Source organism: Lactuca virosa, chromosome 4 (assembly GCF_052849685.1).
Source record: "Lactuca virosa cultivar CGN04683 chromosome 4, Lactuca_virosa_CGN04683_v6, whole genome shotgun sequence".
In the NCBI taxonomy this organism is placed as follows: domain Eukaryota; kingdom Viridiplantae; phylum Streptophyta; class Magnoliopsida; order Asterales; family Asteraceae; genus Lactuca; species Lactuca virosa.
Genome location: NC_136429.1, coordinates 167,952,042 through 168,024,130, shown reverse-complemented (window position 1 = coordinate 168,024,130; position 72,089 = coordinate 167,952,042). Strand labels below are relative to the sequence as shown.

The 72,089-nt window shown below is 37.4% G+C and overlaps 6 protein-coding genes across 11 annotated transcripts; 5 read left to right on the top strand and 1 right to left on the bottom strand.

The window, feature by feature from the left end:
• The first annotated feature begins 26,697 nt into the window (after positions 1-26,697).
• Positions 26,698-29,918, top strand: LOC145107708 (nucleotide pyrophosphatase/phosphodiesterase-like). Its single transcript, XM_079044654.1, has 12 exons — positions 26,698-27,002; positions 27,084-27,181; positions 27,262-27,331; positions 27,406-27,528; positions 27,629-27,721; positions 27,814-27,943; positions 28,036-28,117; positions 28,268-28,400; positions 28,467-28,672; positions 28,769-28,894; positions 28,963-29,272; positions 29,360-29,918. Exons 1-12 carry the CDS (start codon positions 26,733-26,735, stop codon positions 29,663-29,665), a joined length of 1,947 nt encoding a protein of 648 aa, XP_078900780.1. The 5' UTR covers positions 26,698-26,732; the 3' UTR covers positions 29,666-29,918.
• A 1,010-nt stretch (positions 29,919-30,928) lies between these two features.
• Positions 30,929-34,093, top strand: LOC145107707 (putative inactive purple acid phosphatase 27). Its single transcript, XM_079044653.1, has 12 exons — positions 30,929-31,391; positions 31,469-31,560; positions 31,643-31,712; positions 31,799-31,921; positions 32,025-32,117; positions 32,203-32,332; positions 32,419-32,500; positions 32,578-32,713; positions 32,787-32,992; positions 33,099-33,224; positions 33,300-33,609; positions 33,687-34,093. Exons 1-12 carry the CDS (start codon positions 31,176-31,178, stop codon positions 33,987-33,989), a joined length of 1,887 nt encoding a protein of 628 aa, XP_078900779.1. The 5' UTR covers positions 30,929-31,175; the 3' UTR covers positions 33,990-34,093.
• Positions 34,094-34,678: 585 nt separating this feature from the next.
• Positions 34,679-36,907, bottom strand: LOC145107706 (snurportin-1 protein). Its single transcript, XM_079044652.1, has 7 exons — positions 36,456-36,907; positions 35,997-36,183; positions 35,650-35,900; positions 35,460-35,574; positions 35,259-35,351; positions 35,032-35,175; positions 34,679-34,946 (listed from the first exon to the last, which is right to left on the bottom strand). The coding sequence occupies exons 1-7, from the start codon at positions 36,818-36,820 to the stop codon at positions 34,836-34,838; spliced, it is 1,266 nt and encodes a 421-aa protein (XP_078900778.1). The 5' UTR covers positions 36,821-36,907; the 3' UTR covers positions 34,679-34,835.
• An 881-nt stretch (positions 36,908-37,788) lies between these two features.
• EMB3141 (Pentatricopeptide repeat (PPR-like) superfamily protein) lies at positions 37,789-40,245 on the top strand. Its single transcript, XM_079044650.1, has one exon. It carries the CDS (start codon positions 37,977-37,979, stop codon positions 40,086-40,088), a length of 2,112 nt encoding a protein of 703 aa, XP_078900776.1. The 5' UTR covers positions 37,789-37,976; the 3' UTR covers positions 40,089-40,245.
• Positions 40,246-40,478: 233 nt separating this feature from the next.
• On the top strand, positions 40,479-44,071 carry LOC145107705 (putative inactive purple acid phosphatase 27). The gene is made up of 12 exons (XM_079044651.1): positions 40,479-40,832; positions 40,916-41,007; positions 41,545-41,620; positions 41,721-41,843; positions 41,933-42,025; positions 42,124-42,259; positions 42,339-42,420; positions 42,499-42,631; positions 42,702-42,907; positions 42,997-43,122; positions 43,206-43,515; positions 43,584-44,071. The coding sequence occupies exons 1-12, from the start codon at positions 40,599-40,601 to the stop codon at positions 43,887-43,889; spliced, it is 1,917 nt and encodes a 638-aa protein (XP_078900777.1). The 5' UTR covers positions 40,479-40,598; the 3' UTR covers positions 43,890-44,071.
• Positions 44,072-45,917: 1,846 nt separating this feature from the next.
• LOC145107703 (uncharacterized) lies at positions 45,918-50,436 on the top strand. 6 transcript variants are annotated; one of them, XM_079044646.1, is made up of 4 exons: positions 45,920-46,225; positions 46,332-46,502; positions 46,581-46,696; positions 50,314-50,436. In XM_079044646.1, the coding sequence occupies exons 1-3, from the start codon at positions 46,052-46,054 to the stop codon at positions 46,692-46,694; spliced, it is 459 nt and encodes a 152-aa protein (XP_078900772.1). In that variant the 5' UTR covers positions 45,920-46,051; the 3' UTR covers positions 46,695-46,696; positions 50,314-50,436. The 6 variants fall into 6 exon arrangements, with proteins under 6 accessions (XP_078900775.1, XP_078900772.1, XP_078900774.1 ...); XM_079044648.1 differs by lacking the exon at positions 50,314-50,436 and adding an exon at positions 47,665-47,736; XM_079044645.1 differs by lacking the exon at positions 50,314-50,436 and adding an exon at positions 47,061-47,353.
• Positions 50,437-72,089: the final 21,653 nt, after the last annotated feature.

The following is a 72,089-nucleotide window of genomic DNA, read 5'->3' as shown; positions in this document are numbered from 1 at the left end:
AACTTAATAAATAGGGCTAAAACAAATATTAAAATAAAATATTAATTAAGATAAATAGCCTTTATGAAAGTTGAAATATTCGTGATGAGGATTTCGGGGATATAAGGAAAGCTTAAATATGACTTCGTATGAAGAAGTTATGATCGTTTCCCGATACGGCAAAATGTGTCGTAAATAGTGAATCGGAGATAAGTTGCTTATTAGCCAAAGCAATCTAAACGAAATTTGTAGTAATCGTAAAACCGAGAGCGTGCATCTAGAAAACGTCCAAATTTAACTTCATATGAGGAGGTTATGATTTTCGAAGTTTCAGCACAGCAATGCGGACACAGAAAACGAATTTTAGATCGGTTTATTTTTATCCAAAACAACCTAAACGAGAGTTGAAGATCTCATAAATAGGAGTCCATCAAAATAAATACAGTCGAAAACGGTCGTCGTATGAAAAAAATATGAATTTTAAATGGAGTTTAGCAATCTAAGCCTTCAAAAATAATAAATAAAAAATAAAGTCAAAATTAGCCGATGGAGTCTAAATGAAAGTTGTAGATCTCGTTGATAGCTATGCGTGGATATAAAGAACGCCAAAACAGAGTTCGTATGAAGAAGTTATGAATTTTTAAAGTTTCTCGAGTACGCCACACGCAAAAAGGCGCGATGCGCATGCTTCTAGAAGGTTCATGCTACTCCAGCTGAATCATAACACGTGTCATGCACTAGGAGGGCCGACCAGGCCAGGGCATGGCGCACCTCTGGTGTGTACATGGAACGCCTCCCAGGAAATCAACCTATAAATACTGAATGTTGCTCACTTCTTTCTCCATACCTTCACAAACTTCTCTCTCGAGTTTCTCTCAATTATAGTACAACTTTCCCTTAGATTTAGGATATTTTGGTGTAGCCCTGAGGTCCCTAAAAGTCGGTAATTAGGAGTTATCGAGTCGGAGTTCTACCAGTGCAATTCCTGGACTTTTGTCAGGGAAATCTTTGTAAGTTAAATTAAACTCAACATTATTTTAGTGTAATTTATACTTATATTCATAGTCCATTTTTTGAATTTATAAATAAGATTTATCAATGATTCATAGACATTATACTAATTGATCTACTTACGGTAGTGATGTCTAGGCTAGATTTAGTGAGGTGTTTAAAGTGGAATTTCCAAACAGTATACTCTGTATACCAAACGGACCATACCTCCAATATGATCTTTCATGGTTGCTCCTTACTTGATAGATCTTAATGTAGACATTGGGATTGTTGAGGAATCTAGACTATTAATAGTCATGAGAAATATTTACCTAAGACTTGGTGATAATTGAATATGGGTCACATCAAAGTAAAAGCTAAGTGTTGAAGCGAAGTGCTGCCCAACTTTCTAGTCATCCACTTTGGCGAGTTGTAACATCCGCGGACTCAGTCTAAACAATTAAAATATAATAAGCAATAAAAAATAATGTTTTTACAGAAGGTTGTTTAGGATAAATGACCTTAAACAAAGTTATAGTGTATATGAAAAGGATTTCGTACATATAAATAACTCTAAAATCCGACTTCGTATGAAGAAGTTATGCTTCTTCGAAGTTTCGAGATTAAACCGATACGGATCTGGGTATCATAAAAAGTGAATTTTTGATAAATTGCTTACTAGCCTAAGGAATATAAGCAAAATTTGTAGTGCTCATAAAAACTAAGAGTATGCATATAGAGAACGTCCAAATCTGACTTCATATGAGGAAGTTATGATTTTTTGAAGTTTCATACATAGGAGTCCATCAATATAAAGACAGTCAAGAACGGATGTCGTATGAAAAATATATGAATTTTAAATGAAGTATAGCAGTCTAAGCATTCTAAAATTATAAATAAAAAATAAAGTGAGAATTAGCCATCGGAGTCTAAATGAAAGTTGTAGATCTCATCGATAGCTATGCGTGTATATAAGGAACATCAAAAAATGAGTTCCGATGAAGATGTTCCGGATTTTTGAAGTTTCCCAAGTGCGCCACGCGCAAAAAGGTGCGGTGCACACCTTTTAGAAACTGCCACACAACACCACCCAAAACTGGACACGTGTCAGCAACAAGGAGGGCAGACCAGGCCAGGGTGCGGCACACACCTCCGCAAAATGCCCTATAAAAGCTTATGTGACAATCCGAAATTTTTATCTTATACACTTATTCAAATCAATGAAGGTTAGACTCATTTTTGCTATTTTCTAGCACTATTTAGAGTCAATTAGAGTGTTTAAAACCTAGTATAATCAAGGTAAGAGTCGTGGGATGAGTTTTGAGAGTGTAACAACTTGAAAATAAGCCAAACACTCCAACATATGGAGTGTGCGGCCACACACTTGTGTGTACGGCCACACACAAGAGTGTGCGGCCACACACCCATCCCAACCGCACACTCTCCCATATATATACTACACTTGTCATTTTTGAACACTTTTCCACTTCTTCAAAGCTAGAACTCGAAATCCTCTCAAGTACCATCCAAATCTTCATCTTGATCTTCATAAAAGGTAGTAATCCTTCCTTTTATTTGTTGATATACGACCCTAACTAGCCTTTTCCCTTGGTTTGATCCGTGAAAACATCCATTTTAGTCAAGAACACCAAGAACACCAAGAACACGCACTAGTTTTGGACCTTAAACACCCTTTCAAGCCTCTATAACGTGTATACACTTATCATAACTTGTTGTATGGTAAGAACACTTGATGATATGCTAGAAAAACATGATTTTATCATGTTCATAAAGGGTGTGCGGCCGCACACATCATGGTGGCCGCACACACCCTTTTTAGGTCCAAAAATGGCAATAAACTTCTTATAAGGCTAAAGCATGAAGTAAGAAACTTTCCTAGATGAGTCCTAAAGCCTTAAAATACGTTTTGGCACATTCCATAGGGAGTGTGCGGCCGCACACACACCCTGGCCGCACACACACAAATAGTGTGTATTTTGACCATACACTCCCTTGTATAGCCATATACCCCTTATATACAATCATATACGGTTGTAACACTTCAAAATAAGTGTTTACTAGTCCCTAAGGTGGTTAAAAGTCACTAATTAGTTGTTATAAGCACTAATTATATTCATATATGTATCATTATATGTATAATAGGATCCGCGTGTGTGCTCAAGTCTTCACTTGCCACTTAGCATCCTATACAATCCGTTCATCCAAACCACTCACTACAGGTGAGTTCATACCCCTTAATTAAACTTTTAAATGTTTTTAAATGCTTTTATGGAGGGGAATACAAGTTGAACTATTATAGTTATTATATCATTCACATGTGATTAATAACTACCAAACAAGCGGATTCTTACTTTTCAAACTGTGTTACCAAACTGTTTTACTTCAAACTGTTTTACAAACTCTTTTCATACCAAATGCTTTTATCAAACTCCTTTACAGGTCAATTACTGTTACTTAAACTCTTTTAAATTTATATTCTGTGTATCTATGTAGATATAGTTATATAAGTAGGATTGAAAGGACCTAGGACTGATAGCCTACCTTACTTCATGTTCCTTGTTTGGTTGTGGACTTAGGGTATCAAGGTTATTTGTCCGAAGGTCGTTTGAATCCTAGTTATAATCATGTATATGTGTATAGATATAAAAGGTTACTTCTTTCATTCAGTTCAATGCCTTTGGGTAGCAAAGGTATACAAACATGTTCATATACACAAGCAACATTACTAGTAAACTATAATAGGTATAGTTTAGGAGGATACTATTACTAGAACAATGAAACATACAATGAGTCAGTTCATTCATGAGCAATACATAGTAATGAGAAACAAACATAATACATAGTGATGAGAAACAAACATAATACATAGTGATGAGAAACAAACATAATACATAGTGATGAGAAACAAACATAATACATAGTGATGAGAAACAAACATAATACACAGTGATGAGAAACAAAACATACAGGCTAGACAGAGAAAGAACACACAATACAGCTAGCACATACATATACATATACATATACATATACATTACTTACAGTTATGTGAGCCACTTAACGGGGGCATGGAACTGCCTGTCATGACCCGTTTTGTATCCAGAATCTCCTTAAGGGGAGAGCGTATGAGTTTGTGTATAGATCTATATTGGATTGACTATCCTACACCTTGCTGCTCGCTACAGTGGGACTTGCAAGTGTACGGGTGCCAAACGTCATTTCTTACGACGTCCTACATCGTCGTTTTTCTATAGAGTCGGTAGCAGGATACAGGCCGATCACATGGTACTTTAATTAACAATTGGTTTAAAGTAATTAGTACAGCAGTAGTTACTTAATACAACCCTACAGTACTATTTCATTTTCCCTTTACATTTACTTTGTGATATTCACACAATAAACAATAATGTAAGAACTATATTTTTGGTTAATGATAGTCAGATTTGGGAAAATACACACTCTTACAAGAGACACACACCCACAGATACTAGATGCCTTGGTAGAAGGCTACTTTTAGTAGGAAACATAGGGTTTTCTAGGAGAGTTCAAACAATTACAAACTTTTACAAACTTATAAACATCTTACAAATGCTTTCATACAAATACAGACACTAATATACTTATGAACTCACCAGCTTTAAAGCTGATAAACTCTTTCAAAATAACTTGTATTCTCAGGTCACCAGTAGACAGGTACCGGTGCCAGGTTTTGAGAAGATGGAGCTCGTTCAAGACTCATCTTTTATTTTGATGTATATTTTTGGTGTCTATATAACTTGACAGAACACACTTGTATGAAATTATATTATTAATGCAATGGATGATGTTGTTGCTTGTTTACTACTTTGCATTGTTGTGATACTGAACATGACGTCCTCCACCCCCGAACGTTTCCGCCGTTCCGGTTTTGGGGTGTGACAGATTGGTATCAGAGCATTGTTTATAGTGAATCGAGTGTATCAACCCATAAAAGATATACAAACTATAAACACAGCGGGATTAAATACTCTGATAAAGAGTTTATACTTTTAAATAATAAAATATTTAACTAAGTATACATACCTGCATTCATACAAAAATCAGTGTCACTAGGACAGAACAAAAGTATTACGATTATTGGACAGCACAAGTAGACTTAGAGACATATGGTCAACCCTGGGAAGATGTAGCCTGATCAACTACATTATCCGAGGAGTGATTTGCATGTGCCTAAGTATGGTTGTGAGGTTGCAACAAGTCTAAAAACTTACCAACACTACAACAACGAGAACAGTAGAACATAACATAAACTTAAAATACTATAGGAGTATTTTGTGTGACTATTAATTACTTATCTGAGAACTAAAGGTCTTTATTAGTATGTCAATAGTTGCTGAGTGGATACACTAAGGTTATATGTGTCTAGGATATCATAGACTTAGAATCTGTGATCTTTGCTTTACTTCATGTTCCTTGTTTGGTTGTGGGCTTAGAGTTAGGGTCACTTATTCGAAGGTCTATCCTGTCTTGGTTACATATGGCTGGTATGCACTACGCAAATGTTGAAGTAACTGATAAAGATCATCTTATAATTATCTAATTAGATCGTCTACTTAGTTATTTCCTTATCCCTTTTCTCGCGTAGATATTATGGCTGGATTCCATCTTCCCGGAGACCCGTACTACCCCAACAACGGCAATGCAGGATGGCTGGGAGTAGAGCCAGAAGATGATCACCCAATCCCATTGGATGATCACGAAGCTGAAGGCTTTTCTGATGGTTCTGACTCAGAGCCTGAAGTCAACAACCTACCCCCAGCTGCTCAAGACCCAAACCTGAATCCTCGTCCAGCGTTTCAAGGACCCACACCTCTGTGGGCCACAAACTTGAATAGATGGAGTCAGGAACAGGGTCAACCCATTCCCTACAATGGAGACAGAAGCTTCTACAACCTCACCGAGGGAGGTTCAGCTGACAGGGTCCTACCCATCATGGTTCGTAAGATTGCTCGAAATACAGAGCAGGGTCGCGCAGCTATCGACCGAGTCGTGGAGATTGACGCCAACTCTGGCGTTAACACCGTCCGCATTCGCCAGCTTGAGTCTGCTCATGAAAGGACTCAGGTCCATAATGCAGTTCTGCAGAGAGAACTTGCTGAAACCCAAGCTGAAGTCAGGGAACTTCGAGCTCAGGAAGCAAGATCTGATAGGCGCGTAAGGGACATAGAACGTCTTTTGTCGGAATCAAGAACTCACTCTAGTAGTTCTCGTCGTCGTTAGAGTCTCATCGACTTCTCTTTTGGATATAACCTAGTTCGTGTAAAAACTCTAGTCTAATTTCCTATCTTCGTAAATCTTAGACCTGTTAGGTCTTGATTAGGTTGTAGTCTGTCAAAATTTTCCCATCTTGGTTGATGTAAGACCTACCTCTAGGTCATTTTTCCTGAACTCATTACATCTGTAATTCCAGTATTATTGACAGATATCTAATCTCATGGAAGTTATTATCCAAATGCTATCATCTGTTAGTTCTAGATTTACATTCAATTGTGCTGTTGGACTATGGAGAGTTAGTCCAGGAGTCATTCTCATCAATTTTACTATTAAATTCTTATCAATGTCTACATCTTTCTAAACTTATAGTTGAAAGATGCCTCCTCGTAAATCAACAAGACGCGATCCTCCCGCACCGACACCACTTGCTCCTCAATTCGATACGGCAGCTCTAAATGCTGCTGTAGCTGCGGCTGTGGCTACAGCCATGGCACAATATCATTCTTCTGGTTCCACTAGAGGAGGAACCCCTGTCCTATCTACTCATGGTGAAATCCATGTGCGCTTGAAAGAGTGCTCCTACAAGGACTTCACTAACTGCAAGCCATTATCCTTCAAAGGGACAGGCGGAGTCATTGCCCTTTCGCAATGGTTCGAGAAGACCGAATCGGTTTTCGAAATCTGCTCCTGTCCAGAAGGGAGCAAGGTCAAGTTTGCTGCTTGCACCTTCGAGGCAAAAGCCCTAACATGGTGGAATAGCCATGTCAAGTCACTATCCCTTATAGTGGCAAATGCTATAGGCTGGGAAGCTCTGAGAGAGCTAATGGTTGAGGAGTACTGCCCGAGGGGCGAAATCCAAAAGCTAGAGGAAGAACTGTGGAGCCTAACCATGAAGGGCTCCAACATAGTCTCCTACACCGCCAGGTTCTGTGAACTGGTGGTCCTCTGTCCCAACATTGTTCATACAGAGGGGAAGAAGATTGAAAGATACATATGGGGGCTGGTACCTCCATTCCAGGGAAATGTTTTGGCTTCAAACCCCACTACATTTGATAGTGCCAAGCGATTGGCACAGCGGCTTATAGACCATGGGGTTCGTACCCCGGCCGCAACAACAACCCTGGCCATCTCAGAACCCACCAGAACCGCTGATTCCAAGCGAAAGTTTTGGGATGACAAGAGAAAGACAAAGGCTGCCAAAAAGCAGCAGGTCGTGGCAGTTCATGCTGCGATAGCACCTGCCGATGCTGCTCCGGTAAAGCAGTACGCTGGAAGTTTGCCTAAGTGCAACAAATGCAACTTCCACCACGTAGGAGCCTGCCGGGAAATGCAGTGTTTGAACTGCAACAGGAAGGGGCACACTGCCCGTTTCTGCAAAGCTCCGGCGAGGCCAATCACCCAAGTCCCCAGCGCTGGTGTGAGCCAAACTTGCTACGGTTTTGGCGAGGTAGGCCACTACAAAAGGAACTGCCCGAAGGCAGGGAATGTCGGTGGAGTGGCAAGAGTTCTGGCCATAGGCCACGAGGAAGCGGTTGCCGACGCCACAATGGTCACTGGTACGTTTCTCCTCGATAACTCTTATGCATGCATTCTGTTTGATAGTGGAACGGAGAGGAGCTTCGTGAACCAAAACTTTGCTCATTTACTTAAGCAAAAATCACGAGCACTTAAAGAACTGTTCACTGTAGAAATGGCTAATGGAAAGACAGAGAGCACTAGCAATATATACATAGGGTGTACCCTAACTTTAGATAGCCATTCTTTTACAATCGATCTCATGCCGGTCTCAATTAAGATTTTCGACGTCATTATCGGCATGGATTGGTTGAGTCTTCATCGTGCCGACATCATGTGTTACGAAAAGGTTGTACGCCTTAATCTGCCGTCTGGCGATACCCTAGTAGTTTATGGCGACAAACCCGGCACGAACCTTCGTATCATCTCGAGCATTCAAGCTCAGAAATTCTTACGAAAGGAATGTCACGCATTCCTTGCTCATGTGGTCGATGTGAGCCAAGAAACGAAAGACATGCAGAACATTCCAGTAGTACGCGACTTTCCCGATATCTTTCCGGAAGAACTCTTAGGATTACCTCCGCAACGTCAAATCGAGTTCCGAATCGACTTAGTTCCAGGGGCTACCCCCGTAGCCAAATCGCCCTATCGTCTAGCACCTGCAGAGATGCAAGAACTGTCCTGTCAACTTAACGAACTGCTCAGCAAGGGCTTTATAAGACCAAGATTCTCACCCTGGGGAGCTCCAGTCTTGTTCGTCAAGAAGAAAGACGGATCGTTTCGTATGTGCATCGACTACAGGGAGCTCAACAAACTGACCATCAAAAATCGTTATCCTTTGCCTCGGATTGACGATTTATTCGATCAACTTCAAGGGGCGAACTTCTTTTCAAAAATCGACTTATTATCCGGATATCACCAACTACGAGTGCTAGGGGAGGATGTTCCGAAGATAGCCTTTCGAACTCGTTATAGGCACTACGAATTCGTAGTAATGTCGTTCGGATTAACAAACGCGCCCGCAGTATTCATGGACTTAATGAATACGGTGTGTCGTCCTTACTTGGATCAGTTCGTCATCGTCTTCATCGATGACATACTTATCTACTCTCGTAGTGAGGAGGAGTATAGTCAACATCTGCGACTAGTCTTAGAAACCCTGCGTGCGGAGAAGCTTTATGCGAAGTTCTCGAAATGCAAATTTTGGATCCAAAGAGTCGAATTCTTAGGGCACGTGGTTAGCGAATAGGGAATACACGTGGACCCTTCCAAAATTAAAGCCATTGAGAGCTGGTCAGCACCGAAGACGCCTACAGAAATTCGTCAATTTCTAGGCCTCGCTGGCTACTATCGCAGGTTCATTCAGAACTTCTCCCGCATTGCGAAACCTCTTACAACACTGACCCAGAAGGGCATGGCCTTTGACTGGGAAGAGAAGAAAGAGAGAGCGTTCCAAACGCTCAAAAGAGCCTTGTGCACCGCACCAATACTATCCCTCCCCGAAGGGATAGAAGACTTCGTTGTCTATTGCGATGCGTCGAATCAAGGACTCGGATGTGTTCTGATGCAGCGAGGTAAGGTCATTGCCTACGCCTCGAGACAGCTGAAGACACATGAGGTCAACAACACTACCCACGATCTTGAGCTAGGAGCAGTTGTGATTGCTCTGAAGATCTGGAGACACTACCTGTATGGTACAAAAAGCACTATCTTTACAGACCACAAAAGCCTGCAACACATATTCGACCAGAAAGAGCTCAACATGAGACAACGACGGTGGGTCGAGCTACTCAGTGATTACGAATGCGAAATTCGTTATCATCCGGGTAAAGCCAACGTAGTAGCTGACGCCCTAAGTCGGAAAGAATATTTTGGTCATAGAGTCAAATCGTTGACTCTGACTATCCATTCACACTTGTCCACACAAATTAAGGAGGCTCAGCTCGACGCTTTGAAACCTGAAAATGTGGCGAGTGAATCCTTGAGATGGATGGATAAGAACTTGGAGGTTAAGGGTGGCGGAGCTTATTATTTCATGGATCGGATCTGGACCCCGAAACTTGGTGGTTTCAGAGACTTGGTCATGAACAAGGCGCACAACACTCGTTATTCCGTCCACCCAGGTTCAGATAAGATGTATCTGGATCTTAAAAAGCTATACTGGTGGCCTAACATGAAAGTAGAGATTGCTACCTTCGTGAGTAAATGCCTTACTTGTGCCAAGGTCAAGGTCGAATACCAGAAACCCTCCGGTCTACTACAACATCCAGAGATACCGGAATGGAAGTGGGAGCGGATCACTATGGATTTCATAACCAAGTTGCCAAAGACAACGAGTGGACTTGATACCATATGGGTCATCGTCGACAGATTGACCAAGTCCGCACACTTCCTGCCTATCAAGGAAACAGACAAGATGGAGAAGCTTACAAGAACCTACATACGGGAGATTGTACGACTGCACAGTGTTCCCATATCCATTATCTCGGACAGAGATAGTAGATTCACTTCGAGGTTCTGGCAGTCGCTGCAAAGTTCCCTAGGAACTAGGCTGGACATTAGTACAACCTACCATCCACAGACAGACGGGCAAAGTGAGAGAACGATCCAAACCTTGGAAGATATGTTGCGAGCCTGTGTGATCGACTTTGGGAAAGCATGGGATACTCATTTACCCCTTGTAGAATTTTCCTACAACAACAGTTATCACACGAGCATAAGGGCTGCTCCATTCAAGGGCCTCTATGGCCGAAAGTGCAGATCCCCTCTATGCTGGGCTGAGGTGGGTGATACCCAGTTAACTAAAGGACGAGTTCCTGACAGCACTCTCACGGGCCCAGAGATCATACGGGAAACGACAGAGAAGATCGTTCAGATTCGTGAACTATTGAAAGCCTCTAGAGACCGACAGAAAAGCTATGCTGATAAACGAAGGAAACCGTTGGAATTCCAGGTGGGCGACCGTGTTCTATTAAAGGTCTCACCCTGGAAGGGCTTGATACGCTTCGGGAAGCGTGGAAAGCTAAATCCAAGGTACATAGGGCCTTTCGAGATTCTCGCAAGAATCGGCCCTGTAGCTTACAAACTTAACTTACCACGCGAACTCAGTAACGTACATTCTACTTTCCACGTCTCGAACTTGAAAAAGTGTCTGTCCGACGAGACTCTTGTAATCCCACTCGACGAGATCGAGATCAACGAGAGCCTCAACTTCGTGGAAGAACCAGTAGAGATCATGGACCGGGAGGTCAAGCAAACGAAACAAAGCCGTATCCCGATAGTGAAGGTTCGCTGGAACGCCAAGCGAGGACCTGAATTCACTTGGGAGCGAGAAGATCAGATGAAACTGAAATACCCTTGTCTTTTTATTTAGTTATTTGTAACTACTTATTTGCTTAAACTCTAATTTCGGGACGAAATTCTCTCTAACGGGGGGATGATGTGACAATCCGAAATTTTTATCTTATACACTTATTCAAATCAATGAAGGTTAGACTCGTTTTTGCTATTTTCTAGCACTATTTAGAGTCAATTAGAGTGTTTAATACCTAGTATAATCAAGGTAAGAGTCGTGGGATGAGTTTTGAGAGTGTAACAACTTGAAAATGAGCCAAACACTCCAACATATGGAGTGTGCGGCCATACACTTGTGTGTACGGCCACACACAAGAGTGTGCGGCCACATACCCACCCCAACCGCACACTCTCCCATATATATACTACACTTGTCATTTTTGAACACTTTTCCACTTCTTCAAAGCTAGAACTCGAAATCCTCTCAAGTACCATCCAAATCTTCATCTTGATCTTCATAAAAGGTAGTAATCCTTCCTTTTATTTGTTGATATACGACCCTAACTAGCCTTTTCCCTTGGTTTGATCCGTGAAAACATCCATTTTAGTCAAGAACACCAAGAACACGCACTAGTTTTGGACCTTAAACACCCTTTCAAGCCTCTATAACGTGTATACACTTATCATAACTTGTTGTATGGTAAGAACACTTGATGATATGCTAGAAAAACATGATTTTATCATGTTCATAAAGGGTGTGTGGCCGCACACATCATGGTGGCCGCACACACCCTTTTTAGGTCCAAAAATGGCAATAAACTTCTTATAAGGCTAAAGCATGAAGTAAGAAACCTTCCTAGATGAGTCCTAAAGCCTTAAAATACGTTTTGGCACATTCCATAGGGAGTGTGCGGCCGCACACACACCTTGGCCGCACACCCTGGCCGCACACACACAAATAGTGTGTATTTTGACCATACACTCCCTTGTATAGCCATATACCCCTTATATACAATCATATATGGTTGTAACACTTCAAAATAAGTGTTTGATAGTCCCTAAGGTGGTTAAAAGTCACTAATTAGTTGTTATAAGCACTAATTATATTCATATATGTATCATTATATGTAAAATAGGATCCGCGTGTGTGCTCAAGTCTTCACTTGCCACTTAGCATCCTATACAATCCGTTCATCCAAACCACTCACTACAGGTGAGTTCATACCCCTTAATTAAACTTTTAAATGTTTTTAAATGCTTTTATGGAGGGGAATACAAGTTGAACTATTATAGTTATTATATCATTCACATGTGATTAATAACTACCAAACAAGCGGATTCTTACTTTTCAAACTGTGTTACCAAACTGTTTTACTTCAAACTGTTTTACAAACTCTTTTCATACCAAATGCTTTTATCAAACTCCTTTACAGGTCAATTACTGTTACTTAAACTCTTTTAAATTTATATTCTGTGTATCTATGTAGATATAGTTATATAAGTAGGATTGAAAGGACCTAGGACTGATAGCCTACCTTACTTCATGTTCCTTGTTTGGTTGTGGACTTAGGGTATCAAGGTTATTTGTCCGAAGGTCGTTTGAATCCTAGTTATAATCATGTATATGTGTATAGATATAAAAGGTTACTTCTTTCATTCAGTTCAATGCCTTTGGGTAGCAAAGGTATACAAACATGTTCATATACACAAGCAACATTACTAGTAAACTATAATAGGTATAGTTTATGAGGATACTATTACTAGAACAATGAAACATACAATGAGTCAGTTCATTCATGAGTAATACATAGTAATGAGAAACAAACATAATACATAGTGATGAGAAACAAACATAATACATAGTGATGAGAAACAAACATAATACATAGTGATGAGAAACAAACATAATACACAGTGATGAGAAACAAAACATACATGCTAGACAGAGAAAGAACACACAATACAGCTAGCACATACATATACATATACATTACTTACAGTTATGTGAGCCACTTAACGGGGGCATGGCATTACCTGTCATGACCCGTTTTGTATACAGAATCTCCTTAAGTGGAGAGCGTATGAGTTTGTGTATAGATCTATACTGGATTGACTATCCTACACCTTGCTGCTCCCTACAGTGGGACTTGCAAGTCTACGGGTGCCAAACGTCATTTCTTACGACGTCTTACATCGTTGTTTTTCTATAGAGTCGGTAGCAGGATACAGGCCGATCACATGGTACTTTAATTAACAATTGGTTTAAAGTAATTAGTACAACAGTAGTTACTTAATACAACCCTACCGTACTATTTCATTTTCCCTTTACATTTACTTTGTGATATTCACACAATAAACAATAATGTAAGAACTATATTTTTGGTTAATGATAGTCAGATTTGGGAAAATACACACTCTTACAAGAGACACACACCCACAGATACTAGATGCCTTGGTAGAAGGCTACTTTTAGTAGGAAACATAGGGTTTTCTAGGAGAGTTCAAACAATTACAAACTTTTACAAACTTATAAACATCTTACGAACATCTTACAAATGCTTTCATACAAATACAGACACTAATATACTTATGAACTCACCAGCTTTAAAGCTGATAAACTCTTTCAAAATAACTTGTATTCTCAGGTCACCAGTAGACAGGTACCGGTGCCAGGTTTTGAAAAGATGGAGCTCGTTCAAGACTCATCTTTTATTTTGATGTATATTTTTGGTGTCTATATAATTTGACAGAACACGCTTGTATGAAATTATATTATTAATGCAATGGATGATGTTGTTGTTTGTTTCCTCTGTCGTTCCGGTTTTGGGGTGTGACAGCTTCAACCCTCTCATTCCAATCACACACCTTCCCAACTCATTCTCTTGAGTTCCTCTCAACTTTTTCCTAATTTCCTTTAGTTTTTAAGCTTCTAGCGAAGCTTTGGAGTTCATGAATGCCCGACGTTAGTATCCATCAGGCCGGAGTTCTCCTAGTGTAATTTCTGGATTTTTTTCAGGAAAATCTCTGTGTTTTTATTGCTTTCCGTGTAACTTATATTTATATTCATAGTCATTGTTATGAATTTATAAATAAGATTTATCAATGATGTCAAGTCGTTATACTGATTGATCTACTTATGAGAATGATGTCTAGGATGGATTTAGTGAGGTGTTTAAAGTAGGATTTCCAAACAGTATACTCTATATACCAAACCGAACCTACCTCCGATATGATCCTACCCGGTTGTTCCTTATTTGGTAGATATTTATGTAGACATTAGGATTAGTGATGAATCTAGACTATCATTAGTCGCTAGGAATGTAAGAGTAAGACTTAGTGATATACGTACCTAGGTCACATCAACAAAAAAGCTAAGTGCCAAGGCGAAGTTCTGCCCAAATTTTGAGGCATCCATTCTTAACAAGTGAGTGCATAGTTACTTTCATATTACACATAGATATGAAGTATTTAGATAATTAAATGTTATATTTGCTTATGTGAAAAAATGTTTTGTATTAGTTGAAATAATACAATATGATTTTTATATGATTTACTATATATTTTTATACTTATAATATATTGAGCAGTGATGGGTAATGAGGGATGAATAGAATAATGAGGGAGATGGATGATGAGAGATGATATAAAAATAAAAGGCCTTGACTTACTAGTACTACCATACTAAGTGATGTAGTCATCTATCAAAGTATATATGACGACCATCGGACGATTGATGACGGTCTCGTGGAACGGAGACAGGCTCATAACCTATAAGCGATGAACTACATGTTCATTTGATGTACTCTGTTCCTACTGACATGTATTACAGAGAAATCCATGTAACAGTACAGTCAGCATTGATGATTTTGATGAACCTTAGGATAAATCCTTAGGAATTAATATCAAAGAAAAACATACTAACATGTATTGCGGAGAAATCCATGTAACAGTACTATCAGCAACAATGACTATGATGATCCTTAGGGTAGATCCTTAAGAATAAAGATAGAAGAAAATGAGGATGGCTAATCAGGTTAACTGTTTGAAAATTAAACATATTAATTATATTATTGTGGGTTGAAAACCCTATGTACTCACCAGGTTTTCCAACCTGGCTAACTCAGTTTCTTTGTATCACAGGTATCGATATGAAGGTATTTGATGTTTGGATCTGATGAGAGATTAAAGGAAATGTATGTCATTAGACATTGTAAGGCCAATAATGTTTACGTTAATGCTTATGTTTCTTGTATCAGTTATGTCATCCCAAGTTTTAATAATCAATAAAATACATTTTCTTTGGAAATACTTTTACGAGACAAATTCTGTTATATAAAGAATACTTTGTTTTTAAAATAAGCATAAATAAAAAGGTCTTTCTGACCATGAAAATTAGGGATGACACATCAGTGCATAGTTACTTTCAGCTTACACATAGATATAAAGTAACTGGATGATTAAATACTATGTGTGCCTATCATTCGTATTACTTGATATCTGTGTTAAATGAATTATATGATTTTTAATTAATTTATTCATGTATGTATTTTCATACATATCTATATAAAATATACCGGGTAGTGATGGGTGATGAAAATGATGAGATTATGATGAGAGGACTTGACTTTTGATGAATCAATTGTCTAGCAGAGTATAGATGACGACCGCGGACTATTCTAGACAATCCAATGGAAACACTAGCAGGCTCACAAGATGTAGGTGGTAATGAACTATTTGTTCTATTGATGTACTCTATCCCCCCATGGTTGTCTTATTGACATATATTTCTAATGGAATCCCCCAATCAGTATTGTTTACGCATTGTTGATGATGATCCTTGGGATAAGTCCCTTGAGATCAATATTTTTGGATCGGTATGTGAGAATAACGAGAATGGGTAATCGGGCGAATTAGTTGATGTGAATTATATAATTAAAGAACTTAATTATTGTGGGTTCAAAATCCTATGTGCTCACCAGGCCCCTAAACCTGACCCGCTCAGTTTCTTTGTATCACAGATAGCGGTACGTAGGCACAAGGTTGATGAGTGATTTGAAGAGCTATTAGGCCATAGTATAATAAACCATTGTAAGGCCTATTAAGACATGTTTATGCTTATGTATCTGTATTGATGATGACATCCCAAGGTTTTTATATAATGAAAAAAAAATTTTCGGAAATATATGATGTTTTGGGAACAAATTATGCATCAAGTTTATACTCTAAAATAAATGAGCATAAATAAAAAGTTTTAAACTAGCCGTAAAAATGGAGATGTCACAACATAATAGATAGAATCATACATTTGCTTTCTTAGTAGGTCTCTTCTTTTGACGAGCCAGTTGATTGGACTAGAGAACCCAAAAAAGAGTTCCTCTTCTGTAATCACACCTAAGAAGCAAAACTCTAGCAAATCTGAACAATCCTCGGACACCAACAACAAGCAGATCTAAGAAACACAAAATTGTGTTTCACCACGTCGTGGCAATCCAATGACCACGTCGTGGGAACTAAGCTTCTACGTTTCAAGGGTTTTGAGAGTGTTTCGGATTTTTGGTGATTGAAAGGTATTTTTCTTTGATATAAAAACCGGATTTGGAGCCCTCCTTTTATAGGGTTGTGATTTGAAACCCTAAAGATAATTACCAAATATAATAATAATTATCTATGGAATTTAAATTATTCTGAAATATTCCATATTCCATTATTTTCTAATTGATTAATTAAACTATTAATTAATTAACAAAAGAAGTCCCCCATTTAAATATTTTTTCAGTTCTGCTTTATTTTGTTCTTGTTTGTAACCCAAAAGGTCACTATTATTTATAGTAATATTATCGGTTTGTTATGCATATGGACACTAATCTCCATAAGTATGGTGGTTGATTGTGGGATTCATAGTTTCAAAGACGAAGAGAGAGTTTTCGATGGTGGTGGAGGTGATTAACCTATGATGAACTTCTGATTAAATATATGGGGAAGAACTAAAATCCATTCATCGTTGGTGGTGATACTTTATGGTACGACGACTAGATCATGGAGTGGGGGATAAATCATTTTCATTCGCAATTTTCTAGATGTTAGATTATAAGTATTTACTTGATTATTTTATTTTCTTTTAATTTACATTATAACTACATTAATAGATAATAATAATAATAATAATAATAATAATAATAATAAAAGGTATAATAAGGGTAATATGAAAATATTATATCTAACAGGTACCAAAGACGCAATAAAAACACATAACGGTGAGTGTCCAAGTTTTAAAATAAAGTTATGCACCAAATACGCATATTACCCTAAACCATAAGGACCATTTGTGTAATTTACTCTAATAATAATAATAATAATAATGATGATGATGATGATGATGATGATGATAAGACAAAGTTACATAAATGGTCTGTGGTTTAGCAAATGTCACAACTTCAGTCATTGCTAATTTTTATATGTGTGGTCTCCATGGTTTTTAAACTTGCACGAATGGTCCTTGTGGTTTCTAAAACATGTTGAAATGGTACATGAGCTATATAAAATGACCTTTTCCCTTTCTAATATCATTTTTTTAAACCAACTTTAATTATTAAAATTAAAAAATAAATAAGCCTCTACCCACCCCTCCCCCCCCCCCCCCCGGTCTCTCACATTTTTACTTCAAAATAAAGATAGAGAAAGAGAAAAAAAACATGAGAAATAGATAGGGATGTACCCATTCACCAACAATCGACCCTGTTGTTGTTAGAGATCACAAAGAGAAACAAAAATATTGTGAGAATTAGAGAACGAGACATGGAGATTAAGGATCAGAGATTACAAGTCGTCGCCAGCAAAGGGGAGGCGACACGATGGTGGTCCAGTGGTTGTTTACAGTGACGATGGTGCCTTCCCCTAATGATAAAACTCGATATCGTACACTGGTGGCCAGCGCTGGTTTTTTAGCCTCACCATCGGCAACCTTCAAAAGAAGCTTAATTGATCTACGCTTCTTTACCCTCATTCTCACCTCATCTTCATAAAAAAATCCCCAATCTCCACGATCAATCGGTGCTTCTTCCTTTGATTTTTATAGGTGTGAAAATAGAGGGCTTTGTAGGGTTGGCGGTGAAAGTGTATGTGGTATATGGTGGTTGTGAAGATGGAAGTCGGGTAAACGGCGTCTGATGACAAACCCTTTGGAAGATGATGATGATGTGAGTGGAGGATGGCTATGATGGATGATTGGTTTGTGATGGTATACACTCTACTGATGCAACAGATGAATTGGATTGGAGATGGTGGTGGTCTCGGTGGTGTGAAAGTGACAACATGCCTGGAAAGGATGAATGAGGCTGCCTCTTGAGATGGTCAAAGAGGGTAACGTTGGGTCTCGTTCCCCATCTGCACATGTTTTATATTTTGAGATCAAAACGAATAGGATAGAAAGCATAAAGAAAGGAGTGGGGTGGGGTACCAAATAAGGGTGGGATGTTTTTTATTATTTTTTTCTTTTTCTGTAAATTATATTTAAACAAAACTAAAGGTAAAAGAAAAAAATAGTAATAAAAATATTTTACATGGATCAAGACCAACCATGTAAGTTTTAGAAATCATAAGGACTATGTTCGTAAAAAAAAAACTTTAAACTGAACTGTAAGCTCTGCTAAATCACAGAAACCATAATAATAATAATAATAATAATAATAATAATAATAATAATAATAACCTAAAGACAAAATTGCAAAAATGATCTCTGTGGTATGCAAATTTTTGGGGTTTTAGTCCAAACCTCGAGTTTTTTGGATTCATGGTCCTTTTGGAGTGGTTTGTATGTGAAAATAGCCCCTCCAAAAATTGAAATGACTATAATACCCTTGGGGTATTTATTTTTCATTTTTCTTTCATTTTTTTTAAATTTAATATTTATTTATTCATTTTAACAATTAAAAAAATAACAGAGGACCCACCTCTCTCTCTCTCTCTCACACACACACTCACGATACATGGTATGTAAGTCCCAAATCTAATTGTGTACCAATCAGATCCAATTGATGGTGCGGAATCCCAATAAATTGGATGATGCTAGATCAAAATAAGAAGAAGGAGAAGAATAATAATATGAATCTATGATGTATTCAAGATTGGAATGATGAACAATACACAAGATTCACACACACTTGCACCTTCTCTCTCTTTCTCTCTCTCTCTTCTCTCTCTTGGCTGTAAACTCATCTACCACTCCTCACCCCTAACACCTATATATATATATATATATATATATATATATATATATATATATATATACTTGGGGAACATGGGCCGTAAATGGGTTCACGGTCGTGAACCAGTTCACGGTCGTAAACACTTTTCGGTCCTAGCCGGAAAATTACAATTGCCTAGAAAAGAAAAGAATAAACCATAATTTAGACCCAACAATCTCCCCCTTGGTTTATAGCTTTCTTTTCTAATTGACCCAACAAACTCCCTCTAAAAAGGTAGCTGGATTTTCTTGTTAATCTTCATTGGGAGCTTGGCTTCAGCATTAATCTTCAAATTCTTCACAACTTCAAGATGAACTTGATGAATCTTCAATGAATGACTTCATCTTGAGCAGTTGGGCTTTTCTTCAAAATTTGACTTTAAACGAACGTTAGGTCAGGAGGCTTGATGTACTGATTCTTGAAAGATAGCTCTTTCAGCTTGAGAATCTTCAGAGAGAATGATAGCGATAACGAATCTTCTGGATCACTTCAGCAGGTACAAGATAGCAGCAAATTGATTGAGGAGGCTTCAATGCAATCTGTCACATAATCTTCAAGTCAGTTTCACCTTGCTTCTGGGGTTGAAAGATTGAAAGTTGAAAGAATAGTCTTCATTTCTTGCTCCTTCGAATGAGAATTCTTCGATGATCACGGATGAAGCCTTGGCTCAGAAAATCTCGATACAGTCTCCATGAGTCTCATCTACACCTGAATTCACTTTTTAAGACAAAACAAAACTAAAACAAAACTTAGCACACAATATTTTTGGATTTTTTATATTTTCTGAAAAAAATAAAACAAAAACAAAAATATTTTTTGGATTTTTGATTTTTTCTGAACAAGAAATAAAACAGAAATAACACTATTTTTGATTTTTGAATTTTCTGATTTTTGTTTGATTTTTGATTTTTTTTAATTCTCCCCCTAAATTTGTGCATAGAGGAAAACTATGAACAAATTTAACAAAAATAGAAATAGTTAGGATCAAAGTTGTCAGACAGTCTTAACTTTGTTTATCAGTACCTTCACCTTCATGAATAGATCTGGTCAATTGCCGGTATTGTGGTCCACTTAAACACGAAAGATATCGACAAACTTTTCTAAATAAACCATTTAGCTGACGACGACCACGGGTATTGTTGTCCACTTAAATTAAGCAGCGAGATCTACAGACAACCTCTAAATGGTTCAATTTTAGTTGCACTAGAATGTGTTCCCCACTTCCCGATATAACCTGGTTATCAAGAACTCCTTACTTTAGGTGAGTAAACAGTTATTAAGGAGGAAGTCAGATTTAGAAATAGGTGCATATGTTGTGTCCCAGGTCGGATCTCTTTCAATCACGCAGAGGGGACAACATATGACTAACAGAGATAAAGGGATTGAGAGGTAGAATGTTGCATATGTTGTGTCCCAGTTTGGATCTTCTGATCACGCAGAGGGGACAGCATATGGCTAACAGATAGAAAGAATTTCATAGATAAGGAGGTGCGTAGAATTAGAGTTGCATAAGTTGCAATCCAGGTCGGATCTCTACCAATCACGCAGAGGAAGCAACATATGACTGACAGATAGAAAGCAAGAAAATAATTTCCTACAGACCTACTTTATCAGAACCCCCCAGTCGCCCTATCAGAACCAGAATTAAGGACATAAGTCCGTACATCAAGGAAAAGTTAAGCCACAGTTCTAGATGCGTATTAATTTAGTGTATCCTGTGGGTTCCCGTGTTTATCTCACTGCTCAATCTACCCGAGCGTCGTATGGTCAGTCCAAAAAATCCTATCTAAATCCACATTGTCAAATCCTTCGTGTCTACCAGCACATTGAACACAGAGTCTAGACAATTCAGATTCAGTCCCTTACACATGTTTAGATTGCCCGTTATCACTTTCTTGATATCACTTCCCAAAAACGCCTACTAAAGAAAGACATATAAGGAAATTAAAGAAAATTGTCTTTGAAATGAATCAATGTAAGAGAAACTCAGGAGTATCGAGAAGAAAAATCAAATTGTAAGTCATCGATTGAATTTGCATCCAGAAGGTCTGAGAACAGCACGCATATTTCTATCTCAGAACAGATCCGAAAATTCTTCACGTCGTTAAGCATAAACCCCATGTGTGATCATTTCCTTTCTTCCCTTCCCGCAAAGGACACATACTCTCAAACAATGTTCTGAGTGTTGTACAGTTGAGAGATGCCTCCAATCATGTGCATGGAACAGCCACTATCAACAAACTGAAGTCTGAAGATATGCCTCCATAGCTGCTCCGACACAGAGTGGGATCATGTGGTCTTTGGAACCCAATCCATTTTGAAACTGGGTTGACCTTTGTCATCTTTGCATGATACTCTCTCCCATGACATATCCTGTTTATCACAAACAGAAGATGAAGAAATATTAGAATCATTAGGTGATTTGGGAGAGTGAACCTTCGGAACCCATCTATAGTCAGGTTTAACCCATTTCTTGTTCGATCTGATGGGTGCCTTGTCACTTGCTTTTGAACTTGAGGTCTGCTGTCGAGATGACTTTGACCTAGCCGGTTTTGGTTTCGTTGGAGCATTTCTTGAAGTTGGCTTCTTGGTCGGCATTCCCTTCTTGTTGTTGGGAGTTGATTTCTTGGCCTTGGGAGTTGAACTCTTTCCCTTCGTGGCATTCCAGTCGCCATTGTCTGAACGTGACCTTGAGGGGTTTCTTTTGGAAAATCTCCCTCTTGGCGCGTTCTACCACCCTTGTGCATAGTAGGGAACGTATTTGCGATTTGGACAGTTTCGGGCAATGTGTTCAGGTGTTCCACAGTGAAAACATGTCTTTTTCTTCACTGAGAAGTTGTTTCTTCCTGCCCCTGGTGGCGTGCTCTTGCCTCTTTTCTAGTTATTCCCACAAGCACACTTGCAGCAAGTTGTCGATTTCGCTTGTTTTGGTGGCTTGTATTTTCCAACAGCAGGTTTAGAAGTAACTGAGTTAGAAGCAGCAGATTCAGAGTTCAAGGAGTCATTGGTTTGACAGTCAATAGAATTTGCAGCACTAGAATTAGTTCTGTTCTCCTTGTCCTCATCCTCTACTACTTTACTTGCACATGAAGTAGAAGCATCAGAAACATTCACCTTAATAACCTCAGTAGGCCCAGATGGTTCAGTCTTAACTGAATCTAGTACAGTCTTAACTAAAGTTGGTTCAGGGAGTGGGCCAAACTGAGCAGGTGTCTCTTCCTCGTTGGTCTCAAGGGGTGGGTTATAATTGTCATTAAAGGGAGGTGGAACACTGTGGTACCCAAGACCCTTATTTTGATTATCTTTAAATTTTAATTGTTTTTCAATCATGGATGCAACTACCTCACTTGACACATCATATTTTCTGAAATTAAAATCTGCATTTTCAAATTTGTTTTTCAATGTGTCAAGCTCGGCAGTCACAGCATCAAAATCTTTCTTAAGATATCTATAATGGACACACTTGTCACTGTACTCTGCCTGTAATTTCCTAAAGTCCATAGTCTTGGCCTCTGGTTGTTCTTTCAATGGTTTTTGGCCTTTCCTAAGTTGGTACCCCTCATATTTAAGTTCCTCATTTTCTCTTTTTAATAAATCGATTTGTTCACGAAGAAACTTAATAGTAGTTTCACAAGATGGAGTACATGAAACGTCATTGACCAGGAGGGATGCGGAACTCATTTTTATCAAAAGTGTCCTTTGACTGAAAACTCAAAAGTCAACCTTAAAAGTCAAATTTAAAAAGTCAAACTTAAAAGTCAAACCGAAAAGCTAAATTTGAAATTTTGCAAGTTAAACGAGAAAGTCAAAGTTTAAAGTCAAAGGTCAAACTTGAAAAGTCAAAGTCAAAATTTGAGGTCAAAGGTCAAAAATTAAAGTCAAAAATTAAAAACTAAAATTTTTGGGTTGAAAATGAAATTTAAAAATAAAAGAAATTGATTTTTGGGCTAAATATGTCAAAATTGTGAAATTGTGTTCGAAATCGAGTCCTTTTGAATTAAATTTGGAAGGATTGTAACGTGTGTTAAGCTAGATCAACTGGAAGGCGTGTTGGTTGAGTTGGCAGGAGACCCGCGTTCGATCCTCCTCCACCCCAAAAAAAAATTTAATAAGGGCAGCTGCGAATGTGAGGATGACACGTGTGAGGACTCCTGCTGACCGGGAACGAGGCTGGGCCGAGAGCAAGGCTGACCGGGAACGTGCGAGACCGTGAACGAGACGCTCCACCGCAAACTCGCCTGATCGAGCACGTCTGAGGCTGGCCGCACACCGATGACCGTGAACTCCGAGGGCCGCAAACTGTTTCCGGCCGTAAACAAACTTTGGGCCGTGAACCCTTCAAAGTCCGAGAACCTTTCAAGGGCCGTAAACCCTTCAACAGTTACGAAAAAAACGACGTTTTTCACCCTTTTTGCTCCAAAACTCGAAAAAAACTCGTTTTTATCAAAAATGCAAAGAACAAACCCCTCCTATTTTGCCAAGATCTATCCAAAAACGCAGAAATCCTTCAAAAATAAGATCAAATACGCTCCAGATCTGCAAAATTTAATTGATACAATCCAAACTCTGATACCACTTGTAAGTCCCAAATCTGCTTGTGTATCAATCAGATCCAATTGATGGTGCGGAATCCCAATCAATTGGATGATGCTGGATCAAAATAAGAAGAAGGAGAAGAAGAATAATATGAATCTATGATGTATTCAAGCTTGGAATGATGAACAATACACAAGATTCACACACACTTGCACCTTCTCTCTCTTTCTCTCTCTCTCTCTCTTCTCTCTCTTGGCCGTAAACTCATCTACCACTCCTCACCCCTAACACCTATATATATACTTGGGGAACATGGGCCGTAAATGGGTTCACGGCCGTGAACCAGTGCAGGGCCGTAAACACTTTTCGGTCCTAGACGGAAAATTACAATTGCCTAGAAAAGCAAAGTATAAACCATAATCTAGACCCCACATGGTAATAGACTCATGCACATCTATTCTCAATCTCTCCAGATTTTTTTTGGTTTTAATTCTAAACACACACGGTGCTAAGAACAAGTGCTCAAGAACACACAGTGCTCAAGAACAAACACAATGCTCAAAAATCGATTTGTATGTGTATGTTTTCGTTTTCGAAATCGATATGTGTGTGTATGAATCTGAAATCCACCATCGTCTCTTTCCTCCTCTCTGTCTACTCCTATTACTTAACATCCGCCTACCGCCTCAGGTGGATTACGTTCTCAGAGATAACCCTAGAAGGGAGGTTGCATTAGGGTTTTTGCAAAGGATGTCGTCGGAGAAGGAGGGAGAGGAAGTCATCGTGGGTGTTCTGTGGTGTTATGTGGTGGTTCAATGATGACGATGCTGCTCACGGAGGTTCCATATGCTCCCGCTACCCCAACACAAACAACATCGATCCTCCTCTACCGCTACCATCTCCATTGTGGTCTTCAGCCTCCTCTACTGCTGCCATCTCCACTGTCTAAAAAGCCCCTTCGGCACCCCCCAAGCATCTTCCATCGATAGAGATTTAGATTAAGTTAATGCTGGAAGTGATCGATCTGAAAGTTGGGTCTACTTTAGCGGGTTTTGTAAGTTGAATCAAATTGATTCAGCCAGCTGGAGGATAAGCTACTGGAGGATAACTGTAAACCTATGGTGATTACTTACACAATTTTGATCGAGGCCACCATTTTTGACGGTGGGATTACTGAAGCAATGAAGCTTCTTGATGAAATGTTGTCTAGACGTCTTCAACCCGATATGAATGTGATTTAGGGATTTTTGAAGTGATTTGAATAGAAAAGGCGGTAGCAGTAGGTAACCCCGAATGTCTTGGTGGCCGGAAAAACAGCTCCAACTCCGGTGGGGAGTTCTTGGTCGTAAATAAAGAAGGAGGGGGGGTGGAGTTTGTAGAGAGAGAGAGGTGGGCCCTCTTATTTTTTTAATAATTAAAATGAATAAATAATTATTAAATTAGAAAAAAAATGAATTTAAAAATGGAAAATAAATACCCCAAGGGTATTACAGTCATTTCACTATTCATAGGGACTAAAAACGCAACGAAACTAGCTCAAAAGGACCACCAATCCAAAACAGTCGTGGTTTGGACTAAAACCCCAAAAAAATGCATACCACAGGAACCATTTTTACAGTTTTGTCTAAACTAAATCTAATAAAAACAAGACAAAATACAAGAAAAAGACAAATAGTAAGATCAAAATATAGTTTATTAGTTTACAAAACATCTAAAAACAAAAATAAATAAATATTAAAGAATGTATATGACAACATCCAATTTTTTAAACGTTTTCTTTGAGAATATTATCGTTCTTTTATGAACTTGAAATTACTAGACATGTTAATAGGAAAAATGATTATTCAATTTAAAAAATTAATACATTCTTATAAAATATAATCACACTAATAAATAAATTTGCCACATAAATTTGTCATATGTCATACTTTTATTTATTTTAACACATGTCATTTTATAGTTATTTTAAACTAAAAAATTTATATATGTCATTTTATGGTTTTTTTTCATTTTATTAAATTTCATATAGTATTTAGATGTAATAAATGTAATAATAAATATATATAAATTTAATTAATAAAACTTCCCTTCAATTTTAAAAATTCATAGTTAACGCCTAACTATTTTTTTATTTTTTTATTTAAATTATTTGTTTAAACTTAAAATAGAAATAAGTATTTCAATTTCAATAATTTAATACTTTTTTTTATTTTTTTTTATATGTTCAAACTCCTAAATGTTTTAAATGTTTAAACCTTTATATTTAATTCTTTTTAATAAACTATATCATATTCAAATTAGTTAAACATATATTTTATATTAATAAATTAAAATTTAAAAATATCTACTCTAATAAATAAGAATGATTTTGCCACATGTCATTCTCACATTCAATTGGCCACATGTCATTTTGTTATAATTTTAAGATATAATTATTTTCCATTTGTCATTTACTTCATTTTTCATTTCCAATATATCATTAATTTAGTTTTCATCCATTAAACCTACCATAATAACTATTAGTTTCAAATTTTAAATTTGAAATTTCAATTTCAAATGAATTTACAATTTAAACCTTTATATTTAACATATCTACCCTAATAAATAAGAATGATTTAACATATTGTTATAAATAATCCGTTTAGTATACGAGCCTGACAACTAAACACATAATTTTTATTTATTTATTTTCCGCATGTTTTTTTCTCATAATTTTCACTTATTTTAGATTTCAAATTCAAATAAGCTTCTCACGTAATCGTTTCTATGTAATATTTTGTTTAATCAATCCGTATAATATACGGGTCTTACAACTAGTTAAAATAATAAACCAACTATCGGTCTCACACACAACTCCTATAATCGGGTTCATTTCAGATTCACTGCTATAAATACATAAGAATGTCTTCACTTCCCAAGCGTGACAACTGTATGATTGAAATGCAAACAATGATTCATCTATCGATAGTGTTCTTGTTGTTTTCAAATGCTCTTGTTTATAGAGTTTGTCATGCATCCTCTTACTCCCGTCTCATAAGCAGTGGTGTTGACCATCATCTTCATTCTCCCATTAATGAGCAACCACTCGCCAAAATCGCCATTCACAAAACTGTTATCGCTCTCAATGAATCAGCTTCCATTCGTTCTAGCCCTTTGCTACTGGGAGTCGAGGTAATTAAAAACTCGTTTTTTTTCCCATTAGTTAGATTAACTATTCAAATTCTATGACTTAAATTTCTAAATATTACATAGGAGGATGATGATCATATTGATTGGCTTAACATAGACCTCGAGTACCCTGAACCATCTATAGACGATTGGGTTGGAATTTTTTCTCCGGCGAAGTTGAAGTAATCTTATATCTTTAATTTCTATAATACCTAATCTTCTCCATGAATGCTTTACTTGAAAAACTGAATGAATATGACAGTGCTTCCGATTGCTCATCTGAAGCCGGTGAGTGGCCGGAGAATCCAACCTTATGCACAGCTCCAATTAAGGTAAAACACCATTAATTAGTTTGAATAATGAAGGAACTTTGTGCTAATAACACATCTTTTGTAAATTGTAACAGTACAAATTCGCATATCAGTCATCTGCTGATTACGTTAAAACAGGAAAAGCTAAAGTCACCTTCCGGATCATAAATCAACGTTCAAATTTCGCATTTGCGTTTTTTACAGGCGGATTAGAAACTGTATGTGAATTAGTCGCTGTTTCCAGTTTCCACTCGTGATTTCATTATTAAATTCTGCAATCTATATGATTAATCAGTAATTGGGTTTCCTGAATTACAGCCGAAATTGGTTGCTGTTTCTAATCCTATGTCATTTCCAAACCCTAAGGCCCCTCTATACCCTCGTCTTGCCCATGGAAAAGCTTGGGATGAGGTAAAACTTTTTATATACTTAATGCATGTTTTTTTAAATTATATTATATTGTTTATATAATTTGGTATATTGGGTGGTTTCTATTTCTACAGATGACTGTAACATGGACCAGTGGATATAACATTGATGAAGCAACCCCACTTGTTGAATGGGGATTGAAGGGACAAACCAAAAAGCTTTCTCCTGCAGGAACATTGACTTTTACACGTGGCAGCATGTGTGGTATAATATAATAATAATAGTTTACATTAAATAATGGTAAAAATTAAAATTACACAAAAGTTGAACAATTTTTTACCTGCCATGTAATGTAGGTCCACCTGCACGTACAGTTGGATGGCGTGATCCTGGTTTTATCCACACTAGTTTCTTAAAGGACCTGTGGCCAAACACGATGTATGTATGTGTTTCATTTTTCTCATAACAATTCAAAGAATAAAGAAACAATGGGAAAAAGATATTTCTTTATTTTTCTAAAATCGTCTTAATAAATGACTAAATGAGTCCAGATAACAGATTTTACAAATCACAATATTATTTTTCCAGGTATGAATACAGAATGGGTCATATGCTTTTAAATGGATCAATCATCTATAGTAAAATATACACATTCAAATCATCTCCATATCCCGGACAAGATTCGCTTCAACGTGTTATCATATTTGGAGACATGGGAAAGGTATCTAAGAATTTGTTGAATTTATAAAATATAACAATAACTAATTTTTAAGATTCATATTTGTAGGCAGAACGTGACGGGTCAAATGAGTATGAAAATTATCAACCAGGATCCTTAATTACTACAGATCAATTAATCAGTGACCTTGACAACTATGATATAGTGTTCCATATAGGAGGTTTACCATATGCAAGTGGATATCTCTCACAATGGGATCAATTCACAGAACAAGTCGAACCCATTTCATCAGTAAAGCCATATATGATTGCAAGGTTCGTATTTCTAAATATTAATAAAATTTATATGATATCTATATCTATTTTTCTATAATTAAATTATGTATTAACTACTTACTTTTTATCTCACAGTGGTAACCATGAACGTGATTTTCCTAATTCTGGATCTTTTTACGATACTCTTGATTCGGGCGGGGAGTGTGGTGTGCTTGCTCAGACCATGTATTATGTTCCTGCAGATAACAGAGCTAAATTTTGGTAAAAATATTTATTTAAATCTATAATATTAAAAAAGAAATCTTGTTTATATTGTAAGTTGTTTATAGGTATGCAACGGATTATGGTATGTTTCACTTTTGTATAGCGGATTCAGAGCATGATTGGAGGGAGGGTTCAGAACAATATGCATGGATAGAGAAATGTTTTGCGTCAGTCGACAGACAAAAACAACCATGGTTAATCTTTGCTACTCATCGTGTTCTAGGTTATTCTTCTAACAGTTGGTTAGCCGATGAGGGTGCATTTGAAGAGCCCATGGGACGTGCGAATTTGCAAAAGTTATGGCAAAAATACAAAGTGGACATCGCGTTGTATGGGCATGTCAATAATTATGAAAGGACATGTCCTATATACCAGGTACTTACTTACTAACCGATTCTCATACTATGTTAGATATATAGAGACATATAATGTCATGCTGACTTGTTGACTTTTTTTGTATAGAACAAGTGTGTGAACTCGGACATATCACGGTACTCTGGTACGGTGAATGGGACGATTCATGTTGTTGTTGGTGGAGGAGGGAGCCGTTTGTCGAATTTTACAGAGATAAATACATTTTGGAGTTTGTATAAAGATCAGGATTGGGGATTTGTGAAACTTACTGCATTTAACCACTCATCACTTTTATTCGAGTACAAGAAGAGTAGTGATGGTTTGGTTTATGATAGCTTCACAATCTCAAGGGACTACAAAGATGTTTTGGCATGTGTACATGATGGTTGTGAACCTACCACTTTGGCAACTTAAAATGTGGTACATCAAAAATTTTGGCAGATAAAACCAATAAAAAATACTTTTCCAAAAAATCATGCTGCTAAAAATTTGTCTTATTAGTGGTAAGGCTTCTATTGTACAAGTAATGTATGTATGTGTCCATTATTTTTGTTTAATGTCCTTGTTATAGTTATCGTCCTATTTTAGTTGGCTGGGAATTGTTTTGTATAAGCATTATGCAAATTTATTTTTATTAGTATTTGAGGTAAACATACTTGAGAGTTGAGATAGATTTGCCCAATTTATTTTCATCTCGAAGATCTATTTATTTTTTTGGATAAAACCCAATTTTTTTGCCCAATAATTTTTTTTGATCTTACTCATATTTTTTTGGATAAAACATACCTGAGAGTTGAGATAAAACCCAATTTATTTTTTTGGATAAAACCCAATTTATTTTCATCTCGAAGATCTATTTCTAGATTTTGTTTAATAAAGTCTTAGAGGAAATTGACAATTATGATTCTTGTTTCAAACAATTATGAAGAATTACTGGCGACTTCGGTTTAGATTAGCTAAACCTTTAGTTTGTTTCAAGTTGGGACATTTTGGGAAGAACACACATGCATGGAAACCCAAATACATCCCAAGAATCATTATTCATTAAGAGAGCAAATATTGGGTCATTTATTAAAAGATGCAACGGTTAATAGTAACAAAACAACATATCATGCGAATGATATATATTGAGATATCAATTCTCCATACAAAATATGTATTTCCTATTCTCAACCCTAGCGTGTGAAATGTGATGCCTTGGAAAAGTCATTTGTGCAACTTCCCCGTGTATTGTCACCATATGAAGAACACAAACAAAGACACTTTTCTCAAGTCCACTTTCCCCTCGCTAGAAACTTGTGCACATTGATATGGGTTTCACAGCCAAGGAAGTTGATATGATTATGGACTGCCATACAATAAAAAAATGTAACAGGATTAAAAAAAAAAAAAAAAAAAAAAGAGTTTTATGCATTATTATTTGTGAAGCCTAACATAGGATGTGAAAGTACTTTATTTGAAAAAATATCAAAATTTTAGTGATTTCCTTGAGAAAATAAATTGGGTTTTATCCAAAAAATAAATAATTCTTAGATTTGCCCAATAATAATTATTATATGACCTAATTTCCAAAAATATAACTGTAAAAGTCTACGAACGCAGAACAAGATGCTGTATTTATTTTCGCAACTAATTTCGACTGATTCCGTTAAGACTGAAGAGTCCAAGTGTCGACTCTGTATCCGCATTCGATGGCCGGTAATCAGAGTCAAAAGATTCGCCATCATCTAGCATGTGGATAAAACTCAAAGCAAAACAGTTGACTTAATCTTCGAAGAAATCTCCGGATTATTATTTATTCATAACTACAACTATTTATCAACCTTTTAAGTTCATAACAAAATCAGAAAAGAATATCTGCTGGAATCTTCCCAAATCCCACTACCAGAAATCCAAAACCCATTATAGAAACAACAACCTTTTCATGCCTCCCGTTTGTGAAATTGCCACAATGAACATCTTTTACAGAATCGCCGTCTTTTCACTATCAATCTTTGTTGTTTTAGCATCAGCCCATTTTGTGAAAGGTAATATTGAAATCACGGAACAACCCTTGTCCAAAATAGCAATTCACAGTGCTGTGCTTGCTCTCCGTGATGACGCCTCCATTAAAGCTTATCCTACTGTTCTTGGCTCAAAGGTAAAAATTTATTTTTCTTGAAAGAAAAATAGTTTCTTCTAGTGACTAATGTTGATAAATTTTTCACTTTAATGAAGGGTGAAGATGTTGATTGGGTGACAATCGAGCTTCAACACCCCAATCCATCGAATGATGACTGGATTGGAGTATTTTCTCCTGCTAAATTTAAGTAAGATTTGATTCAAATCTTCAATATCATAATCAAATGTAGAAATCCGTACTAAATAATATATTTTTTGAATAAAATACAGTGGATCAACTTGTTACTTTGAAAATGATTCTAAGCTACAGGCTCCATACATATGTTCTGCACCAATAAAGGTGAATTTTGCTTCAAATTTATGATATTTATTCCAAATAATTAGGTATCATCTGTGAATTGTGATCTGACTTATATTCTTTCACAGTACACATTTGCAAATTACTCGAATTGGGAATATGCAAAAACAGGAAAAAGTACATTAAAACTCCGGTTAATCAATCAACGAGCTGATTTCTCATTTGCCTTGTTTTCCGGTGGATTATCAAATGTAAAAATCCAAAATCTACAATGCATTTTGTTATTTAGTTAATTTTCTTGTGGCCCACCTTTCCTATGTTTATTATTTAGTTGTCTTTATATTTTCATTGCAGCCAAAATTGGTTGCTCATTCGAACTTTATATCATTTGTAAACCCAAAAGCACCTGTTTATCCACGTCTTGCTCTAGGAAAATCTTGGAATGAAGTAAGTCTTGAAAATGTGTTTTTATATTATATTTTTTTTTGAAGATTTAACTTGATATTTGGAGTCTTTGTTGGTGTTCATTTAGATGACTGTGACATGGACAAGTGGCTACAACATAAACGAAGCAACTCCTTTTGTGGAATGGGGAGTCAAAGGTCAAGGCCGAATTCGCACTCCCGCGGGAACACTAACATTCCATCAAAATAGCATGTGCGGTATGTTCATCTACTGATAATCTTGGACAGGACACAGAACAGTGTGAGTCAGCTCAGGGTTTACTGGAAAAATAACTTTCATGCAGGCTCACCAGCAAGAACAGTCGGGTGGCGGGACCCAGGTTTCATACATACAAGTTTCTTGGAAAATCTATGGCCAAATACCAAGTATCTATCTCCTCATTTTTTTAAATTTTTTAATTTAATTAACTGAATTAACTATATGTTATAATTATAAATCCTAGGTATACTTACAAAATGGGGCATATATTACCCGATGGGACACACATATGGAGCAAAAAGATTTACACATTCACGTCACCTCCTTTTCCGGGACAGGAATCCTTACAACGTGTTATTGTATTCGGTGATATGGGAAAGGTAGTAAAACTAAAAACTCCAAAAATTACGATTTTACATAATCAAGGGTTTTGAATCAAATCATGGTTTTTAGGCTGAACGTGATGGATCAAATGAGTATAGTAATTATCAACCTGGTTCACTCAACACCACTGATCAGCTCATTAACGACATTGATAACATAGACGTTGTGTTCCACATTGGAGATATCGTGTATTCAAATGGCTACATTTCACAATGGGATCAATTCACTTCACAAATTGAACCCATTTCATCGGTTGTTCCATATATGATTGCAAGGTTTGTGATTTTATGATTTTGTTCATGTTACCAATCGATTGAAAATTTAACAAAAAAGAAAATTCAAAGTTCTTTTTGAATTTTCAATCGTCTTTTTTTTTATTAGTGGGAATCATGAACGTGATTGGCCTGGAAGCGGCTCGTTTTACGATGGGAAAGATTCCGGTGGTGAATGTGGTGTTCCGGCGGAGACTTCGTTCTTTGTCCCTGCAGAAAACCGAGCTAAATTCTGGTAAAAATCGGTGCTTTTCACGAAACCGTTCAAAAAATTAGGGATTTTTTCCGTTAATCTGGCTTCTGTTTGTAGGTATTCGACGGATTATGGGATGTTTCGTTTCTGTATAGCGGATTCGGAGCATGATTGGAGGGAAGGAACAGAACAATACAAGTTCATCGAGAGATGTCTGGCGTCAGTCGACCGGAAAAAACAACCGTGGCTCATATTTGCTGCCCACCGTGTTCTTGGTTACTCGTCGGACAAATATTACGCAGCTGATGGGTCGTTTGAGGAGCCCATGGGAAGAGAGAGCTTGCAGAAGCTATGGCAGAAATACAAAGTCGACATCGCGTTTTATGGCCATGTCCATAACTACGAAAGATCTTGCCCTATTTATCAGGTACAAAAATAAAATCCCCTTTTTGGATTTAGGGTTTCAATTCGCTTTCTAATACTGTGAATCTGGTGATGGTGTAGAATGTGTGTGTGAACCCTGAGAAGACGCACTATTCCGGCACGGTGAACGGAACTATTCACGTGGTGGTCGGTGGAGCCGGAGCTCATTTGTCGGAATTTGGAGAGATTAATACGACTTGGAGTGTTTTTAAGGATTATGATTTTGGGTTTGTGAAGATGACTGCGTTTAATCAATCGTCGTTGTTGTTTGAGTACAAGAAGAGTAAGGATGGGAAGGTTTATGATTCGTTCACGATTTCGAGAGATTACAGAGATGTGTTGGCGTGTGTACATGATGGGTGTGAGGCTACCACCTTGGCATAGTAAATAGTTTAGCATCGAGTTTGGATTGTGAATCAACATTTTCGTTTATTTGTGTTTTGTGCCTTTTTGACCATAGACAAATGATGAGAAAATGTTGTGTTGAATTTTTTACATGATACCCTTGTTTAGCTTTAATTGTTGAGAATCTTGAATGCCCGTTAAACAGAAAACAAGGACGTTATTAATCATGTAGGCAACGATCATGCATTCATTTCTCATAAGCATTGTTGGAAACATGGTGTATGTGATAGATAATAATAAGGATGAAAAAGTAGTCAAAATTCAATCCCATGACACCTTTACATAGTGTAAATAATATCCTATAGGTAGTCGCAATGTTTCATGAAAAGTTGCAACTTTTTATAACGGGTTCCAATTTTTTTTTTCCCGCAAAAAATCATTGATAGAAAACTCAACGGATCATAACATTTTTGGTCCAAATACCTCCATTTAGTCTCATCATATGTTTCCCTCTAATTTTCCATTAAAATAATTACCCATTCATTCAGTATGTCAAACTAATGTCCACACTTGGTAATTGGTAACTTAGTTTTACCATATTGTCCGTACTTCCAAAACTTGTTTTCTAACTTTCTACTGAAACGGAAAACTTCTCTTTTTTTTTTTGAAAAAATTTCCAAGAAAACTGAGAACAATTTTCCACAACCAAACGGAACTAAACTTTCAGATCACACAAAATAAAAACGATTTTTTTTTTCAAAATCAAGTAATTATTTAATCATGGCTTTTTACACATGTGGCTCGGCCTCATATCTCAGCTTAGTTCTATTAATAACCACAATGAAGGAGAGAACTTAACTCTTCCATCAATCATTAACAAATCCATCAACCAACCATTTCCTCGTCATTGCCCCTGTGTTCACTTGATGTACCCATGGATGCGAACAGATCCTCTATTCGTAAAGGAGAATGCCGAACCATATATTGGAATACAATCTGAGAAATTTAAAAATAAAAAAATATTATTAATAATCATATTTTATATTTTGAGGTAAAAAACCTTCAAATCTGTAGTATTTACCTTAGAATAACTATCAGCAAAAGCGCGTGCACGATGGACCTTTCCTATATACTGCAAATCGGCCTTTTCCACCTTCCCATTCATAAATGTCAATCCACCCTCACTAACTGCAAACCTTACAAGGTTTCCAAAATTCAGTCCTGTCTAAAAAAACACAAAATCCAAATAAATAAATAAAAACTCTATAACTGAAATATTTTTAAACAATAATTACACTTTACACAAACCTCTTGTATAAAACCCGCATTTAAGCAACCAAGTAAAACAGGAGGATCATCAGATGTAACCAGTTCCCCATTTTCTTGTATCTCCAAAACCACCTTCTCATTTATAAACATTAAAAAAAAATCAATGAAGGGTAAATTATGAAAAATAGAAACATATTGAAATAAAGCATGTTGTTATAATGGGTAAGAAATTGTAACTACCTGCTGTTGATTTGGAATCTGCCCTTTGTTATCTGTATCAATGACATATTCACTACAAGTCTCATCCTTCCAGACAAGTGCTAATGGTGTATTTCCTGTTTGATAGTGTGCATGTCTATATATAATAAACAGAAAAACCCCATCAAAAATATTAATGAGAAATCTTTAATGGATTAACAAAGAAGCTTACTTGTTATAAAACAGTAGCCCATCTTTCGCATAAGGGACTTGCCCTGTATAAGCTGTTTGGAGGCCTTCATGATCACAATTATAAACAGGAATGAGGCTAAATCTATATCTATGGTAAGTAGATGGATCCTCACAAGCTCCTGACTCAACAAGCTTGCTGTTCATCCAAAAAAATCTGAATTCAGCTGTGCATTCATAAAATGAGATTCCTGCCCAGCATACCATGTCGATTACATAGTAGGTTTGATCCAACTGTGATCATAGAATATACAAAAGATCATCATCAAAACACTCAGCTAAAATCAGAAACTGTAACTCCATTCTCCATATGTAAGTGAAGATTAATACCTCGTGAAATATGCAGTCAAGTATGCAATATGATTGGGCAGATCGAGAACCTTCTCTGGTTCGAGCACCATTAGGTAGAGAAGAAGGAAATCGGTGCAGGAGGGAGCCATTGCGTAATCTGCTGATAGTTGTTCCATTTGATGAAACAACAAAGCATCGTTTTCCAGAAGGTCTTGCAAATACATACCTGTAGGGTTTCTTTCATTATGAGTTCACTTCTACTGAAGCATCTCGAACAATTGATGCGTTCCGAACGTATCGACCTTTAAACTGATTTTACGAATCTCGTTAAGCCCTAATTGGGCCAAATTATGTGTATCGTCTAGAATTAATAAGTTCACGACTGCTTATTGAAACTATGCAGGGTTAAAATAGAACAAATTAGGCCTAGAATAGTTTCTGTTTCGTATAATTTACTAATTCTTCACAGACATGATTGAAATAATGAGAAACAAATACCAATCGTGATCGAGACGATCAGGGACATCAATCATCCACTCCGGAAGCATAAGCTGACTGGCGAACCACCGCCGAGCTTCGGGGCCTTTGAGCTTAGCCGCTTGAAGGATGTCGATATCGGTGATATCTCCGGCATCAGTCTCGGGTTCTTCAACTATAGGCTCGGGTACAAGTTCGACCGGTTCCAAATGTTGAGGTTCGGACTTGTGGTTTGGGAGGGAGAGGATAGAGGAAGCGAGACGGCGGGCTTGCAGCTGAGCTTCATTCCGGTTCTGAGCCTGCCTTTGCAAAGACAATTCACGGCGTTTCTGTTGGTCGGAGATCGCTGCACGTTTGAATGGACGCCGGATATCATGAGGCGCCATTGACACTGGTTCACCCAACAAAAAGATTCAGCGGCCTTTCAAACCTAGCGATTTTATTTTTAACCGACGAGTGACGAGTGACGAAGCCGGTACAATACCCATTTGGGTTAAGAGGGGCGTTTGGTGATTTGAATATCTGATTGTGCTTTGACAAAATTACATAAATGGTCCCTGTAGTTTTTCTGATTCGCCAGTTTAGTTTTTAATGTTTTTTATGGTTACAATTTGTTGGAGTGTTAGTCCTTAAATCATACTATAAAATTAAATCATATAAAATGCAGGGTTGAGCATGGCCAGGTTTGGTTGGTTTTAGGGTAAAACCGAACCCAAAACCGAATTGTCGGTTTTATAAAAACTAGAACCCAACCCAAAACCGATGGGTTCGGTTTCTCGGTTTTCCGGATCAGTTTTGGGTTTAAACCTATTAACGTATCCCACTAAGAATACGTCAAATGTAATGAACTCATTCCGCGGAGGTAGTTCCGAGGAATGGATCTTCAGGAAAAAAAATTCACCTCCAATGATTATTTTATGTAAAAATTTCCGATTGAAAGACCAATTTTTTTCCACCTTACATTCAATTCAAACACTGTTAAGAAAAATTCATACTATCATAATCTTTTTTTGAAAATAATTAGTTGGGGAATGAATATAAACCCAAAGAATCGATATGAAAAAAAAAATCTGAATATCCATTCCTCGGAGCTACCTCCGCGGAAAGAGTTCATTTATCGGAGGTAGCTCCGCGGAATGGATATTCGGTGTTTTTTTAATACCTTGATTTAGTTATTAATTTGCTATTCCGCGGAGCTACAATAGATTCCGCGTAGCTCTCGTAGCTTACATCCGCAGAACCAATGTCTATATCCAGAAATCTAATTTTTGGTGTTTATATTTTGGAATTCAACCCAAATTGTCTATACCCTTAATTTCCCATAGACTTTGTGGTTTAAAAAAACAATAAACACCTAACTTTCACCAAACAACGACGGATTTTTCTATGCAGCCCCCTGATATTAGATCACAAGAAACCTTCGTCGATTCACCATATCTCCTCCATAATCCGCGTTCTTCAGAAATTGCAACAAGAAATTCTTCAATCCGAATCCCCTCAACAGTGAGTTAACGATTCCCTTTTCTTTTCAGATAATTCGCGATGGACATTACCTTGTCGCGTTATCAGAACACATCAGTCTTCGAAAGTAGCTCTTTGTCGTTAACGGATGTTAAATTATTTCAAGAAAGACACTTGTTTTTTACGTCTCACTTGTTAAACAAAAGAGTACGAAGAGCCCAGGCATCTGCAATTAGTTGTCATTTTGTAGAACAGGGATTGCATCCAAAACCCAAGCCAAAACCACTGAGTAATGGTCATGATGTATTAAAGAAAGAAACTCATGTCCAAGAGTCGCGACAGATGAAAGGTTCTAGTTCAGGACTCTGTGGCCAGATCGAGAAGCTGGTTCTCTGTAAACGATATAGAGATGCTCTTGAAATGTTTGAGATTTTGGAAATTGAGTGCGGGTATGATGTCCATGTTGGCAAGAGTACTTATGATGCGTTAGTGGATGCTTGTATCAGTTTAAAGTCGATTAGAGGGGTTAAAAGAGTGTTTAATTTTATGATTAATAGTGGGTTTGAGCCGGATTTGTATTTGAAAAACAGGATGCTATTGATGCATGTCAAATGTGGGATGATGATTGATGCCCGCATGTTGTTTGACGAAATGCCAGAGAGAAATTTAGTTTCTTGGAACACAATAATTGCAGGGCTTGTGGACTCTCGAGATTATTTGGAAGCATTTCAGTTGTTTCTAACAATGTGGGAGGAACAATCTGACGCCAGTTCACGTACTTTTGCCACCATGATGCGTGCATCTGCAGGGCTGGAAATGATTTTTCCAGGACAACAATTACACGCTTGTGCTATAAAACTGGGTGTAAGTCAAGATATCTTCGTATCATGTGCACTAATCGACATGTACAGCAAATGTGGAAGCATCGAGGACGCCCAATGCGTGTTTGATGAAATGCCTGAGAAAACAACAGTGGGTTGGAATACAATCATTGCAGGGTACGCCCTTCATGGATACAGTGAAGAAGCTTTAGATCTCTACTACGAGATGCAAGATTCTGGTGTTAAAATGGACCACTTCACTTTCTCAATGATAGTAAGAGTATGTACACGATTAGCTTCATTAGAACATGCCAAACAAGCACACGCAGGCCTCATCCGCCATGGTTTTGGTCTAGACATAGTTGCCAACACTGCACTTGTTGACTTCTACAGTAAATGGGGAAGAATCGATGATGCACGCAACGTGTTTGATAAAATGCCTCACAAGAATGTTATATCATGGAACGCGTTAATTGCTGGATATGGTAATCATGGGAGAGGAATTGAAGCTTTAAAGTTATTCAAACGAATGATTACTGAAAACATGATCCCAAATCATGTTACTTTTCTAGCTGTTCTTTCTGCTTGTAGCTATTCAGGTTTATCAGATCAAGGGTGGGATATATTTGAATCAATGGGAACAGATTTCAAGGTAAAACCTAGAGCTATGCATTATGCGTGTATGATTGAGTTATTAGGGCGTGAAGGGTTATTAGATGAAGCTTTTTCTTTGATCCAAAATGCTCCATTTAATCCTACAGTCAATATGTGGGCTGCTTTGCTTACAGCTTGTAGGGTCCACAAGAATCTAGAACTTGGAAAGCTTGCAGCTGAAAAAATATATGGTATGGAGCCAGAAAAGCTTAGTAATTATGTTGTTCTTTTAAATATTTACAACAGTTGTGGAAAACAAAAAGAAGCTGCTTCTGTTTTTCATACTTTAAAAAAGAAAGGTTTGAGGATGTTGCCTGTGTGTACTTGGATAGATGTGAAGAAACAGCAGCATATGTTTGTTTCAGGGGATAAAAAATCAAAATCCCATGTTCAAATTGTTAAAAATTTGAAGAAATTAATGTTGGGAATTGAAAAATATGGTTATGTTCCAAAGAAAAACTCTTTGCTTCCTGATGTTGATGAAAGGGAAGAACAGATGTTAATGTTTCATAGTGAGAAACTTGCAGTTTCTTTTGGACTGATGAATACTTCAGATTCAACACCTTTGCATTTGGTGCAGAGTCACCGGATTTGTGATGACTGCCACCTGGCAGTTAAGTTAATGGCTAAGCTGACTGGACGAGTGATTGTTGTGAGAGATGCTAGCAGATTTCATCGGTTTGAAAATGGAAAATGTTCTTGTGGTGATTACTGGTGAACAAGATTTATAATTTCAGAAAATTAGTTTTTTTATCTTCTATAATCTTTATTCCCATCTTTAATTTTTCTATTTCTGTTTACTTGCGAGTTATAAATTGTAACTTGTAATCACAAAAGTTAAGATTTTGCAATAAATAAATTTGCTTCCTGTTCTTGTTATCAACAATAGCCCATAAATTTTTGAGCAATTGTATTTTAATTTTTTATGTTTCATATAATTATATTTAGTATGTAACTAACTCTTAATTCACTACAGAAAGCATGAAGAATTTGCTCCTAAATTTCCTGGGAGATGAATCCCCAAGGTCACGAAAACTTGTTTCACATAGTTTGTGTGTCCTTTTTTAGTGTTAAACAATTTGTATTTAACGTTAAAAAAGTGTAACATATTATTTTGTTTAAACCATTTTTTAAAGTCTGTTATGATATTTGTGATTAGTAGCTATAAATATAGAAATATAACCAAGATTTTTCTTATTGAGTGTATGCACACCAAGTGTTTGATAAAATGACAACAAAGAATAATCTCTTAACTCTCTTCTTGCTACTATCAACTTTCTTTGTTTCAAAGCTTTGCAATGCTTTATCCAACAGTCACCTCACCGGAACTCCTCCCAACCACCACCACCACCATGCTACCGCCAGTGAACAACCACTTGCCAAGATTGCAATTCACAAAGCTGTTAATGCTCTCCAAGAATCAGCTTGCATTACTGCTAACCCTTTACTTATGGGGTGTCAGGTGAAAAATGGTTTATTTTATATTTTTTTAGAAGTCACTTTAACTTGTAATGATAACAACCAGTGAGTGACTTGATTTTATAGGGTGAGGATACTGAATGGGTCAACGTGGAGGTGAAGACCTCAGAACCAAGTGAGGGTGACTGGGTTGGAGTTTTCTCACCAGCAAATTTCAAGTAGTCTTTTTACGTTTTTGCCCCTTCACAAAATTATATATTTAGGGTTTAGGTTGAAATGTTTTAACCTTTTTAGTATTGGTTTATTACATAAAACGTATGTAAGATCTTAATTTTATAAAAAATAACAAACAAAAAAGCATATATATATATATATATATATATATATATATATATATCCAAAAAGTAAAATAAATTTTTACCAATATAGTCAACATCATCATCAATAAATAGTAACACAATTAGGGTTCAAAGACCAAATATTGATAAATAAATTATATATTAATAAACCAAGTATGCATTATATATTAATAACCAACTATTTCCCTACCACTGGAAAGTTACAGATTATATAGCAAGTTATATCGGAGTATTCAGTACAGTTTTAAAAAAATTAGGGACCTTAGATGTTAAAAAAAAATCCAGAGGGATCAAATGTGGACGCATCAAATAGTTAGATAGTTTATTTCAAGTTTCAACCCTTATATATTTCACCATAAAAAATGTTTTTTCTCAACAATTGAAAAAATATTGCAGTTCATCAGATTGTTACTCTGAATCATCCAATGAATTGCAAGATAATGGTCCATACATATGCACAGCCCCAATCAAAGTAAGATGTTTTATAAAATGGAACTCTTGAAGATAAAAAACTTTATATATTTTTTATTTTTTATATTTCTTTTAACCAATGAAACTATTGTTATAAACAGTACATGTTCGCGAACCATTCGAATCATGATTACACAACAACAGGGAAAGCGTCACTAACATTCCAAATCATCAATCAACGTGCAGATTTCTCCTTTGCACTTTTTTCTGGAGGATTACAGAACGTATTTGCAAACTCACTCTTAATTTATTTTTTAATAAATGTTTTTCGATTTTTCAATGAGCAATTAATTACTTTCGGGAATTTCAACAGCCAAAGTTGATAAGTGCTTCATCCCCTATATCGTTTGCAAACCCTAAGGCTCCACTTTATCCACGCCTTGCTCAAGGGAAAACTTGGGATGAGGTAAATAGTAAATTTCCATTAATCATTCGATTATTTATTCCATCAACCAAACACTACCTAAATTTTTACATCATGTGTTACTTTTGATGTTTATTCAGATGTCAGTGACATGGACAAGTGGCTACAACATCGATGAAGCCACTCCATTTGTTGAATGGGGTTGGGAGGATCAAAGTCAAACCAAAAAGCTTTCTCCAGCTGGAACTTTGACCTTTTCTCGTAGTAGCATGTGTGGTATGATATGTCTTACCCCCACCCTACCCTACCCTACCCCACCCAACCCCACTTGATAATGTTCTTAAATTCCATGTAGGAGAACCTGCAAGAACAGTTGGATGGCGTGATCCTGGTTTTATCCACACTAGTTTCTTAAAGGATTTGTGGCCTAACACCATGTATGTATTAATTTAAAAGAATAAACATGAATTGTAATTTTCTCATTTTTCATTTTATTTTTTGAATGATTTTTTCAGGTATTCTTATAGAATGGGTCATAAGTTGACAAACGGGTCGTTTGTTTGGAGTAAATTGTATTCTTTCAATTCATCTCCGTATCCTGGACAAGACTCATTGCAACGTGTTATTATATTTGGAGACATGGGAAAGGTAGTGATTAAGTTAATAAAATTTCATGTTTAATTTTTTATTTAAAAAATCTCTACTACCATGTTTTCAGGCAGAACGCGATGGGTCAAATGAATATGACAATTATCAACCAGGATCATTAATAACTGCAAACCAACTAACAAATGAACTAGATGACTATGATATAGTATTCCATATTGGTAATCTAGCATTTGCAAAAGGATACATCTCACAGTGGGACCAATTCACAGCACAAATTGAACCTATTGCATCAAAAAAACCTTATATGGTTGCAAGGTTAATTTCGACTTTTAAGTATTTACATAATTTCTAGTTCTAAATAAACCGAATCAATCACAACTTACTTTCAAATTTCAATCTTGTAGTGGAAACAACGAACGAGATTTTCCGAATTCCGGATCCTTCTATTTAAGTTCTGATTCAGGCGGGGAGTGTGGTGTGCCTGCTGAGACCATGTTCTATGTTCCCGCAGATAACAGAGCTAAATTCTGGTAAAAATATTTATTTCTTCTTAACCATTAAGAGGTTGGAATCATAAATGGTTCAGTTAGTTCTTATTGATAAATGTTTGTAGGTATGCAACGGATTATGGGATGTTTCATTTTTGTATAGCGGATTCAGAGCATGATTGGAGGGAGGGTTCGGAGCAGTATGCATGGATAGAGAAATGTTTTGCATCAGTCGATAGACAAAAACAGCCATGGCTCATCTTTGCTGCTAACCGTGTTCTTGGCTATTCTTCTAGTAGCCAGTATGCTATCGAGGGTTCTTTAGGAGAGCCAATGGGAAGGGAACATTTGCAGAAGCTATGGCAGAAATACAAAGTGGACATTGCATTCTATGGACATATCCATAGTTATGAAAGAACTTGTCCTGTATACCAGGTATATAAAGTTTCCAAAATGGTCTTTTTGAAATGCTTAATTTGATACTTACTTTTTTTTAAATGTAGGATCAATGTGTGAACACGGAAAAGTATAATTATTCGGGAACTGTGGATGGGACAATTCATGTTGTTGTGGGTGGAGGAGGGAGTGAGTTGTCGACTTTTGCTTATGTTGATACAGAATGGAGTTTGTATAAAGATCATGATTGGGGATTTGTGAAACTTACTGCTTTTAACCATTCATCGCTTTTATTTGAGTACAAGAAGAGTAGTGATGGTTTGGTTTATGATAGCTTTACAATATCAAGGGACTACAAAGATGTTTTGGCTTGTGTACATGATGGTTGTGGAACTTCCACGTTGGCTCCATGAGAGTTACTTTGTATGAGGCTTTGAAGTTTAAGTAACGTGTTACATTCTAAGAGGGGTTTTAATTTTTATGGCAAGTTAGCAAATCTTAACTAGCTTTAATGAAAAAAGTTTTTTCAATAATGGGTGAATTGTAAGGGTCTTGGTGGCATTAGCCCTTTAGCTACTACAATTGTTTGAAATTACTTATGCTCCCTAAAATCTAAATAATTCGCCCACAACCATTAAATTAACGAAAATGGACTCAAAAGCTAACGTCTATAAGAATGAAAAACATATGTAATTTAATGCTAAAGTTTGCAAGTGAGAGTGTCTTGTGATATAGTCGCTCATTTGTGTTATAAATATAAAAATATCATGATGGAAACCCTTGCAGGAAAAAAGCATGACACTGGACTGTATATACACAAAATTGATAAAAGAGATAAGGTATATAAAAATTTAGATGGAGAGAGGAGAATTTTGGATAATTAGAATGATTAAACTAAAAATGCTCAAATCTCTAACAACCAGATATATGGGAAGGTAGTTTAATAGTTAATCCTAATAAGTTGGAAATAAAGTAACCAAAAAAACATTCCAGAACCCATATGGTAGCTAGATATAAGCAATGAAAATAGAAATTGTTGTGATTTTAGGTCTTGTGTATACATGACAAAAAAAAAAACGACATTGTATTACGTTTACGTTTGAACATATGCCAATGATGGTCTTTACATGATACATATTGCAATTTGTCACCTATACAAAAGTAGAAAATGTGGGATATGACCACACTACCACATAAAAAGTGATAAGACATATTATTATTACCTCATCACCATACAAACATCATACCACTTTGGTATACATAGATATCACTTCACATCATATATTCCATACCACTTTGGTATACATACATATCACTTCACATCATATATTTTATTTTTATATTCATATTTTTAATAAATAAAATAATAAATGAAACAAATAAAAAAAATAGTGTTAAAAAAGTTACATTAATTTAAATAAAATAAAATTACACGGTATGAAAAAAGATTACATCAATTTAGTTTTCATCTTCAACATATGCATGTCCGTCGATGTAAAAAAACGATTTCGAAAATTTATGCAACTCATACCAAGCATTGATATAGAGAAAAATATTATGATATGTTGAGATTTTTGGTATTGTTTGAGTGCCGCATCGAGGACCTTGGAGTTTTTACTGGTATTTGGATGTGTTTTTTTAGGTTGTTGCAAATGTCATTGAATTCAATTATGTTTAACCTCATATTGTGTCATTTTGACGAAAGCTCATCGATATGCCGATAAACACCTTTCACCATTTAGTTGTAGAAGTGGTTTAGAATAGATCCCCAAAATGTATGTATCTCTCAATCGAGCATTTCCTTTGAAGGAGTCTCTAGACACCGAAAGCTAAGCACACGCTAAAACGGTTTCTTCTTTTTCCTCTCAAGGTTTTTGGGTTTGGAAATTTGGTTGTTGTGGAAATTGTTCCATGGTGGGAAGTAAGAAGTTATATTTAAATGTATTGTAGTGTGTGTAATAGATGAAGAAAAGAATGGTGTGAAAGGAATTGTAATAAAGTGATAATATTTATAAGAAGAAAAGAATTATCTGAATTTTTTTTTAAATGTTATAGCCATTTGTCTTGAAAACCCACCGATTTATTTCAATTGGTTGTTGCTTTCCATGGTATATGCCACTATAGTCGAATAGACCACGGTCGTTGCACAACACCACCCTAAAATGGTGTGCACGATCATGGCTTGAATGCCACCTGACCATAAGACCTACACATATCCTGTATACCGCATGGCCTTAATAGCGAATTAAAATTAAATCATATCCAATCTCGTCCCACATGTAGATCCCATGGCATTGGCAGTGTTACCAATGAAGATGAAAGTCATGAAACATAATTTGATCGAAAGAGGAAGGGGTTTAAATGACAAAAACAGTAGCTGATGTGCTTAAATTGTAATGTCACAGTTGTTTGATGGCTTAAATGCAATAACTGTTTTATCATTTTCTACCCGAAAGAAGACGAAAAACTCTAGAAGGACCTTCAAAGATCAAACTTCAAAGCACGCCGTTTCTAAGGCACGTTGGAGTCGATGGCAGTTGCACCCAGATTTTCTCTCTGTGTGTAGATTGTGACGATGGAGCATTCATTATGGGGAAATCTACCATTGTTGGTGAGAGCGAATTCGAAGGAATCGGTGGAGCTCATACTCCAAACCCTATGGAGAACTCGCAAAATTGGACTTGATTCAAACGATCGCGATGTCATCCGTGATATGCTTCAACTTCAAAATGATGCCGACCTCGATCCTGTAATTACCTTTTACTAGTTTTTTGCTATAGTTTCATAAAATGCCCACTATTACTATGAACAGTTTGATCTGATTTCTAATTGCTAGTAAATATGTAATTTTGTAGCTTTTGGTATGCCTACGCATGTTGATTCGTAGATGTGTCTATGAGAACAACAATAAGGATGAAATACAGAAATTGTTCCCTGAAGAAGTCTTGCCTGAGATACAGAGATTATTGACACTTCTGCTACAAAAGTTCCATAAGGAGTGGAGAGAAGATATAGCGAAAGATCAGGTACTCTTGGGTGATAATAATTTCGTTTTTACAGGATATATGAACTAGGGTTTCCCCTAAATCTGTTTTAACTTCTAGCTTCAGAGCAACACAGAGCCAAATTCAGGAGAAACAGATGTCAACTTTCAGTTGTCTAAAGATAGACTAGAGACGATGTTGAAGTCTATGTATTCTATGAGTGATCAACAATGAAGGTACATGATTTCATTCCCATAAGATTTTTTTTTTGTTTGTTATAAATGTGGCCCATCATGGTTCATGCTGACTCAAATTCAAGAACATGATATGTGGCTTAGCCTAAATTTTGGTATTGGTATGTTATTTTGCTTAAATCTTATTTGAAATCCTTGTAGCTTCATTTTATGTATTTGCCAAAGTGGTTGTTTTCACTAATTTGTTATGTTGAAGATAACTTGAAGTGGTAATAATTTGTTATTTGTATGTACTCAGTTTTTGGACGAAGTTAAGAACATAAAATAAAAACACTAAATAAAAAAACACTAATGTAAAGTATTCACAAACCATTCCAAAACTATTCGTCAACCTTGGTTGCAGCAGGAGAGAAAAGATGAAGCAGAAGCGTAAGAGAGGAAGAGAATGATTTCGTCATTCGGTGTGTTTAACCAGTCACAGGCCTCAGTCAAGAATTTTGGGATTTTGTTTTTTCGCACATTTTTTGGGTTATATTTTCCTAACATATGTCAAACCCGATAGTAAACACAATTTTGGGCTCATTTAAGTACATTTTAACTTTGTTTCAATTGCAATCGAGTTATTTTCTTTCACATGTAAATTTTTCCCAAAAACTTTGTACCTCCATCACCTAAAATAATATCTTCTTCGTTACAACATGCTTCTTGAGATGACAAATGAAAGTCGACCTTGTTAAACGTTTCCTTGTATGAAAGTCAATATTGTCGTACCTGTCTTTGTATGTTTTAAACAAATCATCCAATCTATTCTCAATATTCGGTCATTTTTTTTGAAGGCTTTTAGGTTTTATGGGGTATCAATTCTATGGGGAAGATAATAGGATCCGATTTTTTTTTTGAATATTTTGAATAATCTTATAAATTAGGAACGTATTTAACCAGGAGTTTAAGAGTTCTATGGAAACTATTAAACTTCCGATTAAGGGTTAGTACTTTCATGAAAAATGCAGGAATCGAACTATGGAGAACCGAATATCACTTTGGGGTGAAAGTAGGAACCGAGTACCACATCGTATGTTTTGAATCAATTTGTGTTTTGGTCGGTACGGATTCGATATTTGGTATGTAATGTTCATCCCAAATTTTGAGTATTTAATAAAAACTAATATAGAATTTGAGGTCAAATAATTATATACTAAAAAGCGCTTGATGAGCTATTATAAAAAAATTGGTTATTATGATAAATATGAACTTATGGTAGTCAATAGAATATCTAATCCAAGGCTGTCAAGATCGGTATCCTATGTATGATTGTTTTTGGGTTTGCAAAAACGTTATCAGGATCTTAAGATCTCATAAAAATTGACAATTACAAGTTTAAAGCATGAAAAGTACATTTTCATTCATCTATCTACCATTCAAAAGTTATAAAAAGTCCAAAACATTAGTCATAACACAAATATTATCTAATCTAGTCTAACATAACAAATGGTGGATACATATCATTGAACTCTTCTAAATCCAGAATATCATCTTCTACCAAATTTCTTTCAACACCCACACCTGCGGTTAAAGAAAAACATGGCATATAAAACTAAAAAGTAAAAACTATTGCTGTCAATTTTAAAATTATAGAATGAAAAAATAACTCATGCAATTGAACTTGAGCCATCATGGGCTTGCGACAAACTTGGGCCATCAAAATGGTCCATCTACTATTCATTTGTATGATGATTACAAGACTCTTCTTCATCAATCCACTCATCATAGGAACTAACACCAACAAGATTTAATGTTTCAGTTCCATCATGCTCTTTTCATTTCTTTTGGTGCTTTAGGTCGTACATCACATACACAAGATCGTCCATCTTTTGTTGGTGTAATCGATTTCTTCTCTTAGAATGCACATATACAACAAAATGAGAAAATAATTGAAAAATAGATAACGATATAATAAACGTAGCATTAAAACAATAATGTTGTTACTTATAAGTTACAATCTCAAAGGCACTCCAATTCCTCTCACAATCACATGAAGAACATGTCAAGCTCAAAATTCTTATGGTGATTGTTTTTCAACCCGGGCACGTTAGCTCCATATGAATCCCACCAATCAACTAGACTTTTTCCTTCCTTGTTAGCTTGGCTACATTAAGACCAAAGAGCCCTCTTGCATTAGTGGATTCATCAAATTGACAATCAATAGTGTGTCATCACCGCATATTCTTTCGAGGCACATTCATAATCCACCTCTAATCTAACCCATATTCTGAAAATTGGGGCTATATTGCATCATTGGATTCAAGTAATAACTCGCCACATTGAGTGCCCTATTTATTTAGCTGATGATACCATCTTCCGTCAATGATCGCATGAATTGGTTTGTACCTCAAAATATATACAAACAAGCAATATGAGGTGGTGGTTTTATATTAATATTGAAATATATAAACAAGCGAACAAACAAAAATATTTGAATATGTTGTTTGAACATCTTTATAGTTTTTTTTTTTTTTTTCATCATTCTCATTTATCTTGGCTTGGTAAATGAAACCTAAATGATAGTGTGACATCTTCATTTTTACGACCATTTTAAAAAATTTTATTTATGCTTATTTAAAACATAATTTATTTATAAATGCGGAATTTGGTCCCGTAAAAGTATTTCCGAAGAAATGTTTTTATTGATTATTAAAACCTTGAGATGTCATAACTGATACAAGAAATATAAGCATAAACATGTTATCTTTCATGTTCTTCCTTCTTGTAAATCGAATTCAACGTGTTTTGTACATTTCCTTTGTTATTACACCAAATCGTTAATGGAAGATTACAAAAGGGAGTAGAAGAAGACCGGTTGCACATTTTTGAGTAATGGATGGAGTGATAAAAAAATAGGTCAATATGTAATTTTTCTTGTGAATAGTCCTAGAGGAACTATCTTTTTAGCATCAATTGGAACATACGACATTATCAAGGAAATGGAAAAAGTGTTCGCAATATTAGATGACTTTGTTGAAAAAATAGGTAAGGAAAATGTTGTTTAGGTAGTAACATATAATGCTGCAAACTGTAAGGCTGTTGGAGAGACAGAAGTGGAAGAAACTATCTTAGACACAGTGTGAAACTCATTTTATAGATTTAATAGGATTTTGAAAAAAGATTGAACATCATAAAGTTACCATCGCAAATGGAAGAAAGATAACAATATTCATATATAATAGGTGACGATTGGTTTTATAACTTTTATTTATTTTTTAATATAAGTTCTTTTAATTCCTATAACAAGTTTCTTTATAACATGACATAATTGATTTCCATGCTCAAAGAATTTACAAAGGGGAAGCAACTCCTTAGGCGTGGAGCAACTAGATTTGTTACTGCTTATCTTACACTATGTCGCTTGTTTGAACAAAAGATGTATAGTTTTGGATACCGTAGGATTTTGGTCATCTTAGGGTCATAAACCCCCTAATGAAGGTTCTTCGAAGGGTTGATTTCATTTACCAAACTATAGTAAATGTGACGAACGAAATATGAAAAAACTTTAAAGATGTTGAAACAAAGTATTCAAATATTTTTGTTTGTTTGTTTGTATATATTTTTAGTTATTAGTTAAAAACCACCATTTCATATTGCTTGTTTGTGTATGTTTTTAGGTACGAACCAATCCATGAGATCACTGACGAAAGATGGTATCATAAGCTAAATAGGATGCTCCATATGGTGGGTTATTACTTGAAAGTTGAAACCGATGATGCAATATATCCCTTATTTTCAGATTACAGGTTGGATAAAATGTGAATAATACATATGCCTCGAAAGTATGTGTGGTGATGAAGACCTGGAAAAGAAAATTTGACTGTCAATTTGATGAATTGATTAATACAAGAGGGTTGTTGGTCTTAATGTAGCCAAAACTAACAAGGAAGTAAAAAAAAAATCCATTTGATTGGTGAGATTCATATGTAGCTAACACACCCGAGTTCAGAAATTTTGCTATGAGAATTTTGAGCTTGATATATTCCTTATCGGCTAATAGGGAATTTTAGTGCCTTTAAGATGGTAACTTACGAGTAGCAACATCATTATTTGAATGCTACTTTTATTATATCGTTCGCTATGTTTTCAATTATTTCTTATTTTGTTGTATATGTACATTCTAAGAGAAGAAATCAACTACATCAACAAAAGATGAACGGTCATGTGTATGTTATGTACCGCTTCAAGATTAATGAAAATATGAAAATAAAAGGAAAAGAGCATGATGGATGTGAAACATTAAATATTGATGATGTTAGTTCTGATAATGAGTGGATTACTAAAGACGAGCCTTGTAATTATCATACAAATGAACAGTGGATTAACTATTTTGATGGTTCAAGTTCAAGCCGATCGCAAGCCCATAATGGTGGTGGAGATGATGATTTTTTAAAAGAGATCGATTGTGTGAGTTCAAGCCCATAATGGTGGTGGAGATGATGATTTCTTAAAAGAGATCAATTGTGTGAGTTATTGTGTAATTTTAAAAGTGACAATGATAGTTTTTTGTCATGTGTTAATGTATCCCACTAAAAATATGTTAAAGATAACAAAACCGTTATCTTTAGGACGACCTAGCTAACGGTCGCAAATCTTTCCTAGTGCCAGACCCAGGCCCTCGTCCTCGCGCTAGGTCCCTCTCGCCTGGCACCATCGCTCCCAGGTTCAATTCATAACGACAATCTCTGGTCTATAATAGGACAAAACACAATTAGTCGCCTCCTAGAGTGACACGTGTTGTGCCCAAGGCTTTGTCCTATGCTTACTCTGCACCAATAGCAGATGACTACTAGTGGTGCATGATCTTCCAATAGGACTCCTCCACGTCTTGTTGGCCAAGACGGGACAAAAAGTTCTGTTGGGATTGTGCATAGGAAACAACAAATCTCCAGAAGAAGGGATCACTTTCTTTCCATCAAAACCCTAATTAACGTATCCTCAAATAAACACTAACTAGACCGTCGAAGTTTCGTCCCGGGACCACCTCCGGGACGTCGACTGACGTTATTTCATCATTGTTGTGATTACAGGGCTCAACCTAACCAGAATCATCAAGTGACAGTGTTAATTCAAGGCCCATATCACAACATTTGGCGCCATCCGGGCGTGTACTCAGAGTTACACAACCTTGATACGATTCTAGACGTCGATGATGACGGGAAAGGAACCTACGATGTTCGGAGGAGGAAAATCGAGTCCACTTAGATCAATGTCGTCGCTCGACGGCACACAACCATCTGCTTCAGACGAACAAACTTCCACCCACACGCTAACAACACATACATCAGGTCCAACGACGGGAACCGCAATAGCAGCAATCGCCGCCCTATTGCGATCGTTACCCGTCACAACAGAGCACCTGGTTACAACCACGACTGCAGTGCCTCGGTCGACAATGACTCAACAGTTGCAACCACCGACCCAACAGTTACAATTGTCGACTCAACAATCACAACTGGTGGTTTCTCAGTCGCAATCGCTACCGCAACAAGCGGGGATGAACACTTGGTCCCCAGGATCCATATTGTCCTCCGCACAATACCCAATGTCGAGCTATCAGTTCTCTCCAATAGCAAGAATGTCGCACATTCCGCTCTTTGCTCAACAACCTCCGATGTTTAACCCCTACTTCCAGTAGTTGCAGGGATCCATCCCCCAAGCACTGTCGTCGCAAGAATCCAACCCTCATTTGCCAGTGACGCAGCAGTTTAATATCCATGCTCAAAAGCCTCAGGGGTCGAGTCTAAACATGCTCCAGCTGCCAGAATCGGGCTCACAACTACAACAAAGCATGCAATCGAGCTCACAACAACAACTGTACATCTCGCAAGCAGCGATGTACAACCAAGCGTACGTAAACCCGTATTATGCTCAACAATTCATGATGTATAGTGGTTTTCCATATCCACACATGGAAAACCCGGTGAGAAGCACCAACTCTGCTTTTTGCCAGGAGTTCATGCAGTATGAGATCCCACACTCGACGATGATACCAAACATCCCCAAGTATGACGGTACAACCGACCCTAACGAGCATATCGACACTTATGAGTGGACGATGACGTCGCTGAGGATGGACAGGCGGTTCATTTGCACGTATTTTCCTGTTACACTATCGGGAAACGCCGGAAAATGGTTCAAGGCACTGCGATCGAGCAACATCTCGAGTTTCGAGCAGTTACGATTCCTTTTCCTCAACAATTTCATGCAACTAAGGAAGGGCAAGGGAGATGCGAACTCAATAATGGCATGCAAGCAAAAAAGGAGAGTTTACTTCATGGCCCTTTGTCGAAGAAGATGCAAGGGAAGGTACCTCAGTCGAGAGACGAGCTCAAGTAGAAATTCGGGAAGTATCTCAGACAGATCGAAGGTGAAGAGAGAAAAGAATATAATCTAAAAGTTGTTGCCAATGCATACATTAAGCAAGAAGAAGCAGTCTCTCGTCCAACACTGGCCATCGAGAGCGCCAGGACGGAGGCCACGACAAGCATAATCGACACTCGTGACACCCATCCCCGAGATATCGTCCGTTTGGCAAAGACGAGCATCGGGGCCACCGAATCGATGTCCACGCCATCGAGAAAACTCCTCTGAAGATGGAAAAAGAAAAGGGCACGTACTGTGAGTATCACAAGAGCAAAACTCATTATACCGGCGAGTGCACGGTGCTGAAGAAAGAGATTGAAGAAAAGAATCTAAAATACGACCTTTATGACATCACAAAGGACTTGAGATCTAAGTTCGATGCCGATCAGAAGAATGCTCGAGCTCAGAAAGACGCATGTAAGCGCCCAGAGAAAAAGAACGACATCTTCACCATCTTCAGGCCACGTAAGAAGGTCGAACCCCACAAAGCAAAGGACGACGCCGATGTATTATCTGGAAGCATATTTAATATCAAAATTTCTATTGATGACCCAAGGCTACCAAATTAGTATCCCAGGGATCCACTCCTAATCACTGCCTACATACGCCAAAGGCAAGTCCACCGTGTCTACATAGACAATGGTAGTAGCACGAACATACTGTATGAGCATTGTTTTAGGCAGTTGCCCACCTCCTGGAAGGAAGGATTAAAACCCCCTACAAACGGACCATTGATTGGCTTCATAGGGCACAACTTATGGCTACTGGACACCATATATTTGCCACTTACCTTGGTCAGTCACAATGGGAGGGATTAAATCACGCGAACAACCGAAATTTCCGTGATATAACCCCCAGCAGAGCATAACATCTTGCTCGGGTGACCGACGCTTTTCCAGCTGCAGGCCATACCTTTAACAATCCACGATATTGTCAAGTTCAACACACGTACTGGGTCAGCCACAACAGTCACCATTAACCCACGAGCACAACACTGCCACCAAGTCATCGCCGCACCAGAGCTAGTGCGAGCTCCGAAAAAGTCAAAGGACGATTGCCAAACAAAGAAGCACATCATTCATCCGGATTACCCGAAGCAAACAATCTGAATAGGTGCAAACCTATCGGAAGAAGTGAAGCTAAAATCAGTTTCCCTCTTGAAGCACCATTCCAAGGTTTTCGCATGGCGGCCAAAGGACATGGTAGGAGTCGACCACGAGGTCATCGAACACAGCTTGAATATTCTTCCGGGGAGCACCCCCATCAAGAAAAAAAAAGAGGGGACAAGCGGGTGATAGAAGCAAGACAATTAACACAGAGATGGAAAAGCTGGTGGATGCATGCATCCTCCGGGAGGCAATCTTTCCTACCTGGATAGCAAACCCAGTAATGGTAAAAAAGCACGACGGATCATGGCGGATGTGCACTGACTATTCGAACTTGAACAACGTATGTCCGAAGGATTATTACCCCCTCCCGGAGATAGATCAAAAGGTTGAATCCTTAGAAGGATTCAAGTTAAAGTGTTTTCTCGATGCCTATAAGGGCTACCACCAAGTCCAAATGAAAAAAGAAGATGAAGAGAAAATAGCCTTCCATACCGATCGTGGCACCTTCTGCTACCGAAAATGCCATTCGATCTCAAGAACGTCGTGGCAACCTACCAACGCCTGATGGACAAAGTGTTTGTGGACCAAATTAGCAGGAATGTCGAGGTATATGCCGATTATATGGTCATCAAGAGCCATGACGAAGTAGCTCTGCTCCACCATATCGAGGAAACTTTTCAAACCTTGACGAAGGTGCAGATGAAACTTAACCCGGGAAAATTCACCTTCGGGGTGGAGGAAGACCAGTTCTTGGGTTATCAGATAACCACCGAAGGAATATCACCCAACCAGGCCAAAATACAGGAGTTCCTCGACTCCGAAACCCCTCACAACCTCAAGGGAGTGTAAGAGATCAATGTAACGCTAACAACGCTTGGTAGGTTCATTGCCAAGTCAGCCTAGAAAGCCATCCCACTTTTCCGAAATTTGAAAGGGTGCATCGATAAAAACCAATTCAAGTGGACACTAGATGCCGACAAGGCCCTACAACATCTAAAAGAACCTCTGCACCAGCTCCCGACCATGGCAAGCCCCCTGTCAGGAGAAACTTTGCAGATGTACTTGGCAGCATCTGACGAGACCATATCGTCAGTGCTAACCATTGAAAGAGACAAGAAGCAATTGCCAATACATTTTGTGAGTAGAGCATTACATGGCCCCGAGCTCAATTACCCAATCCGAGAGAAGTTGGTGTTGGGTTTTGAGCATTCTAACACTCCTAAGGTGTACATGCAACCCTAAATACCTTGGATCTATGTTTTCTCTATTATACATGCAAACTTGATCTTTCCAAGGTATTACCCTAACTAGCATACAAAACTTTGATACCTGGGTAATAATACAAGTTAGATGACATACCTTTTCTTGTAGCTTGTTGCCCTTGATGTAATTAGCCTTTAAGAACTTAGCACCGATAGTGTGAATGCCTCAAATGGAATCACAACACATCTAGGACAAAGGATAACTTGAGAGAGAATGGCTTGCTCTAGAAATCGACTCTATGACTCTTCCAAAGATCACTAGTGCACCATTTTGGAGGCTAAGGGGCTTCTTATATAGTGTGGCTTAATTAGGGTTACACCATGCAAACCCTAATGTGCATGACTTTCCTATTTCCTTAGGCTCCATGGGTTTTAACCTCCATGGAGTATCCATGGTTCACCACATTGGTTTAGGCCAACATAAAGAACTATGGATCATAAGCCCACTTTATAAGAATGAATGATTTACACAATCAATCCCCATATATTTAATTAGTCTCTTTTGATCACAAAATTAATTCTAAATTAATTCTTGATCAATACTAATTAAATAATATGATTTCATATTAATATATTAGAACTTATAATATATTAACAAATCATAAATAACTTCTTCTTAAAAGTTCATCCTATCAAATTTTCCTGGTGATATGCAACCCAAATGGACCATGCTACTCTCGAGTCAAGTACATACCAATTATAGTTATGGACTTAGACACTAATCCAATAGTCTCCCAGTTGGATAAGTCTGATAACTATTATTGCAAGTACGACTCCACAACCCAACTAGCAATCGTAGCTCTTAAAAGCCGTTGTCGAACTCTGACCTAGTCAATAACGTGTCTATTAGATAAGGGATCATATATTCCTCCATTCTACAAGATATCATATGGACTGAGACATGGATTATAATCATTCTCTCTGTCCATCTGTTGTTTCCCGATTTCCGATTTATGACGACCGACTAATTGAACAAATCAAATCAGTCCAGGCTCGGCCGAGCGCTTAGGGTGTCATCACTAAATCATCGAGGGGCCCACAGATATCGCTTTTATCCCTCTAAGGGTAAAAGGAATGGATAAACTTCGACTCATATGCTTGCTCTATCTACTCATCAAATCACACACAACGATATGTGTCACAACTAGCACTTTTGGCTAGGAAATTCCGTCCTTAGGTAAGTAAGGACTATTGTGAGATTTGTGCTAACACTCCTAAGTGTTCAATATGAGTACCTAAGGAGCCATAAAGTGTTAGAATGCAAATCTCTCCAAGTATAGTGAATCTCTCCAAGTATAGTGAATCTCTCCCAAATCTCTCCAAGTATGTGAAATATCTCCCAAATCTCCCTAAGTATGCGAAATCTCTCCAAAAATAGTGAATCTCTCCCAAATCTCTCCAAGGATAGTGAATCTCTCCCAAATCTCTCTAAGTATGCGAAATCTCTCCAAGAATAGTGAATCTCTCCCAAATCTCTCCAAGTATGCGAAATCTCTCCAAGAATAATGAATCTCTCCCAAATCTCTCCAAGCATGTGAAATCTCTCCCAAACCTCTCCAAGTATGTGAAATCTCTCCCAAATCTCTCCACGTATCTCAAATCTCTCTCAAATCTCCCTAAGTACCTTCCTTAGTCGAAAACAGCTCAAAACCGGAAGAGGAAACCCCAAAAGGACCCCCTTGGTCCGGAACCCTCTTAGTCCGGACTCCTCTTGGTCCGGAACCCTCTTGGTCCGGAACCCTCTTAGTCCGGAACCTCTAAGTCTGGAATGTCTTCTAAGGAAAACAAGATGAGTTGCACCACGGAAGCCTCTCATCCGGACCATCTCGCTATCTCGGAACTTCTGGCTCCGGACAATCTCGCACCTTAGAGCTCCTTGGGTCCGGAAGGATCTCGTCTATGGCTGCTTCGGGAAATCCAGTTCGCTTCGCATCCACGGTCCGGACCGCTGACCCGCTCCGACTTCGGAATCCGAGAATGCACTCCGGAAGGTACTGTTTGCTCCGGAACTTCTTGCCAACCATTTCGGATCCTCGTAGCTTTAATACTCCCCTCCGGAATTTGAGCTACAGCTTCGGAAATTGCCCTAGAGCTCCGGAATTCACTATTTAGCCCCGAATTTTAGACTATTCCGGACCTTTTTATCATTTTAAGGTATTTTGAGGTCGGGAATCCCACCAAACTCGTATTTTTCCTATCCTAAACCCCTTAGACTCCTATTTTATGCTAAAATTAATTATTTTAAGCATATTCTTCATAAAAATAAATGGTTGAGATTTAGGAAAACCTTATCCTAAATCAAGAAAATGACAAAGGGATTGACTTTGTGATTTGATGAAATTCCTCATTTCCCATGCAAATCACAGTATTTCATGCGTTACCCACCAAATATCCATGCATGGACCACCAGATCCCCATGCACCAAAGATTCATTTCCTTTTCTTATACTCCAAAACCACGACAGTAAAGGAGTTTAGACTCCACTTTCTCTCTCACTTTTCTCATTCCCTCTCAAAACTCATCTCCAAGCAAGAACAAGAACTTGCTGAAAACAAATTCTCAATTTCTCCCTGGAGTTGTAAGGTAAATTCCTCCACTCATCCAATATTTTATAATATTTCAAGATGAATCCATATTATTTTATTCATAATAATATGTGAAAAATCACCTTTAGGATAACGTTCTCCCAAGGAAGTTCTTCATCTCAGCCAAGAGTTTAAGCTTGAGATCTTCACTCCATAGCTCCAGACAACTCCTCAACTAACTCAAGGTGAGCTTCATACCCCACCTTTTCAATGTTTTAATGTTTTGGGGGAGAGTACAAGTCAAATCTTGCTTAAACTCTTAAATGATTGCATATATACGTATGTTTGTGTGTGTGTGTGAAATATTATTAAATTAATATTTTAGTAATATACTCATGAACGTAGGATTTCTCAAATTCATAAAGAACAGAGGATACTTTGTGCAAAAGAGCCTCCCAACTATTGAGTGTGTCCAACTTAACCCATTTATCTATGCTTTCATGTCTAAAGATAAAAGTTATAAAAAGGGACCTTACTAAGTGGACACCATTTCTAGTGATTTTTCGAAAATAGAAACTTTGTGACTATTTTGCAAACTATCAGGGAGTATTTTATAAATATTCAACATAAAAGTTTGTGTCATGAAAATACACAAATAGAGCCTTTATGACAGAAATATTTGCATGTCATAAACTGTTGTTGTAAAACCTCCAACAACATAAGTAATGTTCTATATGTCATAAAACAGAAAATGCGTGTCATAACCGGCAGTTATAAATTTATATAAATTATAACTTGACACTTTTTCTCTTGGCTAACATGACTTATTTTTCAATAAACGAAAAGGAACGAACACGAACACCTAGTTAACGAGCACAATCAACGATATGGAACGAGAACGATATTTTTATTCAACAAGAACGAATTTCATTATCTATCTAACAAATAATGGATCTCTAACGATTGCTCAAAAGGTTGTTAATATTCTAGTCAGACAAATCTCAAAAGTACCTAAATATAAAAATATTAGTGTACGTCTAAGTCCTGCAAGGAGTTATAGCCAGAGTCTCCTGGAGGGAGAGCGGGAATTTGTGTATAGATCTATACGGGGTTGACACCCCGCACCTTCGCTGTTCGCTACAGCTAGACAGGCCATTCTAGGGTGACAAATGTCTTATCCAAACCGAGGGCGCCTGAGAAACACCAAAACAGGCACTTCGTCAGATTAGTATGGTTATAACGACTCACTAGAATATGTTATATTAACTAGAAATTTATGTAAGGAAAACCTCATAAATAAATTTTGGCACGTTGTGTTGACTGTTCTACACGTGATAGGTGATGGTCCGCATTTGTTGTGTTGACTGTCCTTCATCGCGTAGAATGTCCACAACAGTCATGTTGATTCTTTCTCCTACAAGTATAGAGTTGTAATACTGCTATTTTTACAAATTAAAAAGCGTAGGACTCTATGGAAAATGTTTGTAAACGATTTTGATAACGATAAACTAACCCACACATATACATAGTTGGAAACTAGAACTTACGATTATTTTATAGCAGAAAATATAGGATTTTCTGGGGAAAACGATTTTTCTACGATTTCGATAACGATAAACTAGAACTTACGAATATTTTATAGCAGAAAATATAGGATTTTCTGGAGAAAACGACTTTTCTACGATTTTGATAACGATAAACTAGAACGCACACACTCAATGTTACTCGATAAGAAGTACAAGATTTTCAACCATATTTCCTTTTTGAAAATAAGGGATTTTCTTGAAACGGTTGAATGTTACTATTCAAAAGAACTATTCTCGGACACAGTTCGCGTTTACAAATCACACTACTTTTCAAAATCACTCCTTATAAGGATGAACAAAAGTAATGTCATGCACACACATATCCATGATTTTCAAGGCAAGACTTCAAACAATTTCATAGAAAATATCGGATTTTCTGAAAGTACAATAAGAACGATTGTAAACAAGTGTAAATGATTTTATACACAAAACTGCTTATGAACTCACCAACTTTTTAGTTGACGCTTTTCAAAACGACTTGTATTCTCAGGTATCTAGTAAGCAGGTAACAAGGGACGCGGATGCAGGACTATTTAGCTGTAGTTTGGAATTTCTACTTATGTCTCTTTTATGTAACTCGAAGAACAAATACAATATGTAAACAATGTAAGTTTGTTATCTCAATGTATGATGTTTGGATTGCTCTGTTTCATTTATATTCAATTGTTATGATACTGCACAAAGAAGTCACCCGCCTCCGGACGTTTCCGCCGTCTGGTCCGGGGGTGTGACAGATTGGTATCAGAGCATTGTTTATAGTGAACTGGTATATCTAGCCATACAAGATATACAACTATAAATACAATGGGACTAAAACACACTATGCTTAAAAGTATACTTTAAAAATATAAGTATTTTATAAAAGTATACATATCTACTAACACAGTATCATAACGAGAAGAAACCGAAAGTAACTAAAGGTTGAACACTACAGTCAAACCTGGGCAGTTATGTAATCATATCTGGGATCAATATATCCTGATCAACTATATTTATTTGAGATATGACCAACATGTGCTTGGGAGTGATGGTGGTGTTGCAACAAACCTAAAACCTAACAACTATGAGTACAAGAGGATACTAGAATCGAACATCAAGTTTAAAATACTATAGGAGTATTTTAGGACACTATAAACCCCTCCCACACCTAGACTTTCCCCGTATATCTCGTACCTCGATTTTTGCACAAACAAGTAGTTGAAATTCCTCGCCAAGACTTCTACTACCCTGTCACGGTAAATTACAGATGGGGCAAGGAGAGACCAGAAGAAGTCCATGAGGAAAAATCCAGAAGGGGACCCTAAGGGATACCCAGAGATGAACTGTGAAACGGAGAATTCCGACTAAGAACCCAGTAAGGATAAAAGCGCCAAGGAAACCCTTAGCGAAGCTCTACCCAATTGATAGTAGATCAGAGACCCTTTCACCTTTCTTTTCCCAGATACATAAACACCTGATATAGGTACTCCTGGAATAGACATACCTAGAAACAAAACGATACCCACGCAAACACAAGTTGAGAAATTGGCTCCTATCCCGTTTAGGGCGTATCTCCACAAAAGACAACCCGATCCACAATCGACGTACACCGAACTCCGATAGCCAACGCCCTCACGAATCAGACATCCGTTTAAACCATAAGTAACCCAAAGTGACTCTCGGTTTCCAACCCTCTGTCATGGAGTAATGGAGACCATAAACAAAGCCCGATATAGGGGAATGTAAATCCGATCCCCCAACAAGTAACCAGAACACCATTCCAAATGCCTTGCGAAACCCAAAAGTAGGACCAGAAAACTAGGCGGACCATGTGCACTCCTTAAAAGAGGAAATGGTCATTTGGAGACCACAACTCATAGCAGCCAAGGCTAGGACAACCTTAGCAGCGTAAGGAACACAAAAAGGGCACCCTTAATATAAGTGAAATGGCCAAGCACTTGTGCGCCAAAAGAGGATCACCACACTACTCGCCTTAGGTTCATAATGCCCTTAATCGCAACCAGTAGTAGTAAACCAAGAGGAGTACATCCTCCAAGAACCCATACAACCGAATCTGTTAACTATAGTGCTAGCTATGTGCTAGTTTGACGGAATTTACGCCAAACAATACATGTTCCCACTCAATACCATAACTGCATCATGGGGATGTAGGTTGACACAATTAGCACCAGTACGTTAAGATTATAGGAGTAAACCCACTTAAAACTAGATACAAGTACTTACGAGCTCACTTTTCGTGTGCAACAGGGTCATGTCTTCTCATGAAGATAACCAGTACCCCGACCATGCACCGGTCCTACGAATAGACTCCGCCACTTTCCAAGCCACTGTAACAGCGGCTGTGGCAGCCATCATGGCATACGTCAATGCCAATGACACAAGCGAAGTTGGAAGCAGTGTTGGTAACTCTAACCATAACAACAACCAAGGAAACCAACGAAGGACAACCCACCCATGCACTCAAAAACCTAAACCTAAGAACAAGAAACGAAAGTTCGGGAACGAAAAAGGAGATAGTCCGACTCAAAGGCTTACTAAAAGGCAACAAGCGGGACCAGTCCCTACCCCCACTAACCCTACACCTCCCCCATCGAGACCATCATACCTTAGGAACAATCCACCCTGCAACAAGTGCAAATACCATCATTGGGGTGCCTGCCAGACAATTTGTTGCAAAAGGTGCAACAAGATGGGGCACACCTCCCACTAATGTAGGGCCCCGACCCCATGCATCACTCCACCCCTCAACCCAGAAGTAAGTCCAGTTTGTCACAAGTACGGTGCAACAGGAAATTTCAAGAGAGGTTGTCCAACAGAGATGACTAACGAAGGAGTCGACGACTAGACAAGAGTTGACGACAAGGAACCTACCACAACTTTTGGTACGTTCCACGATAAACTTAAGCATCGATCAATCACAAAAAAAAATTTCAATTAAAAACATAATCCAAAAACTATTGTCTCGTTAGAACAAATCCTATAAATTACGGAAAGCTAGGGATCCTTACGAATGGACCATGATGGTCCCATATAAACGTTAGTATCACACATGGTTAGGATTCCGCGAACTAAGAACGTGCGATTTCGCCTTACTTTCTGTCCCTGGGCTGAATAGCGATTGGGACAGAACCCTACAGTCAACCATCTCTAAAGATCCTAAGTATGTACGGTTAGGTCACCTCCATCTATAGTGGAAGGACCTGGCAGAATTTGGATTACGAATTCCCTTGCCTTATAGCAGCACCCTCGTGTCGCTAGGACACCTAACAAGCAGAAAACGAGATAGACCCAATGGTAGCAACGAAAACGAAACTAGCAACGATAAGAACACGAACACTAGAACACTTAACAAGAAGAAACGAAATAGACCCAATGGTAGCAACGAAAACGAAACTAGCAACGATAAGAACACAAACACTAGAACATCTAACAAGCAGAAACGAGATAGACCCAAAGGTAGCAACGAAAACGAAACTAGCAACGATAAGAACACGAACACTAGAACACTTAACAAGCAGAAACGAAATAGACCCAATGGTAGCAACGAAAACGAAACTAGCAACGATAAGAACACGAACACTAGAACACTTAACAAGCAGAAACGAAATAGACCCAATGGTAGCAACGAAAACGAAACTAGCAACGATAAGAACACGAACACTAGAACATCTAACAAGCAGAAACGAGATAGACCCAATGGTAGCAACGAGAACGAAACTAGCAACGATAAGAACACGAACACTAGAACACCTAACAAGTAGAAACGAAATAGACCCAATGGTAGCAACGAAAACGAAACTACCAACGATAAGAACACGAACACTAGAACACCTAACAAGCAGAAACAAGATAGACCCAATGGTAACAACGAAAACAAAACTAGCAACGATAAGAACATGAACATAGAACACCCTGTCATTACTAGCAACCAATACTCCTCAATCGACGTAACAACAAGAAGTCCAATGCCACCAATTGGCATGGACAGGCTTGATCCTCACCTTACAAACCCCGAGCACTACAAATAGACTTTCTTCCTACTCCACAGGGTGACAGAACTCTTTATCTAGTAACGACAAATCCCTGGCAACCAGACACCTAAGTCCTGGTGTAAGAAATACCACACCCTTCCCTAGCCCCAACAAAGATGGAAAATCAAGGAGCAAAAGGCATCAAGGGAATCCTAAAAGCTTCCAACCTTCCTCCAGAGGGTCCTATAATCCCTTTGGAAATATCAACCATATGCTAAGCGGATATAGAATCACCCCGACTCCTAGAACCACCCCAATAACCAAACACCCGATACCATTTAGCACAGTCACAAGAACAGATAGTGTCTGATCATAAGACCGGCATATTATGTGAAGGAAACATCAGACCCAATCCCTAAACACAGGAAGCACCTGTCTGACTCATAAGGGAGAAATACGAAAGTACCATAAGCACCACTGACTACGAGTAAGCCAAACGAACCCATCATCAAGGATCGATACTCCTTACCCCGAATTGGAGGTTCGCTCAACCACCAGCAAAGAACTGGAAGAGGCCGACCTACCATTAGATTGGAAAAACCCTAGGGAGAAAACTCCCAATATAATCTAAGGCTCATAAGGTCAACTATATGACGCAAACTCAACCTTGGTAACCATAGTACCAACTCCTAATACCTAGAAAACTCTACTTCTAGGACACCAGGATCCCGATCCCTAGAAGACCATTCAAAAGGCCTCGCCAAGAAAGGGCCGATAACTCATAGTCTTCGATTAACCAAAGGACCCAGGTTAGGACATTTCTCCTTCCTTGTGGTCAGCACTCACAAGTGTCAGACCACCGAAGCCCTAGAAATCCCACTTGACAAGAACGAGGTAACCAAGAACCCACGTCCCGAAGAAAAGCATGTGTGATGGGCATTAACAAGGTTTGGGATACCCACTTACTTTTAAACGAGTAATCATATAACAACAACTACCACTCGAACATAGGAGTTGCCCCCCTCGAGGCCCTGTGTGGCCAGAGGTGCAGATCATCCTCTGTTAGGCTGAGATGGGAGATACCCAGCCAACAAGATGACAAACGTCCAATAGCATACTCACTAGACCTGAGATTACTCGAGAAACCACAAGAAGGATAGTCAAGACCCAAACACGACCTCAAACATCGTAACACCGACAAAGGAACTATGTAGATAACATCTTAAAACCTTGAAATCCCAAGTAGGGATCAGGGTATTATTTAAGAACTCCCCTCGAGGAAGAGTAACTCGAATCAAAAGGAAAAGTGAACTAAACTCCTGATGCACCAGACCCTTCGAGATCCTCGCACGAATCGGTCCAGGTAACCTACGAACTCCAACTACCCTCCAAGCTTAGTAACATACACCCTGTGTTCCATGTGTCGAACTTAGAAAGGGTCTGTCAGGCAAGAACCTTTCCAGTCCCACTAGACAAGGTTTAGTGGACTAGAACCTCCTAATAGCTGATCAGTCTATCGAAACTATGGATAGAAAGGTTAGGCACACCAAAACAAAACCGCATCCCGATTGTGAAGGTTTGAGAGAACGCTAGGCGTGAGCCGGAATTCACTTAGGAGCGCGAAAACCAAATGAATCGAAAGTACCTTCATCTATTCCCATATTCATGACTCTACCTTTTCAAAGAATTTCGGGACGATATTCCCTCTAACGGGGGGATGATGTCACAACTAGCACTTTTGGCTAGGAAATTCCATCCTCAGGTAAGTAAGGACTATTGTGAGATTTGTGCTAACACTCCTAAGTGTTCAATATGAGTTCCTAAGGAGCCATAAAGTGTTAGAATGCAAATCTCTCCAAGTATAGTGAATCTCTCCCAAATCTCTCCAAGTATAGTGAATCTCTCCCAAATCTCTCCAAGTATGTTAAATCTCTCCCAAATCTCCCTAAGTATGCAAAACCTCTCCAAGAATAGTGAATCTCTCCCAAATCTCTCCAAGGATAGTGAATCTCTCCCAAATCTCTCTAAGTATGCGAAATCTCTCCAAGAATAGTGAATCTCTCCCAAATCTCTCCAAGTATGCGAAATCTCTCCAAGAATAGTGAACCTCTCCCAAATCTCTCCAAGCATGTGAAATCTCTCCCAAATCTCTCCAAGTATGTGAAATATCTCCCAAATCTCTCCACGTATCTCAAATCTCTCTCAAATCTCCCTAAGTACCTTCCTTAGTCGAAAACAGCTAAAAACCGGAAGAGGAAACCCCAAAAGGACCCCCTTGGTCCTGAACCCTCTTGGTCCGGACTCCTCTTGGTCCTGAACCCTCTTGGTCCGGAACCTCTTGGTCCGGAACCCTCTTGGTCCTCCAAGTCCGTAATGTCTTCTAAGGAAAACAAGATGAGTTGCACCACGGAAGCCTCTCATCCGGACCATCTCGCCATCTCGGAACTCCTGGCTCCGGACAATCTCGCACCTCAGAGCTCCTTGGCTCCGGAAGGATCTCACCTATGGCCGCTTCGGAAAATCCAGTTCGCTTCGCATCCTCGGTCCGGACCGCTGACCCGCTCCGACTTCGGATTCCGAGAATGCACTCTGGAAGGTACTGTTTGCTCCGGAACTTCTTGCCAACCATTTCGGATCCTCGCAGCTTTAATACTCCCCTCCGGAATTTGAGCTACAGCTTCAGAAATTGCCCTAGAGCTCCGGAATTCACTATTGAGCCCCGGATTTTGGACTATTTCGGACCTTTTTATCATTTTAAGGTATTTTGAGGTCGGGAATCCCACCAAACTCGTATTTTTCCTATCCTAAACCCCTTAGACTCCTATTTTATGCTAAAATTAATTATTTTAAGCATATTCTTCATAAAAATAAATTGTTGGGATTTAGGAAAACCTTATCCTAAATCAAGAAAAGGACAAAGGGATTGACTTTGTGATTTGATGAAATTCCTCATTTCCCATGCAAATCACAGTATTCCATGCGTTACCCACCAAATATCCATGCATGGACCACCAGATCCCCATGCACCAAAGATTCATTTCCTTTTCTTATACTCCAAAACCACGACAGTAAAGGAGTTTAGACTCCACTTTCTCTCTCACTTTTCTCATTTCCTCTCAAAACTCATCTCCAAGCAAGAACAAGAACTTGCTGAAAACAAATTCTCAATTTCTCCCTGGAGTTGTAAGGTAAATTCCTCCACTCATCCAATATTTTATAATATTTCAAGATGAATCCATATTATTTTATTCATAATAATATGTGAAAAATCACCTTTAGGATAACTTTCTCCCAAGGAAGTTCTTCATCTCAGCCAAGAGTTTAAGCTTGAGATCTTCACTCCATAGCTCCAGACAACTCCTCAACTAACTCAAGGTGAGCTTCATACCCCACATTTTCAATGTTTTAATGTTTTGGGGGAGAGTACAAGTCAAATCTTGCTTAAACTCTTAAATGATTGCATATATATATGTATGTTTGTGTGTGTGTGAAATATTATTAAATTAATATTTTAGTAATATACTCATGAACGTAGGATTTCTCAAATTCATAAAGAACAGAGGATACTTTGTGCAAAAGAGCCTCCCAACTATTGAGTGTATCCAACTTAACCCCTTTATCTATGCTTTCATGTCTAAAGATAAAAGTTATAAAAAGGGACCTTACTAAGTGGACACCATTTCTAGTGATTTTTCGAAAATAGAAACTTTGTGACTATTTTGCAAACTATCAGGGAGTATTTTATAAATATTCAACATAAAAGTTTGCGTCATGAAAATACACAAATAGAGCCTTTATGACAGAAATATTTGCATGTCATAAACTGTTGTTGTAAAACCTCCAACAACATAAGTAATGTTCTATATGTCATAAAACAGAAAATGCGTGTCATAACCGGCAGTTATAAATTTATATAAATTATAACTTGACACTTTTTCTCTTGACTAACATGACTTATTTTTCAATAAACGAAAAGGAACGAACACGAACACCTAGTTAACGAGCACAATCAACGATATGGAACGAGAACGATATTTTTATTCAACAAGAACGAATTTCATTATTTATCTAACAAATAATGGATCTCTAACGATTGCTCAAAAGGTTGTTAATATTCTAGTCAGACAAATCTCAAAAGTACCTAAATATAAAAATATTAGTGTACGTCTAAGTCCTGCAAGGAGTTATAGCCAGAGTCTCCTGGAGGGAGAGCGGGAATTTGTGTATAGATCTATACGGGGTTGACACCCCGCACCTTCGCTGTTCGCTACAGCTAGACAGGCCATTCTAGGGTGACAAATGTCTTATCCAAACCGAGGGCGCCTGAGAAACGCCAAAACAGGCACTTCGTCAGATTAGTATGGTTATAACGACTCACTAGAATATGTTATATTAACTAGAAATTTATGTAAGGAAAACCTCATAAATAAATTTTGGCACGTTGTGTTGACTGTCCTACACGTGATAGGTGATGGTCCGCATTTGTTGTGTTGACTGTCCTTCATCGCGTAGAATGTCCACAACAGTCATGTTGATTCTTTCTCCTACAAGTATAGAGTTGTAATACTGCTATTTTTACAAATTAAAAAGCGTAGGACTCTATGGAAAACGTTTGTAAACGATTTTGATAACGATAAACTAACCCACACATATACATAGTTGGAAACTAGAACTTACGATTATTTTATAGCAGAAAATATAGGATTTTCTGGGGGAAAACGATTTTTCTACGATTTCGATAACGATAAACTAGAACTTACGAATATTTTATAGCAGAAAATATAGGATTTTCTGGAGAAAACGATTTTTCTACGATTTCGATAACGATAAACTAGAACGCACACACTCAATGTTACTCGATAAGAAGAACAAGATTTTCAACCATATTTCCTTTTTGAAAATAAGGGATTTTCTTGAAACGGTTGAATGTTACTATTCAAAAGAACTATTCTCGGACACAGTTCGCGTTTACAAATCACACTACTTTTCAAAATCACTCCTTATAAGGATGAACAAAAGTAATGTCATGCACACACATATCCATGATTTTCAAGGCAAGACTTCAAACGATTTCATAGAAAATATCGGATTTTCTGAAAGTACAATAAGAACGATTGTAAACAAGTGTAAATGATTTTATACACAAAACTGCTTATGAACTCACCAACTTTTTAGTTGACGCTTTTCAAAACGACTTGTATTCTCAGGTATCTAGTAAGCAGGTAACAAGGGACGCGGATGCAGGACTATTTAGCTGTAGTTTGGAATTTCTACTTATGTCTCTTTTATGTAACTCGAAGAACAAATACAATATGTAAACAATGTAAGTTTGTTATCTCAATGTATGATGTTTGGATTGCTCTGTTTCATTTATATTCAATTGTTATGATACTGCACAAAGAAGTCACCCGCCTCCGGACGTTTCCGCCGTCTGGTCCGGGGGTGTGACAATATGCTTTATAACACCAAATTACTGGTGTTTACATATGTCAATGTGCAACCGACTTGTAAATACAACTCACATGTCTCCGTTTCAAGAGTATAAGATATTATCGTCTCACAATCACTCGTGATAAAATCCATGAAGTGATTCAAATGAGCGTGGGTTGAATCCAATACTCGAATCTTATTCCAGGAGCACTCACGAACACTGCAGCCACCCTGTCCTAGACATACTACAGACCCATTCATGACAGTCTTGCCTCAATACCTACTTCCAAAGTATGATCGACTGTGGATGTTTTGAATAACCTAGTTATTCAGGAAGTCAAAACATGCAAAGTAAAACACAATAATAATACTAATCCCATATGGCCCAAAAACTTTTGAGCCATATTGATTACTCATTATTCATTGTATACTGTTTCGAATAATCAACTTAATACTTGAATTAAAACAATAGCTATGCCATGCTCCAAGCATACACACTATGTTTGTCTATGGTCCTTACTTTGTGAAATAGATCAATTGAACACATCTTCAATGAAACTCATTTCACAATTCCAAATCTTTATCACCAGTGTAAGAATACCAAATTCTTGTCACCGCCAGAATGTGTTAGATTCTAAACTATCATGCAATGATTCCTTTGTAATGTCTAGGTACCAAAAGTCACAGAGACTTGACAACTGACATTACAAAGTATTCCAATGTAGAGCAATTCCATGGAAACGAAGTCTCAAATTCAAAGTATATTCCTTTGAACATCCTTCTTGCATTAAGTTTTCTAATCTTACACAGATTTAAAGAATAACTTCCACTTATGGAAACATTTCCATATTCCTATTTTGACCATCACTTCTGAACAAGAGTTACCTCTTCTCAGAGTATGTCAATATGGTCCTTTACAAAATTTAAAATATACTTCCAACTGTCCATGAGCAACCAATCTTTGGTAAACCTCAGATTGTCCTCGACAATTGCTTAACCATTTTAGTCATATCCGGTTCTAGACCTTTTTCCCTCTTAATGCCCTAGGCATTTGGAAAATTAGAACGGATGAATATTATAGCACATGTAATCGATCTTATACTGAAGCATATAGGACATGATTCATGATGTCTTACATAAAGACATGACACTTGACCAATCTTTTGCTATAATATTTCTATTTGCCATGTTCTCATCATTCGAATTATGAAAAGGGATGTCGTAATCATAGTCGAATTTTGAGAAGGCAATTACCACATCCATATATAGAATTACCTTATGTTGAACCATTCCAACATCATTCATATATATATATATATATATATATATATATATATATATATATATATATATATATATATATATTTGACTAAATCTGATTAAAATCTCAATCTAAGCTTTTAGATTTGAAATGAAGTATGAATTTCTCTCCCTTAATTATAGTAAAACAACTTTTCAAACCCTGCAACTTGCGAATTGAAACTTTTGTTTTCTATAATTAACATTGCTAACTTTCAACATTCATCATAATGGATTATGCTCCCACTAGCATAATAATCATTACTTTTACTAGCATAACATTTATGTTCCCACTAGCTTTGACATGTACCTAGAAATCAGCTGGACTTCTAGAAATCAATACTTATTGACTTTCATTACCAAAGTTCAGATTTCTGATGTGAGATGCTTTAATAAGACTTTATCTAGGCTTCTCAAAATCATACACCTTTCCTTAGATAACTCACATGTGTGTCTAAACAATTTAAGAACTTACAACAATAAGTCTCAAATGTTTAGACTTTTTTTTCCATTCCTCACAATTCGAATTATGAAAAGGTATGTCGTAATCATAATCAAATTTGAGAATGCAAATATCATAACTGCTATCTCCTTAAAATCTACTTAGTGAAATCGTTTCCTCACCATCATTTTCATGAATCGGAGAGAAACCTTATGACACTTAGATTTTATGGTGTATGTGTTCCTATCCATGTGAATTTGTCACAACCATAATCACAAGACATGGTTAATGACAAAACCAAACTCATATGGACTGAACTTGTTCAATCTTAATTTCTTGCCACCTGGCAGCACAAGGGCCTTCCATCGCTTCCAAGTTGTTATGCAAACAACTGAGAACACATAGAACTGACATGCATAGTCAACTTTAACTGGAATGGGCACAGAAACAAGAATATGTCAACATGATAGGTTACAAACCTCAAGTCGTGTGCTAGTGTCTAACAATAGGTTTACCCTTGATTAGTTCTTGAAACCTTCAAGATCTTTAAGACTCCCACTGACCTCTTGACATATAAGATTCTCTGTCAATAACCATTCCTTGACAAAACAAATATTCAAGAGTTAGTGCGGATTCTTATCAAGATAAACACTTCACACAATTGGTCTTAGTTGGTCTTTGCCCTTACCAAGACATCACAACTTACCAATTTCAAATGTACAAGAGTAAAAACATTTAACTCTATATTTGATAAGTGTTTTAAACCTTTCTTAAGATTATGTCACTCAAGGTTACAATCTTGGAGTATGACTCTAAGACTTGTTTTGGAACGAAGTATGACTCATCTTCTTGATTTAACCATTTCAACAATTCGCGATTCCTCTTCTTAGCCATACAAATGCACTAAAATATCCTTAGAGGATCAATTGTGACACGGTTTTCATAATCATTAAGATGATCATAAAACACGATACTCAAGTACTCCCCCATCTTTTCAGATTGGAGAAACTTTTATCTTTCTGCCCAATTTGATTCTTCTCATTCGTTCATCCATACATTGAAACTTTTTCCAATATTTCAGAATTATACTTAAACTTGTAAGCATAACCATATTTACTAAACTTTTAGTAAATCATGACGAATAGTCTTATCGTTCTCTGTGGTGGACCTGACCAGCGCACACCCAGTGTACCCGATCCCCTAGTCCTTCACTTGACTCACATAAACATGTGAACAAGGAATTAGTCTTAATTTCCCAAAGATGAAGGTTCTCATTCATCACACAATACAAGTTGCATGATTCCAAGTTTCTATCCAATTGAAACTTGGGTGATGAGAATCTTTCCTTATTTGGGAAATTCTCGACACTACCAGAAACGAAAGAATCAAATCCATTTTCCTAA

Coding starts and splice junctions, on each gene's coding strand:
- LOC145107708 (XM_079044654.1), top strand. CDS start 26,733: ATGTCTTCACTTCCCAAGCGTGACAACTGTATGATTGAAATGCAAACA. Junction 27,003..27,083: donor CTTTGCTACTGGGAGTCGAG/GTAATTAAAAAC, acceptor AATATTACATAG/GAGGATGATGATCATATTGA. Junction 27,529..27,628: donor TTACAGGCGGATTAGAAACT/GTATGTGAATTA, acceptor CCTGAATTACAG/CCGAAATTGGTTGCTGTTTC.
- EMB3141 (XM_079044650.1), top strand. CDS start 37,977: ATGGACATTACCTTGTCGCGTTATCAGAACACATCAGTCTTCGAAAGT.
- LOC145107707 (XM_079044653.1), top strand. CDS start 31,176: ATGCCTCCCGTTTGTGAAATTGCCACAATGAACATCTTTTACAGAATC. Junction 32,118..32,202: donor TAGGAAAATCTTGGAATGAA/GTAAGTCTTGAA, acceptor GTGTTCATTTAG/ATGACTGTGACATGGACAAG. Junction 32,333..32,418: donor CCATCAAAATAGCATGTGCG/GTATGTTCATCT, acceptor ACTTTCATGCAG/GCTCACCAGCAAGAACAGTC.
- LOC145107706 (XM_079044652.1), bottom strand. CDS start 36,820: ATGGCGCCTCATGATATCCGGCGTCCATTCAAACGTGCAGCGATCTCC. Junction 36,184..36,455: donor GATCGTCTCGATCACGATTG/GTATTTGTTTCT, acceptor GAAACCCTACAG/GTATGTATTTGCAAGACCTT. Junction 35,352..35,459: donor AGATTCCAAATCAACAGCAG/GTAGTTACAATT, acceptor ATAAATGAGAAG/GTGGTTTTGGAGATACAAGA.
- LOC145107705 (XM_079044651.1), top strand. CDS start 40,599: ATGACAACAAAGAATAATCTCTTAACTCTCTTCTTGCTACTATCAACT. Junction 40,833..40,915: donor CTTTACTTATGGGGTGTCAG/GTGAAAAATGGT, acceptor TTGATTTTATAG/GGTGAGGATACTGAATGGGT. Junction 42,026..42,123: donor AAGGGAAAACTTGGGATGAG/GTAAATAGTAAA, acceptor ATGTTTATTCAG/ATGTCAGTGACATGGACAAG.
- LOC145107703 (XM_079044646.1), top strand. CDS start 46,052: ATGGAGCATTCATTATGGGGAAATCTACCATTGTTGGTGAGAGCGAAT. Junction 46,226..46,331: donor ATGATGCCGACCTCGATCCT/GTAATTACCTTT, acceptor GTAATTTTGTAG/CTTTTGGTATGCCTACGCAT. Junction 46,503..46,580: donor AAGATATAGCGAAAGATCAG/GTACTCTTGGGT, acceptor TTTAACTTCTAG/CTTCAGAGCAACACAGAGCC.